Source organism: Prinia subflava, chromosome 10 (genome assembly GCF_021018805.1).
Source record: "Prinia subflava isolate CZ2003 ecotype Zambia chromosome 10, Cam_Psub_1.2, whole genome shotgun sequence".
Taxonomy (NCBI): Eukaryota; Metazoa; Chordata; class Aves; order Passeriformes; family Cisticolidae; genus Prinia; species Prinia subflava.
Genome location: NC_086256.1, coordinates 17,703,233 through 17,775,321, shown reverse-complemented (window position 1 = coordinate 17,775,321; position 72,089 = coordinate 17,703,233). Strand labels below are relative to the sequence as shown.

The following is a 72,089-nucleotide window of genomic DNA, read 5'->3' as shown; positions in this document are numbered from 1 at the left end:
CAAGGCCACATAAAGCAGAACTGAAACACACTCAGAGGGCTAGAAGTTTATCTCCTGATTTATTTTACTCTCATTTCATAAATTTTAAATAAAAAAAAATAAATGCTAAATTCTACATGGAGAAGTAAAATCTTTTATAATCTTTTAGACAGTTACAGCCAGTTCTCAGAAGAGCTTTATGCCTGCTGCTAAATGTCTACAAATCAATATTTAATATTTTGGAAGATGAAGTCTTAATTATCCATCTCCCCTTTAAGCATCAAACCAAGTTTCATTGAAAATACAACCATTGTGCTTATTAACGTGTCTTTTCCTGTGGGTCAGAGAGAAACACTTCCAAGCATATTTCTTGTTTGCCCGACCTTAATTTCACCTGATTTTATTCATTTCTAAGTTGCTCTTGGATGGTTTCTAAAACTCCTGCTGTAGTCAATGGCACATCCAAGCACTTTGGGCAGGGGTGTTGTTACAGGTAACACTGTGAATCAAGATTTGCTGTCATTCCCCAGTGCCCCCAGACTGGCCCCACACACTCGTTCTTACATGTGTTTACACGACACCTCCCACCAGCACCTTCTTGCAGAACACCCTTCTAAATGACCAAGACTTTTATATAAGAACTTGTGGCCTTATGTGGCTAATATGTATTTTTAAAAAGTTATTTAAAAAGGATACAGTCCCAACTCAGGGCACTAGTTCAGCCTTGCAGCACAAAGGCACAGAGGATGGGCTTTGTGGTGGCTCAGCCACGGCCAGCTGGCCACCCCGTGAGAAACACCCCAGCTCTTCCCTTTTGGCAAGCTCAGATCCCATTGCCTGCTTCTCTGTGCCATGTGGGAAGCATTCCCCAGCTGGAAGCAGCTGCCAGCAGGAACTGCTGCTGCTCTGCCACAAGTGGGAGGCCGTGAGAGGGAATGGTGTCCACAGCACCTCTGAGAACAGAGGCAGGCGGCGACTCCAGACCAGCTGGTGTGTGGCATCCTGGCTCCCTTTGAAATGATAACCCCTTGGCAAGGTCTTTCCATGATCAAAAAACATCTGAGACATCTCACAGGGAAGAAGAGGGGAAAAACTGAGCCTTCAGGGCATCACACCTTCAAAGAACCCAGCTGAGCAGGCTGGCAGTCTGCCTAGTGCAGGGAGGGTTTCCCTGGCAGTTCTGTGATGTGCACACCTTTAAGTCTCCAGCCAGCTATTTTTATGGTGGCTTCAGACAAGTGGAGAGTATATTGAAGATGCAATGCTTTAGCAATTTTCATTTCTTTGAAGAGTTTTGGTGGAATGGTAACATCTTTTTCACCCTTTCCTATTTCATACTTGTGTTCAGGCACTAAGAGAATTCCATTGCCTAGTTCAATGACAGGTGACAGCCATCAGTGAGACTCTGCTGAATCCAAGAGCCCCATGCAGACTTACTCAAATTTCTGGCCACAAGCTACTTCAAGGGATTTAATTTACTGCACAGAAAATTTCTTCAAAAGATTTTTTTTCCTCTGGATGGAAACTGTCCTCAATACCACGAGTGCACAGCAGCTGTATCAAACATTTGGTCCACTAATTAAGAGAACGAGAATAATCAGCTTTAAAGCTCTAATACCCATCTCTAAATACCTCTAAATGAATTCAAACTAATTTCTACACAAGGAGCAGAGAGTAGTACCTCTTACAGAGACATGTCATATTGGTATAACTTGAGGCCTTTTTACTTTTTCTGGTTTTATTTTTTGGGGGGGACAATCATTACCAATCCTATCCTCTGCACTCAGGGTTATAAAAGAGATTTTTTTTCTGGCATGAGTAGAAACAAGATCAGACCCTAAATACATGCCTTCCCTAGAGGACCAGGACATGCTGATGTGAGAGATTGCTTCAGCGAGCAGAAAAATGAGCTGGAACTTCTACTTTTGCTTTGTCCTTTGCATTTTTCATACTCTGTATTGACAGCTTCTAGATGTGCAGCATTCTGTGGCTGGTGATCCTTCCTACGCCTATGTACTTGGCTGTCTACAACCCTATTAACCTCAGATTTATTAGCTAGTTTGTCAGCCACTTACACTGTCAACTTCCCAAAAGGCAAATACATCCCTCTGTGAAGATGCACCAAAAAGACAGCAATGGAAAAAAGCACAATCCATCTCACCCTTTAACACTTTAAAACTATTTAAAGAAAAAGCAAATATTCTAAATGTATTCAACAAAGCTTTTAAATTTAAGTCATGCTTGAAACACATGCAGCAAACTTCAGTACTCCTCTTACCTTCAGAAATTATTTTCTTGCTATTTTGCATTGCTGGAGAAGGAACAAACATGTTGACTTACTGAAAAAGATCACAGTGGATATTTGGTGGGAAAGTAAGATATTAATAACAACAAAAAAGGTATAATAATGAAAAGATTGCTTTGTGTTATAAGGGTTGGCCATAAAATATCTCAAAGGGGGGTCACTTTGTTTCTTGTACTTGACACTCCATGCAACAACATGCTAAAATTTCAATGCTGGTTGCAATATGTGGTGTGTGAACACAGACTTGCTTTATCACCCACTCAGGGAAATGACTGTGACACCAAAGCAACATGTAAGTTCTTGAACTTCATAAAAACCTGGCTCTGTGTGCAAACTGGAGACTGGAAACCAGATCAGCAAGGATACAGCAGGAGAGCCTATGAAATACTGAGATGGGCAGAAAAATAACATTACATTTTTTTGCTCACATGCAAGACAAGCAAGGAAGCTTTATGAAAAGGTAATGAACTCCTTATAGGTTTTCTCTGTGTAAATCATTGAATACTTATTTTTTTAGGCATATTTCTGCAGTTAGGATACATTTGATAAATAGTAAGTCCACCAAGAAACATAATAAAACATCAGTTGCCTCAATGTTGCTGAGGTTATTTTAAAGAAAACCTCCTCCTGTGTTTTCCCTGGTGTGCATCTTGGAAATTTAGGAGGCGAAGTGTTTTTTTACTTCACCTTGTGGAAAAAAGTATGAGAATACATGTAAACCTGGCTAAAAGGCAGGCAGTGTGGGGAGGATGTAACAGGAATTTCAGGAACCAATGTTGAGTATCTAGCCATCCTATGTTTTATCTCCCCGTGCCGTCAAGAACTCAGCGGTAGCTATTGCACTAAATGCAAGATGTACTTGGGACAAACAAATAATTTGCAATAAGCTTAAATGAAAAACAGCCTGGCAAAATGGATTTTTTAAAGTAGCATGATATAAAAAGCACAATCAAAATAAAATCCATGATGGTCTACTGAAACAGTCTGTTTCACTTATTGAACAAGTCTGATATTTATTGAGAAAATAAAAGGAACAGAAAAGGGAAAGTAGAAATACTGGAAGTTTTACTGTTGTTTACAATGATTGCAGTTTAATTCTAATGGATCTTCTCCCAAGCACATATTTTTATCTCAACACCGTTCTTCAAAAACGGGGGGAAAAATGGTGCAAACATGTTTCTATGAAGTAACTGGGGTCTTTTTCCTTTTTTTTTTAATTTCCTTGTGAAGATGTTAAATGCACCAAGTCTCACAAAGTGCAGAGTGGTACAAGCCTCAGACTGTCCTGGTAGGTCCAGGGCACCTATGGTTATTGCCTATGACTCCTATCGATGAACTCACAGTGTGCAAACCTAGTCCTCATAAGGAGCTAGTGCAGACCATCCTGCCCCTTTAGGGACTCCTTACCCACAAGACTAATTAGTGGTACATTAATTACCAGAACGCTCGTTACCACTGCCATAAGAGCTGCCCACAGCCGTGCGGGCTGGCAGAGGGCTGCTGAGGAATCGGGCTATCAGTTCTTTGCTGCACCTGCCCAAGACAGGCCATGTTTTACAGCTGAGCTCCTGCCCCAGCGCAGAGGAGGAGGAGGAGGCTGCTGGCACACAGGAGAGGGGACTCAGCACTGCTGAGTGCTCCCTGTGCTGCCAGGCCTCCCCTTGGGCCACGCCAGCAGAACCATCCCTCACCACCACGGCCAGCACTGCTGCCTGTGTGGTGACAAACCAGCACAGCCCCATCCCTGACCACTGCTGCCACCACTGCTGCCCGTGAGGTGACAAACCAGCACAGCCCCATCCCTGACCACCACGGCCCCATCCCTGACCACCACGGCCCCATCCCTGACCACCACGGCCCCATCCCTGACCACCACGGCCCCATCCCTGACCACCACAGCCCCATCCCTGACCACCACGGCCACCACTGCTGCTCGTGTGGTGACAAACCAGCACAGCCCCAGGAGGGAAGAGGGTGATTCCACACCCAAACTCTGCTGCACTGGAAATTGAACACTGCTGGTTTGGTCAGAACCACTGCTGGATGAAAATGGCTTCACAAGCTGTTTCATTGAGAAGGCTATGGAGAACAGACTAGCCAGGTAATTTTTTCTGACTTTGGGGAATAAGGGTAAAAATATTTTTCAGAGAGCACTTGCACAAACTCAAAGGTTATCTCTGGATAATAGGCTGGAGCTTTGTTTCTACAAATGTATCTGTATGTCAGGTTTCATGAAGCTTGGAAGACAAAAATCTGAGCTGGAAAACACAGTTTCTGTAAAAAGGCTTCTTAAGATGAGGTGGAAAAAGTGTTCCACACAGGCGTGTATAGAGGCAGACATTTTGGAGTGTTAATTCTTAAAAGTGCCATAGTCTTCTCCCTTTGTGCATAATATTTTTAATACAAGGTATTTAAAAGCTTTTAAATAGTAAAGTCTGGCCCAGTACTTTCCCTGAAAGGTAGTCAGATGTGCAGGTGGAATGGAAGTCTGGGGAGTTCTGTTACATTGTATCACATCCACGCATTCCTTTTCCTTCCTTCTACCTATTCTACACAGGAATCTTTTTGAATATAATAGGAGTAAAGGTAATTATTTTGATTTGTGCTGTCCCACTTATGAGCCTTTTTGGATGATTTTATCAGGCCCACTCTTTCATAATGAGGTTGTGATATAAAACCATTCTTCATTTCAAGAATAAATCACACATTACTAATTCTGCATATAAAGTTGATGGTCAGTGTTGATAACTATGTAAGTATATTTTCTAAAAAATAAAAAAATGCTTTAATCCCTGTTTTCTTCAATTTATTTCTAAATACTTACTGTATTTGACATTTGTAGCTGCATACTTACAACCAGTTACTCTTCACTATAGTGTTTATTGATTGAAATGTCATTCATTTTTGTGCAGCTAAAAGAAATGTGTCTTAGCCTGTTTCTGTTTATTAAGACGTTGCGAGCAGGAATTTCACTTCATTTTAAAAAGCTCAGAGAACACTTTCCTTGCATTTACTTCACATATACACTGTCTGACATTCTGAAGAGAAGTATTAGAGAATGCACTCATTCACCCCTGTTAGCTTCTATGAGTATAATGGCTTCTGCAATCCTCCTTGCCAGTAGTTATCCAGCGGTTTACACACTCTACACACACCTGCATAAACTGTGACACTAACCTTAAAACACATAAATAAAAGATTAATGAAAAAAAGTGAAACACGAGGAATTTGGGAAAGTCAGAGAATTGCAGAATGCAGTTCTTAATTCCAAGCAACCCATTAGGATTTCTAACTTGAAACCAATCAAAACCTCTTTAATTGCTGTGGCTAAATAGGATTCATTCCCCTCTAGTGATTGAGAGGGAGGATATAAGACCTCTACTGCTACTAGATAACAAAGCAGATTGAAATTCAGATTGCATGGCTCATACCCACTGATAATATGCAGTCAAGAGATCATTAAAAAAAAAAAAAAAGATGTATTTCAAATGTTATAGCAGAACTTGCCTCAAGAAGAAAATATCACAGTTAAGAAATAATAAAGAATTCTCCTGTAACATCATTAGGAAATTATTAGTTCAAACCAATAAGCTTCTGCATTTTTCTACCATGGTCAGATTTCTGTGTACATCAAAACAATCAAAGGAAGAGACTGCAGGAGTGGAGGCTGAGGGATGCCCAGTGCCTCACAACCAAGAAGTTCTGAGGCAGCAGCAGCAGCGTCGGGGCTCCAAAGCCCTCCCACAGCAGGACCCTCCTGGCACAAACCGAAAAAGTGAGACCCAGGGAAGGGCTGAGACAGCCTGGCCACCCCCATAAAATCCTCACTTGAAAAGGAGCACTGACGTATAACGGGACAAATAACACTAAATAAGAATTAATGTTGGAAAGCTAATACTGCTTTAGCTTCAGAGGGATAAAACAATAGCCATAACCGAGGTAGAAATGCATCATGCTGTTTATTTGTCTATATCCACATTAGCTGCTGTGTACCACTACAGAAGTTTCTTCTTAACCTGCTTTCTGATGCTCAAGTTTGACCACAGTGAAGGAGACAAATGATTGTCAATTCCTGATCCTTTGGAAAGTTATTTAAGTTAGCATAAATTCCTTGTGATCCATCCACGATTTATTAGAAGTTTGGAAATGAGTGTTGCACATCTCCTTCCTCCATTTGCTATCTTCTGCCAGCTGTATAAGGACTCAATAAAAGAGTCATCCATCCTCTTTTGTCAACCAATAGTTCTCCAGTCTCAAGCTATAAATGAACAGCACAATAAATTAAATGTTTGACAGGGAAGATGTATAGCTTCACAATACTCTGATCTATGTTTTTAAGGAGAAAGCATTGAAACCCAGAGTTCCAGTCATGCAATTGATTACTGGGAAAAAATGTGTTTAAATAAAGAAAAAAGAATATTTCTTTTTCACCCAACCTTGGAAATTATTCTAATTCACAATCAGAGAAACAATAAGAAAATAAGAGAGAATAACTTAAAACCAGGGCAGCCAATCCAGGTGGTGCTTCACACACAAAGACATTTTTTCATAATTTAAAGGATTGATAGCCAAAATGGAAAAGATACTTTTGGAAAAGAGAGCAAAGAATAGAGCTTCCCTTGCCTTGCTGTCAAAAGTCACTACATTAAGTCAGAAAGAGTGAAGAAAAACAGTTACCTCCAGAAACGACTTAACCTCCTATCTCTGCCAGAAACCTCTCTTGACACAGGTAGTGTTGAGCTGCTTATCTCTGATGACTAATTTTGAGACTATGGAAGATGACTGGTTCAGATGAGATGTCTAATTTTTAGGCAGCTAAATTTAGGGGAGATGAATCACACTGAAGAGCTTTCTTAGCAGCTCTTAACAATCGATAGCAAGACAAGCTTTATTTGACTGGTGCACTACGAATGGCAAACTGGCCACTCCACCACCAGCCATGCTCCTGTCATTCTGTAACATGCTGTACCCAGACCTGCGAGCCCTGAGCTGTTTGCAGCACTGCAGGATGCCCCTAATCCGGGTTAAGCACAGCTTTCTGTATTTATCATCGGAGATAAACTGCAGCCCAGCAAGCCACAGATGTGGGCAGTTTGACTGGGTTGTTAGAATGGGATTCAGACAAGCAAGAGAGGGAAATTTTATGGTTTAGTCATTAAAACCACTAAAGGTATAGAGTCCAGCATGCGTTTAGAGGAACTTTATCCATGGTGGATTTATGGAGCTGCTCCTGTGAAACTCTGTACCCTTAGCTCTGTGGATAACAAACAGCAATGCACACAGCAGCTGGGAGAGAGGTGTCAACAGCTGGCACTCAGGAATGAGTTCCAAGAACCAGGAAAACCTGTGCACTGTACTGCTCTGTCAGCTTTTAGGGGGACTTCAGCACTACTGGAAAAAATCCTGCCCTGCATTTCAATGTCTTGAGCAAGACAGGCCCAGACTGAGGGCAATGTCCTTTTCAGTGAGCATCAGCAAGTCCAAATTAGACCAGGATCACAAGTGCACACAAGATAACTACCCCCAACAGGGCAGCACAGGGATGTCTTTTGTAGATAAAAAAGTCTGTTATTTCCATGTCCATCTTTCCTTGACATATGAACTTTCAGCTTCCAGTGCTGTGTGAAATAACTGCAATTTTCCTTCAAGTACCTATTAACAGTGATGAGCTGACAGATGGGAAGCACGTGATCAGCCCACTCAGCTTTCTTCATACCTGCCAAAACAATGATGCTACAGGATGAAACCTGCCCTCATCTTTAGATATTTTCTGAGAAGCTGGTGTGAAAACTTTTGGAACATCTGTAAAGGAATAGGAGAATCAGTAGCAAACAATTTGTGAGGTGTCAGCCTGACATTTGTTTCAGATAGTACATAAATAATGGAGATAACAGGAAAGTAGATGTTTTCTGCAATTTAAAGTTTATGCAAAGCGTAATTTTGAAGAAACTTTCCTCTACCAACAATTCACTAATCTGTCCGTAGGAGGCAATTTTCAAGTACTTCCCACACACAGACACAAAGATTACAGGGCTATCTCTCTCTACTGCAAACCTTAGGCTCCTTTCTATTGAGCACGTTTTTCTTGTAAAAGGAACTACAAAAGACTGAGTAATCCTCTGTTTTAAAAACAGCTTTTTAATCAATTTAGTTATCTGACTGGAAGGAGTAACAGAAAAAGAAAACATCTCAGCCTGAGTTACCTTCTCCACCAACCACATTTTTTTCAAAAGTTCTCTCTGAAAACAAGACTCATACTCCCAACCTGATACTCCAGGAAAATCCTGAACTCCTGCAAGCAGCTGGGATTTAGGGGCAGACCTTAGACTGGGTTGCATGGGCACAGAAAGGTGTCATGTGAACACTAAGGTCTTATTTCTTCCTCACACTAAATATGAATTAAAATGTCTCAGTTTAAGGTCAGTGCAAACCACTCCACCAGGAGGTCATGCCACATTTGCACAGGTGGGATTAGGCCATGGATACAACTCAGCTGAAGTGGAAAACAGCTCTGAGCAGGGAGCTGCCCTGGGCTAAGCTGCATGTTTCTCTTGCAAGTGAAGCAGCCTGGGGACTGCTCGCCTTGGTGCCACATTTCAGATTTAGGGGGAAGCCCTAAAGCTCACCTCCTCCAGGTTCACCTATATCCCTCCTGCTCTTACCCTGTATTACCTAAAGGATTATTGTTTTAGAGTCATTTCAGTCAGAAAACACTGATGCACCACCAAGAAAATATATTAATCCTCCAGAGCAGGAGTCTTCCCAATGCCCCAGAAGGGTTTTTTTGGTAATCATTTAGCAACAGGGGACACTCACCTCTGCCTGTTTCTACACTGCCCTGCAATTCATGCAGTATAGTCCTTGTTCTGAACTCAGCAGAGAGACAACGATTTGGCCAAAGGCCCTACCCTCATGAAATAAATCCTAGGCCAAATGGACAACATTCAGACCAGGTGCCAATCCTGTGGTGCTTGCATGGCCTCAAATGTATTTTCTGCTCCATCCTCAGCATCTGGTACATCTGATGGCCTCACGACACAAGAGCCTGAAGCTTAGAATGAGGTTCGTGCAAATTCTTCAGACACTGGCAATTAAAATGCATTAAAAGTGCTCCAGAAAGCCCAGTACCAGTTGCTCCTAGGTTTGTTACTGGAAATACTGTGGTTTTTTAAACAGTGTCTGGTTACATCTCTAGGTAAACCCTCTCCTGCTGTCCTCCTAGGACATGGTGTTCACACCCATGTGTTCTTCAGGAGAGGGCAGGACCAGGGGCAGGGTGACCAGGGATTTATCTGAACAGCATCACTGGGCTTCAGGAGCTTGCCTGGTGGCCAGATGACAAGCAGTTGGTAGGATGTGTGTAACGAGAACGACAACAGTGAGATTCCTGGGACAAAATACAGAAACCTGGGTGTTTGCTGCAATCCAGGGGTCACTGCAAGCTGCTGTTGGTATCTCTGTCTGTGCCACTGGGGTTAAGAGCCACACAGATGTGCCACACGTGCTGTGTAAAGGTATCATCAGTGTTTCAAGAGGAATTCAGCACTTCTTAAAAGATAAAGTAACCACCATTCACCACCATCTCATGTCCTACAATAGTAACCAAGATATTTTTCCCTGATGCAGAGCCTGGAAACCACAGTAAAAAGAAAAATCACGATTTAGAAATGGACTCCTAAAAGACTGCTCTCTTGAAGAGAGCTCAGTAAACCTCTCTAAATTAGCTTCTGAATAGCTCTAAATTAACTTCTATTCAGGACTAGATTAAGGCAGGCTAGGTTCAAAGATGCCTTATGAGAGAAAGCCACCAAATGATCCTGCAATCATCCAAATAATCCACCTGGGACAGTCAGAATGACTGAAAGGATAGCTCAGGCCCTTCTTCCCTCTCAGCAGCACTGCCCAGGTCTGGCCCCTGGTCTGAAGAAGGGAAAACTTCATTTCCAAGAAGAGAGAGAAGCTCTGGTGGACACATGGGCGAGGCTGATGGCACTGTGACACTCCCCAGGCTCTCAGTGGTATTTCAGCTGCTGCTCTGACTCGGGTAGGCACCATGAAATGTGCTGCAGCTTTGGGCTCTGGGGAGGCAGGGCAGCTCAAGCAGGGTCAGACACAGGCTACACGTCTGACATCTGCCTATTTATTGCTCGAGACACAGCGGCACCAGATGCCTTTGCACCGGAAGCATATTTTAAAAAATTAATTTGCCTGTAATCTGGTAATTCTTAATAGCTTGTTCAAGATTTCCAGAGCACCAGTGCTATTTTTAAGAACTAGTATCATCTTCATCTGAACTCTCAAGTAATTAGATTATGTTCATCCCAAAATATTCATTTTATATCCAGCTTTACAAGTTTTTTGCTATATCTTGCAGCTCTTATATATGGAGGTGATTGCTGTAGGATTGCTGTAGCTCGCAATAGAGAGTTTTGCAAACCTTGCCATACCTCACCATACCTATACCCATTATTTGACCCTGTTTTGTCTGTCTTACCCTCTCACAAAATAAACAACCTGCCTCCAATGACTTTTTCCCCCACTGGTGCCAGTTTTGCTGATTTCTGTGCCCCATGCTGGTATTTTTGACACATTTTCCAAGGCAGCCCCAGCCTGATGCAGTGTGACTGACAGGGTTACCTGGCTGCTCTTGGCCTTGCCAGACTGTTCCCCAGCAGAGACACTTTTCAAAGATGAGGCCTGATCCCACTTCCTTGAGTCCTGTAATTTCTTTATTCAGATGCAGTGATAAATATATTGAAAAGACATCATAACTGTCAGCTCTTTGAAACAAGATTCACTTTTAAATTGAAGTGGTAATTTCAAGTATCATATGTGACTAAGATTTGACTGAAGGAAACTCCACACTGTACATTCTACTTCTTCTGCATAAGAAATGGACACTTCTACTGCACTATTTAAATCATGGAGGACCAACAATTGCGATTAGTGACTGATATTAGAAAATCTTCAGCTTTAAAAAGGATTAAGGCAATAGCTTCCCCTCATAGAAACTGCCTTGGCATAAAAAGCATCCTGGCTTGTTAATATTTACACACTGATAGGAAAATTTGGAATGCTAAATACTATAGATGGTCAGAACCTGCAGAAATGCAAACATTTTCATGAATATGTGCTGTAATTCTAGAATTTTTTGTCAAGTGCCTTTGCTAAAACCATTTCCTGTTTTGAGTATGAATCACAGAATGTGCTGAGTTGGAAGTGACCCACAGGATCATCGAGTGCAAGTCCTGGCCCAGCACAGCACCATCTCAGCCCTGTGTCTGAGAGCATTGTCCAACAGCTTCCTGACTCTGTCAGCCTGGTGCTGTGACCACTGCCCTGGGGAGCTGTTCCAGTGCTCAGACACCCTCTGGGTGAAAACCTTCTCCCTGATACCCAACCAAAACCTTCCCTGACTCGGATGCTGTTTTTTTGAGTCCTGTCACTGGTCCCAAGAGCGAAGAGATTGGCACTTGCCCCTCTGCTTCCTTTGGTGAGGCTGTTGAAGACCACAGTGTCTCCCCTGAGTCTCCTTTTCTCCAGGCTGACCAGACCAAGTGACCTCAGCCACTCTTCATGCAGCTTCCCTTCCAGACCCTCACTGTCCTTGTGACCCTCCTTTGGCCCCTCTCTAAGAGCTCAGTGTCAGTTTTATGTTGTGGCAGTCAAACCTGCCCCCAGCCCTGGAGGCGAGGCCGCCCCAGCGCAGAGCAGAGGGGACAGTCCCGTCCCTCACCCCGCTGGCATTGCTGGGCCTGATGTCCCCAGGACACGCTTGGCCCTGCTGCTGCCAGGGCTGACTCACACCCAGCCTTCCCCTGAGCAGGAGCCCAGGTCCTTTCCGGGGCACTCTCATTCCTGTCTGTACATCCAGGGCTGCCCCATCCCAGGGCCAAACCCTGCAGTTTTCCCTGTAGAACTTCCTAGGGTTGGTGACTGCCCAGCCTCCCTCTGCAGGGCCTCCCTGCCTTCAAAGGAACCAACAGCTCCTCCCAGTTTTGTGTCCCCTGTGAACAGATCTGTGTGTTCAGTGTCCCTTCCAGTCCTGTGCCCAGTCATCAATGATACTGAAGAGCACAGGGCTGAGAACAGAGGCCTGAGAAACCCCAAGAACAAAGAATAAACCCAAGTTTATTCTTTTGCTAAAACTCATAATTGTATCATTAACATCTTTTCTTTGAGTATAGAGCCTACCAAGAGGGTAGCAAAAAACCCAAGAATTTAAATTCACATCTTAGCAAATATTGAGGTGAGCACCCACAGAATGGTGTTTTCAATTGGCACCTTTTATATCTCCCAGCCCATGACCTGCCTAAAATAACGACAATTTTTATACACTCTGCACTGATTTATAGGAACCAATCTTGGACATAAGGAAAGAGTGAATAACTTCTTCCTTTTACACTGACACTAGCTGTAAATATCTTAAAGAAAAGAAAAAAAAAAAAAAAAAAAAAAAAAAAAAAAAAAAAAAAACAAACAAAAAAAAAAAACAAAAAAAAAAAACACCAAAGGAAAGCATCATGCACTCAGAACCTGTTTTTCTTTCCTGCTTGCACAATAATCATCTAAGTCTCTGTGAATTTTCTGCTGTTTCTTGCTCTGGGTTTTTGTTTAATTTTGAACAATTCTTTCTGTGAACCCAAGATCCATACCACCGCAGTTGATTATTCTTTTCAGATGGTTTCCTTCACTAACATCCTGAGACTTAATTCTTGTTACAGTCCTCTCCCTACCCTGAGGAGCAAATTTCCTATTGACCAATACTCAGCTCAATTCTGATTATAATTGTAAAGGCACTGCACTGAGATTAAACCTCCTACTTCCACGTCTCATGCACAGCAATCTGAGAGGGTTATTAAAATAGACTCCCTTCTGATCATCTCTGTAGACGTTTTAATCTTACATTTAGTGTTTTTATATCCAAACCTTGTTCCTTACACACAGGGGGAAGGGAATTAATTGAATTGAGTGGGAGGTTGATTTGGTGGAGTCCATTGGAACTGAGCAAAAGTATCTCTCATCTATTGAAAAGCATTTACCCTGAATTCTAACAAAATAAGCCCATTTTTAAACTGCTCTCTTCAAGGGGAAGAGTGGGAATTGTTTGTACTCTGTCTTTCCCCACTAGTGTTTCTATTATTTTTCTTAAAAGCACCACGGGCACCTGGGAAAAGATGATACAGCTGCAATGTGTGGAGTGGAGTGTGGTTGGGTTTTTTCCCTGCTAATATTATTTCTAGTACAGAAATGTGAAAGGCTTTTCAGGGGACTCATGGGAGCAGAATGGGCTGAAGGAGGCAGTGAGGTAGGCAGTTAACAATACTTCATTTTCTCTCTGTGCCCCCTGCATGAAAGCAAACGGCCTGGGGCTGGGGCTCACTTGCTGATTTTCTCACGTCTCCTCATTTATATGTGAAGGATAGAATATGTAGCAACGGTAGGAAAAAGCATCTGCCTAAAGCTTCTGCTCAAGATGTTAGTGCACAATGCAAACTGGAGCTTCACTGCTAGGACTGTGAAACTTTCCATAAACCCCAGCACCCCCCAGAACACAACGTGTTTAAAGTACAGACTACAGGGTTTGCCTTGGAAGAGACAAGGATCGGGAATTCTAAGCACAGGGGGTGTGCAGCTAGGTCTAGTCTCATGACCTGTCAGCATCTGTGGAAAGATGTGCTCATCAGGAATGAATGGGGATTTGCATGAATCAAGGAAATGAGGATGCACAGGTGTCCCATATCCTGCTCACACTGTGCATCTTCAGCAAGACAGCAGAATATTTGCCATGAAGGTCAGAGACAAGAACCAACACTAATACTAAACACAGGGATACTCATGTGTCTGACCCCCAAGTCTGCAGCCCAAGCTCAGAAACAGATCTGTTAACTCTCAACATCCCTCGACCTCTTTCAAAAATATAAACATAGCACAATAGCACAGTACTTTAACGTAACATGGACAGTGAGCTCAAAATCTCCTCTGCTTTCCTGGGCCATGTTACAACTAATTAAATGCAAGCCACTAAAGAAAGTCTGGGTGCTTGCAATCTGACTAGAAATCCTGAGAGACAAGAGCTTATTTTCTGCTAAGCTTCAGTGGTTGGTTCTATGTGAAAAACATTAAATGCTGAAGCACAAGAGGCCCCTCAAATCAAAGTTCTCTCTAGCAAGTAACAAGAAGTCACAAGTTCATGCATAACTTCATCAGCAGTTCTGTAGCTTCTTGTTCTTCCAAATGTTAAAGTTCCCCTTACTTTTATTCAGCCTCCTCACTATTTTCAATTAATTGCTTTTATTTACCAGATTTTACATTTGTTAATCTGATCAATATCAAATTAACCTCACCTTCAAGGTCATTAGAGAACATGCTGAAAGAAACTGTTTTAAGAGAACTCTGAGAGCAGCACGTACATTTTCCCTGCTCAACACTAGCAATCACCCTTTCTCCTGTCAATTGATCCTTTCTCATTACTAGTCCTTCCTTTAGTATAGAAGTAGATTTTGTGATCTAAAAAACCCAAACTATCTAGCAATTCTGCCATATCCCATAGGTATCTTGCCTGAGAAACAGACCCATACAGATGGGAAGGGACTGGGTCAGAACCTTAAAAAAACCTCCTCATTTGACTTCGCACATCAATAAAATTGAAAGCTCTGGCATGTGTTTAGAAGTGCTGCTACCATCACTACAATTATCCAGTAAGAGTTAAAGTCTGATTTTAACCTGTGCATACACATACACACCCTCAAACATTCCCACCCCTCATTTCAGCACTAAGACCATCACCATTACCTGGACATCTTGCTGGTAAATCTTGTGATGTTCTGAACAGATAACAGGTCTTGCTCAAGTCCCCCAGGGCAGTCTCTGATGTAGATGAGGTCTCCGGGGCCGATGCTCCGTGCACAGGACGTGAAGGATGAAGATGGTCCATCCCACAGCAGTGCTCCCTGTGCTCGGGTTTACAATCATTAAGTGCTCCCAAGGTCAGCTGTGGCTGGGGAAGACAAGGAATTCCTGAAGCTGCTCCCAAACCCACGAGCTCCCAGCGTGCTCACACCTGCAGAGGGCCAACAACAGCATTTGGGTGCTGGGTTTGCCACAGCACCATTGCACTCCAGCGACAAAGGGAGCCCAAAGCAAGAGCACAGGGATCATTCACAGGGAAAGGGTGGTGCTCGGAGGACAGGGAGGCAGCAACATCAGGGAAATACACTACAAGGGTGCAGTGCTGGAGAACAGATCAGGACAGCAGCTTTCAAAACCAATCAATGTAAACAATGCAAATGCTCCAACCTTGGGGCAGGTGGTGTGATGACAGGCAGGTGTTAAGGTAGAGAAAAGAAAAAACATTAATTTCATTTAAGGTTTGGTGTATCTAGGCTGAGATAAATGGAAAACAGAAAATGAGACATAAAGCAAAGGGGAAAAGAGATGCTAAGTTTTAGAAAAGAATAAACCAAGTCTAGCAGAACTTTTCCTTTTTTAAATTCAGTTTTCAACCTTCTTTGACTTTAAAGAACAAAGCTATTAATACATTTCAGAAATTTAATACAAGAACTAATCTACAGCTACCTTTGCAGCATGTAATCAGCTGTAAGAATGACACTGCTTATCACCTTTACATTGTCATTACGTATAAACAGAAATATATCAGTCTGTTTCTGAAGAACCTCCCTTATTACAGCTTCTTAAAATATCCCCATAGTACTGAATCAATTTGGTAAAACAGCTTTATTTTTGGCTCACTTTCTATGACATCGAGATCTGTGTTAATATACATGGCAATTATGCTCTAAGTAGAAATGCCACAATATTTTACTGTATTCATTACTACATAAATATGTAGATTTATGTGTATGGCTCATAAGTAGTAAATATTACCATTATCTGTCACCATAAAGCAGAAAACCCTGGCTCATGAAGCACCATTTTTTTTTCTTTCTCCTCTTATACTACAGTGATGGGGCAAAAATCAGAAGTGTTTATTTGAGAATTCTTACGGCCTTTACAACATGTCTGACACCTCAAAGTCAAAGAGAAGCTTTGCTTTAAGAAACTTATGGCATAAATGTCAGCCCAATTCTATCATTTAAAAACAAGTGTAATTCTTAGCATGGCATTTCTGGAAACAGAACAGGAAAATATAGATAATAACCAGAGACTTCAAAGGAGCTGTGCCTGGAGAATCCGGCTTGGACCTAAAGCAGCAATGCCAGAAACACAACAAAAGAGGCATGATAGGCAAAAGGTAGGGGGGAAAAAGCACAACCCCACAAAAAACCCCATGCAGAATAAACAGCATCCCAGAGATCAGTAATTCATAATTAAAAGTATTTTTTTCCTTTTTCACTGAAGGAAAAACATAAAGTTAAATAACATTTCTTAAGCAAAACATTTCACATAGCCCATGAAGCTGATGTAATCCGCTTATTTGGCAGTGTGTGGCAGACCATTTCATAAGATGTTGTTGTAAAGTGATGTGTTTATTATGTTAATTTATGCTACAATTCTGTGTAATAGAGAGTATTTTAGTAATTATTAATGTCTAGAAACTAAAGAGATTCATATGGAATGTTAGGTCAATAAACATTGTGGTGTTTTTAGCTCAAGCCCTAGAGTAATTCAGTATTTCCACCTGTACCTAAAATCTGTGGCAGTTCCAGCCTTTAGGGCTGGAACAACTGTATCAGCATAAAGTATTCTAAATATGAGATTTTGTTGCATTTTAGCTGATATTTGACTTCTGTTGAAGCAGGCAGAGTTGTTTTCCCCCCTCCTCCCAGGAGTATGCTCCATCTCCTTTAGTTTTTCTGTAACCATTCAGTGACCAGGTTCAGTAAACCAGAGGGCAAAAATTAACACCAAAAAGGGGGGAGGGAGAAGACAAGGCAGAAGTTTGACTTTTTTGGAAGGGATGCTGTCAGTTTAGCAGGCTGAATCATGCAGATGAAAGGCAAGAAGGCAGGAATCAGAGCTGGCAGAAGATCCCAAGCAAGAATGGCAGGAGCAGAACTAATCCCTTAAATAGTAGCAAGCTTTAGGAACAGCCCAACTGTAAAGTGAAGCACCTCCTGAACGACTCCTGGCTACTTTTTGCAGTGCAAGAGGAGCACTCGGAACATCTCCCGTCCTTGACAGCCGTGTTAACAAAGGGATAGGAGAGAGAAATAGGTTACATTAATATCAATACATCAGTACCAATATATTTAAAGTTATGTGTCTATTGTGTGTAGCTAAATCTTTTTATCTTTTAAATCTTTTTTTTCCTAGTACATTTTGTACTAGGAATCAGGTAAGTGTACATGTTAGACTTTAAAAATCCAGTTGCACTTTTACAAGCATTAAGTAGCTTAAAATCAAATTTGGAACAAAGCTGACACCCAAAATATTTGAAACTTGTAACTGTTCCATCTTCCTTACTGCTTGAAATGATTGCAAAAGAAGGCGCTTAAATGCTAACAAGTGTAAGATATTTTGACATTTTACCTCTTCTAAAATTGCCAAACACAGAAGAATAGGGAAGTCTGTAACAAACCTGATAACTCACAAATCAACCAGTTTAAAACATCAGCTCTTTATCAGTAGCATGAGTTGTTAATGTCTCTGAACAATAGAGTGGTGGCAAATAGGCATTCTGTTCCCTGACAGAGGAAGGCAAGTTGATGTACACATACTGACTCAACAGGAGGTTCTGTACTATAGATTAAGGCAGCCCAAAGATCAGAGCTCTATTTGTGACAATTATTAATCTGTAAAAGTTAAGTCTCAGCTACATTCAGTGTCTTACATTATTTCTGGTTTTAAGGGAATCACACCTGGCCTCACAGCTCATCTGCATAGTGCTCCATTACAGATTTAAAAAAACCTTTAAACACTGCAACTTAAAAACTTGCAAATTCATTTTTGAAATTGGAAAAGGAAGAAGTCCTGTAAAAAGGAGTTCAAGGATACAGGCTGAAACCACCTGAGAGAGGGCACAGCTTCAGGACATGTGCCCTGCAGTAGCCACCTTTCCCACGGTATATGCAGAGGAAGCTTTCAGCTACTTGTCTCATCTCTAGGGAGCTGAAGTTCTTGTGTAGCAATTCAGTATTTACAGGACTTGTCCTCAGTTCCATTTTCTTTGCATACTCAGTCACTACATCTGGATGAACTTTCTCTTCTCCCTAGGAACATGGTTTTGGCAGGGCAGATGTCTGCGCAAGAGAGGATCTTGGCATTCAGCAGCAGTTGCCTAGATACCACCTTCTAAGTGCCAGGAGCCTGGACTCGTTTTTTTCCAGCACAGAAAACTAATGCCTATTGTTCCAAGTGGTAATCCTGCAAGTTCACCAACTTTTACATTGACTATTATTAAATTCTACTGACATAAACGTAAGTAACATTTACTGCGGAAATACAAAGTACGGGTCTGAAAAGCATAACTTTTTAATTACAAAAGCATTATTGAGAGCATAACATTAAGTTCCAAAAATATTTCCAAAAAACAAGCACTTGAAGGAAGAGCTTCTTTCTGAGTGTTACAGGGATGTTGGCTACTGAGGATTCAAGCAGGTTGCTAAATCCTAAGTGAAGCTGAAATGAATGTATCTTTCAACATCTAATGACTTCTTACAAGAGAACTTTCTCAAAACAGACTGAAGGGGTCCCAGATTTTTCTAGGGCTACTCAGTGTCTTAATCCAAGAGCCTGAAATGCAGATAGCCCTAATCTCACTCTACAATACTCACCCCAAGAGTTCTGAACTCACAGATGCAACCTGCTATGGTTACCTAAAGAGTTCAGAAGTGCTCAAGAGTCCTATAAGCACTGAATCTGCAAGACCTGGAATTCCTAAGAACCTAACAGCTGCAGCAGATAACCAGTTCTGCTTCAAGTGTGCTGGCTCGCTGAGGGCAGTTTAGGGTTTGTACTACTGTCCAGGTACACCAAGCACAATGCATTGCCTTTCCAGTAAGTCTGTCTGAAGCTTACCAAGCAGTTCTAAGCCCAGAGGGCAGCTGGATAACTGCTCCCAGCAAAGGAAGAATCTTTGTACCTTTCTTTAGCTATGCAGGAATATGTAATGTATGTTGTTTGAAATCACCCTGGAAAAAAGCTGTTTTATACAGAATTCTCATCTTTAGAAATTGAGGAAGATGCTGTGGACTGAAAAAAGATGTGTATGAAAGGGTGTATTATTTAAGATCAGCAAAAATCCAAGTTTTCAACTGGCTCAAAACTTGGAAAAGCTGGAATTAGAAATGTGGAATCCCTTTCCTTAGGGCAACTTATTCAGAAGATCTGTGTAAAATTCATAGATTACTTATACAAACCAAGAGTTTACATTCCGTGAAAAAAGTTCAGATATTTTATCTGTTTGCTTTGAAAAGCAAACGACTTTTAAAGATTTCCAGGTATCCTTGAGAAAATTGCAAATAAATGTTAGTATTGATCTGTTAGCAAGATCACTTGTGCTCTACAGACTTCAGTTTTGTTGAGCAACTCCAGTCACTTGCCAATGCTAATTGGTGGTGATGTGGCAATTCTCCCATTGCCACAACTGACAGCACACCCCTTGGTGGACCAAAACTTGCTGCACACATACTCAAATGAGGTATGGCATCTGCAGGAAAAAAATATTTAGAGTTCACCCACAGCAACGTGGAAGTGCTTGGTGTTACCAGTCTCTAATGAAAAGAACAATTTTTTCAATTGTAACAGGATGGCACCACAAACACCTCTGTTTATAAGAACTATTTTGAGTGAAAAGCCACCAATAGGAAAAGGTTATCAACTACACTTGAAAGAAGATGATGTTAAGCTCCATCTTCCAAGTTCCTTCTAAGAGGAACCTGAAAATGACCGCATTCTAAAAAAAACCAAAGCAGACTTTTAAATTGCAGCAAAAGATCTCGGTCAAGAATATTTTCTCCCTGAAGTCAAGGAGTCAGCATGGTAAAGCAGTGATACAGACTAAGAAAATTGTGTGACTTCTGCCATCAGAGTTTAAACAAGTTATACACACTTCTGACCAAAACGGGTAAAGTCAACCGAAATTTGCTTAAGAACTGGAAAATTGCAACCTCTAGTTTATCTTCTATAATCATCAGGAAAATCTCCCTCTCTCTAAAAAGAGCGGAAAAAAGGGGAAGTTCCTTCATTTTGAAAGATAGATGTTGCTCACCAAAAGTTTACTCAAATTATCTAAGTCAATATCTGAAGGTTAATGTTTAAACAACAAAGCACAGCATGGTGACAGAGTATTTTGTTGATACAGCACACTTTACTAGCTGAGGATTACCAGTGTTTTAAAAGTGGAAAGGCCAGTGTCCCACCACACGCAACAAATCTCTGGTGCTTGTCAGATGCAGCTGCCACAAACCTTTCTTGCTTCAGAAAAGAACAGACTAGTCCAGCATGATTTCAGCTGCACAACTGAGATCTTCAAAGAGCGTTGATGCTGTCAGAGATATCCCCCGGGCATGAAGGAACTAGGGGGAACAGGGTTAGCCCAAAGGACACTGGTGTACCCTGCCATGGAACACAGACAGTCAGAAATTCTACAGTTTGTATTTTTCATCAAAAAATGCCAGTCCCCACACGTGTCACTTGATGAATCCTCTAACAAATCTCCTCCTGGATCCCACTAGCTCACTTTATCTAGCTCTTTGGTTAGGCATCAGTGTCAATCATCCTAAACTACCCTGACATATAGCCTAACCTAGGGCTAGAGGCTTCAGGCTTTCAGTCTTGCTGGCTCCCAGGGATGGGAAGTACTCATTCTAGGAAAATCAGCTTCCACAGCAATGTGAATGCAAGTGCTAAGCTCTGACACCCCTGTATCTGTTAGCTGAAGTGAAAATACATCACATTTACCTTACAAGCTAGACTACTTTTGTTCAGACTAGTTTGTAAAATACCCCTATAAAACTATTCAGCCGTCTCACCTTGTCAATAATTTTTCACATCTATTTATACATGAAACTGAAAGCAAGATCCTGAAATACCCTGAACGCTCCTCTGTCCAATACTCTGCTCCTCCTACAAAATCTTCCCTCCCTTTCACTTTTCATGTCCTGTACCCAGTATCCCCAGCCCCCAGCACGTTTGCTACCTCACAAGCTGCTGCCCATTACGAGGGAGAAAACCATGTCCGTGCCTGTTTGAGAACTCCTGGCAAAAAACAAGGCACCAGATCTCCTTCCCTTGTCCATAGGGCTGAAAGTAGGACTTTGATCTAGGCAGGCAACTAATCATGGGGATAGAAACAGAAATGTCTTACTACTACTGTCTGCATCCCCTCTGCCTGACAGGACGCCAACCAAAGGGTACAGGAGTGACAAGGAAGAGACAGGGCTTATCTCAGGAACAGCACATTCACAGAGATAGTGCAATTACACACACCTCATTTCCTAATGACGCTGGGCTAAAACTCATAAAACATGCAGAACTCTTCAATAATATGAGTGCTATTTTCAGCTAAGTTTTTTGAGACATTTAAGTCAATCTGATTTTCACATCTTTTTTTTTCCCAAGGAAGAAAAGTTCTTCACTTTCCCTTTGCTGCCTGCAGAACTAACCAAGACAGAATAGATTTTAAACATCATATGCTAGAAACTTTGAAAGGGAAAAAAACCAAAACAATGTAACCCTCTTCCAAATTTCGTTTGTTGATCAGAGGAAAATTCACTTAACTCAGAAAACAACAATATATATAGCAAGCTGTACAATTTTTTAAGGTGAAGCAGGAACTCACCGATCTCATTTTGTTAACCATCCTCAAAACCAAACATATGCACTGGAGAGAATTTCAAACCTCAAAACACTCAGAATATGTGATACTAAATAAATTCTTACATTAAAGGAAAAAACAAAGTAAAGAAATTCTTTAAAGCTGCATTTTTGTGGCCTATAATTCCACAGTAAGGCAGGAACTTTGTCACCAGCTCTAGCAAGTCAATGCACTAACAGAATAATTAATGGTTTATCATTCTCTATAGTTAAGATTACTGCAGTCTACTGACTTTACCAAGGCCCATTAAGTAAAAATACCATGCCAAATCCAATACTTCCAGAAAAATCCTTCTTTCTTACCCTCTGTGTGGCTGGAATCACACTAGCAGGCTGCAGCTGCTCAGCTCCCCAGGAAACCAGGAGGGTAAGAAACATAGATGTCGTGTGTGTGTGTGTATATATATATACATATATCCCTTTCTACACACACCAAGACTACAAGCCATGGAGCATTCTGACTAATTATTTAGAAGAAAATTTGTTCACCTCAGCAAAACTAAACTTCAGGTTGTCTCGGCATCTGGAACAGAATAAGGACTTCATCCTCATCCCTACCTAACACAATCAAACCTTTTGAGCAGCTTTGCTCACTGTAACACATTTCATATTGGGAAAACCATTTCTTGAGATGGGACTAGTGGATTTGTATTCCTGTTGTCAGAAAAAAACACAATTCTTTTTTCTAGTGTTTTGACAGAAGTACATGTTATCTAAGCACAGAATCTGGAGTAAACCAGAGTTTGAAATCACAGTGCCTTAAATTCTGCATATAGCAGGATCTGATTAATCTTGTCATGTTGTAAGATACTAGAAAACATAAGGAAACTTATAATGAATCAAAGAAACTCTTTGTGTAAGATGGCTTATAAAACTAACTCTGAATGTAAAACTTTAAAAACGGCAAATAGAAATAGTTGTATGAACTGTTATTCCTGTAGGGCAAAGGTGCCTTTCATATAATGTTACATCACAATATACATAAATACTTCTAAGGGTATTCTCTTAGCTTGAGGTTTTCCCCTGATTTCTAGTAAGAATGCTGTAAAGGTTTTGGTTTATTTCATTTACATACTGTATTTGCCACCGGACATTATCTGATCAAAGAATAATTTTTTGACTTCTACAACCAATTTCATTGCTCCACCAAAGGAAAAATGTAATGATTCACAAAGAAATAAAAATCACCAACTGCCCTCTGATAAAAATAACGAGAATTATTTTAAAAATCTGAAATTGAGTTTGGAGAATCACCACGCCTATGGTAAAGTTTCAACAATCTGAAAACTCACATTCCATGGAGTGTAAGAAGTTATTCATGAATCTTATTTTAGTAAAATTTTAATAAAAGTGATGCTTTTCACATTCTGAAGAGCTAAAAATACAGAAACTTATTTACATTTTATAACAACAAAAATGTACAAATTACTATACAAAATGCAGTACCATGTCATGAAAAACAAGTTTTTGAAAGTTCTAAGAGTTAGGACATTACTAAGTCTGTATTTTCTGAAAAACTACCACCTTAAAGACTAAGTATCCATAACTGAACAGTGATTTTCTTCAGATTAATAAAAAATGCTTTCATGACAATTATGGCTGTCATTACTTTTAATTTTGGATGATACAAATATAACCTCATAATAAAAGCTGCTGAATTTATAACAAGTCAAACCCAATATGTATGCTTTCCCTTGAGGTTTTTGCCACTGAAATTTTCAAAATGAGAAAAGTATAGAAACTTCTTTTTAAGGAAATAAGCCTGGCAAGAAGTTAAATTACCCTTTTATAAACCCCTATATTTGTATACAATCAGTGCAGATGTTTACAGTTATTTCAAAATTACATATATGGCAAGCACTGTATGCTGATACATGTTTTAGAGTGGAAATAATTCAGCACAAGCTGAACACACAGAATGGCAAATTTCAAGTCACATTTCTAGTTGAAACACGCAAGCACATTCTGATACACAAAAGGAAATCTGACACACTTTTATTTTAGAAAAATATGGGACATCATATTGTACAGATGAAAAACATAACAGATCAGCTCAGTCAGACCCTTAACTACTGCTTAAATCATTGGAAATAGTCACATCTGTGCGTCTGGGTGCTCGAGTTGTAAAAAGATGATGATTCACAAGCTCTGAGTATGGATGAATAGGATTCTACCAGCACTTCACACTGGGCAATCACTGCAATACCTAGAGTATAACTTAAATCAAATATTGGGTGTAATTCTGATCAAATGCATTTTATTGAATTTATTAAGACTAATGCAAGCCCCTACATTATTTCGTGACCTTCAAAAGCTGATAGCTATTTGCTGATTTGAAAGCCATCCAAAGGAAGACATCAGTTCACAAAGTATTCTGACAGCAATGTGTCTACAGTGGTCGTACTGGCAAAGTGACTGAAAAATGTTTGGATTGGAATGCCGACAGCTTTTACCGAATGCTCCATGATCATTCAGTTACTCTTAAACGGCAACTGTGAAAAATCCTATTGCTAATCAAAAGGGAAAAAAACCCCACAACAATCAGCTCAAGGTAATATAAAGAAAAGCTACTGAAGTGCCCAGACTGCTCTAATATTCATCTGAACCCATGACTCTGAAAAGGTGAAGTATCGTGTTCTCAAACATGTATGGTCCATGGATCTCAAGTGAAATCCTTTGTTACTTTCACCCATGACTGTATTGAATGATTAGTAGAAAATCTTTAGCAGACACAAAAAAAAATGAAAGATGAAACTTGCAGCAAGAGAGCATGGCAAACCTGAGAGATCTATTAGTGCATAAATCTGCTTAAAAACTAAAAAGATAGAAAGAGAGAGCTAACAAACTACAATAAAAGTTATGTCTTTAAAGCAGTAAGTTATAACAGGGTGGGAAATGTTTAATTTGCACATATGCCTGCAAAGGGGTAACTATCTGAAAATAAGGAGTTGGCATTCTTCCCAATGTCAGATTTATGGTAAAAAGCCATAAATAGTAGTTTTTAATATTATGTTTTTCCCACCCTGGCAGAGAATAAACATGAATTTAGAAGCACGATAGAAGTGAAAAACAAAGAAGAGGAGAGAGAGAAAGCAGCAGAGAAAGACAGAAAAGGTGAATACAGAGCTACAGAAGTGTTTATTGAGCATGCTACAGAGGTAAGCAGAGTACACACAAAATGAAATTAAACAACCATCAAACCTCCCAACTTTGTTAGAAAATTAATTTTTAATTGTGCCACTTCCAAACTATACTGAATTTTACAATTCTAAAGATGTAAAAACTCAACTAATAGAAAATATACATGACCTTTTTTTTTCTACATAGATAACAGAATCTATGAATCTTGAAACTAAGTACATCAATTTCAAAAAGTATTGGTCATTTAAACAGAATCAAGGTAACAGTTCAGACTGTCAGTGAACTGCTTTCAAATTAACTGGATCTGCAGATTCTGAGCCATGTTTATAGTAAAGTCAGATCAATTTCTAAATACAAAATATTTTGAAGAGATTTATTAAAACTGAATATTACAATGCAAGGTAAATTAAGACTAAAGGCACATAAACTTTGGTCCCACCTGGTTGTCAGTTTTAGAAAACTGCCACAAAATTTCCTGCAAGCGTTTGCAGCAAACTTTCTTCATCATTTAAAAATACATGCACCGTTTCCTGAACTAGCTTGACCAGTCTGTACATGCTCAGAAATCCACAACCATATTCCATATCTTAATTACAAACTAAAGATGGCAATATATATTGAAATGCACATAAGTCATGTCAACTTCAAAAACATCTACGAAAAATATTCAGCCACAAACAAGACATTACTTAGTGCTGACATTTATATGATACATCCCACAAGAGTGTGTACAAAAAGGTTAAGATTCCACAATGCTTTTCACGTAGGGCTCAAAGTCACAGAAGTCACTTTTTGTCCTTTAAGAAATTAATATTCTGTACCTTGTTAATTTTAACTAATGCCTACATTCAGAACTGAATCTAGACCAGAACAACAAAATACAAAAGGCCCTTTTTAAAAAAGAACACAAAGCAAAAAGTAGCAGAAATCAAATAAAATCATTTTAATCTTTCAGCGTAATGCATCTTATCCAATTAAAAAGAAAAATAAGTGACAAGCCAGCAGATAAAGAAATCTATCAAGCAGGAGAAAACAAAAACTTAACCTTTTTACACACCCCTGCCTAAACATATTTAAATTATCATGTAACAATGTGCCCCAGACAACCAATTTTGCTTTTTACTAGTTATGCAGTTCCAGCAGTACTAATTTTCCTTTTTAAGGCACGTACATCAACTAAGTTGAAAAAATGTGGTATTAAGTTGAAATCTTTTAAACAGAACAATGGTTTATCTAAACAACAGCTGAACAGTTGAATAGCAGTTAATATCACTGCCTTTTCTTTTCATTTTTTTTAAACAATTGAGGAATGATAACAGCATGAAAAAAAATAAAAAAACAGAAGACAAACTCTGGTCCCCACTTTCCTGAACAGTCAAAAGATGACAACACCAAACAATGCAATACACTTTCATTCTCTATCTGCCTCTTTAAATAGTTGACTTAGAGAAAGAAACTCTCAGATGGTGACTTTCTCCCAGATTGTAATTGTGGAGATCAATCAAAGCCTGAATAGCTTCTTCTACTGTTGACATCTGAAGAAGTGCCATCTTGTGATCTCTTCTGAAACAAAGCAACAGAATTAGGAACTTGAACACTACACGAGTTGCTCCTAATTTTGCTATCTGATATGTACTTTTTCCTAAGATGTGCTGCAAAACTCTTTTTTAGAGCTATATGCAGAAAAGCTACTTACTGAAAAAATTTAAATGCTTTCACAGTGCCTCCAGTGTTAGCGAACAATGTGCGTAGATCCTCTTCTGCTACCGACGGTCTACAGGCAGGAAGAAAACAAGCATAAGCAGGAAATCATTAGACAGTTCAGTGTGCTGTGATTCACACAAATACCATCAGCTCACTGACAGTGAACACTTACGGGATATTGGACAGATGAAGTGTTGCAGAAGGAGGGAATATATTTTGAAAGTTTTTTGAACCAGGTTTCTTGAAGCGATGCAAAGGTGAATTACCAAAATCTTTAGTCAGCCCTTGGTCATCAAGTCCCTCTCGAGGTAGTTGTACTGTCTGATGTTTAGAAAGGGTGACCCGAATAATCTTTCCATACATTTTTTGTCCATTAAGATGGCTCATGGCTGAAAGAGACAAGTTTCCTCAATTGAGTGCTACTTTTCAACAGCTTGTGGTACCTCACACAAGCGAAGAAGAAAAACACTCAAGCAAATCAAAGGGTCAGTGTGCTAAAGGACTGGAATCAAGAACTACGTCTGCAGACTCTTTGTCAATATTAAATTTTATTTAGGGATCATCACATTTGATTCAGCTGTTGAATTCATTTAGGGTATTCATTCAGGTGCAGACCTTCTGGAACACAAGTGCATGCAAAAAGATTTTGGATCTGGTGGATAACCAGGATAAGAGACAGACTGACAAATATAAACACATTTAGTTCACCTGATCTTACACAACCTAAGTACTTAGACTAAAGGGAATATAAACAGAAAACTAATCTTACCCAGCTGTGACTGGTTTCCATCAGCCATCTGTATAAGGGCACTATCTTTCTTATTGTATAAAATCTTCACACGCTGCACATCACCATAAACACCTTTTCAAAGTCAAAAGTAACCCAAAAGAAGAAGTTCATTTTAAAGCCAGCCACCTAAGTAATATATTTTGACATATCAATGGAACATTCAGACAGCAACAAGATCACTCACTCCAACTCAACACACTCACAAATGAATAAAGGAGATAAAGATTTTGAATAGTGAATTTTGAAAAGAATAATTTCTGATAAACCCTCAAAGCTATGTGAATGATATAAAATTAAAGTCCATGCAAAATATATTAGCATGCATTAAAAGAAAATCTGTGTCTATGGAGAGATTTAAACAGCAAAAGAAAAATAGCAAAAGATTTACTATTCAACTTTAAGCCAAAGTGCTAGCTACAAATAAGAATTAAGGTGAAACAAAAAAACCAACCAAACAAAAGCCATAAAAACAAAATCAAATCAATAATAAAAGTATAGTGCTAACAATAACATACCGAAGAGGGTAAACAGACTTTGGGGCGTAACCATCTTTAGAAGGAGAGAAGAGCAAGCAGCGTAAGACAAGAAGAGAGAAGAGTCGAGGAAGAGCGGAGATGAACAGATCATCCATAACGAAGGGTGGTTCCCGCAGAATGGTGAGGTGGTCATGGATCATGGTTTCAAGGCAGTTAATTGGGGCAAGTTGGTCCCAGGAACATTTTGTTCAAGCACAGAAGCATGAACATAGGGAATGAAGACAGGGAACGTAGACAAAGACGAGGAGAGGGTAAGACAGGGAAGGGCATGGGAATTTGGGTAAAGACAAGGAAAGGGAAGTTGAACACACGGGGAAAAGGATGAAATGGGGGAGGGAATACAGCAATGCAGAAGAAAAAAAAAATAAGGAAGTGGGGAACAAAAAAAAATAAAATATAGGTCAGTACATAGGAAATGCAGGAATTTGGTCAGAAAATGGTTGGTTTATGTACTGTACAAGAAAAACTGAGTAAAATGTAGTCACCCAAGACAAATATGGGTAAAGTACATTCATATCCAGAGTAAACTACAGCATTTCATCTCAACATGAAAATAAATTAAAAAAAGCATGCAATAGAAATTTTAAAATTTAAACTTTAACTGCGTAAGCATGGCTGGTTATGAAATGCAGGCAAAATATCTTTCAAAATGGCACTCTGATCTAAGACATTTTAACATGCAAGGCTGTGGATGACAAAACAGTACTAGATGATAAAAAAAGCTTAATGATTTACAGTGACAGAGGCCAGTTAAAAATGGAACAGCTAGACTGATACAAACTTCCCACATTTCATACCAGCTTTCACAGCCATCAAAATAAATGTAAAGGACAGTAAAAATGCAAAACTAAATTAATCCCTTTAGATTTCAGAGTTAGCAAGAAAGATACAGTTAAGGTGAAAATGCTTTGCCACCACTTTTTTTTTAAGACAAATGAGTAACTGCAAAGAAAAAAAATTACTAAGAGAGACTGGAAGAGTGCCTCGTCAAGATCTTTGGGAGAACCTTCAAAGAAAAATGTGTTAGAGTAGTTCACATAAATTAAGACTCAAAAATGTGACATATAAGCATGAAATGAAACAGCAAACAATTAGAAACAAAACAGAAATTTGACTTCACATGATTATAGTTACAAAAGAAAGAATAGTTGGTTTTCAAACATGTAGTAGTTACCAAATTTTTCTTGAAAAAATAGGTAGCTGACTGTCAAAGGATATTTTAAGTTGTTAGCTACCTAGGAAAAAGAATGTATTTAACAATGGCTTTAAAACAAGCTTTGGGGATTATTAAAAAAACAGCAAAAATACTTTGAGCTTAAAATCCAAATGTAAGAGGCCAAATGCAAAGAAATTATAAAATACTGACAAATGAAGTGTGACTGAAGAGGGGGGAGAAAAAATGTAAAATTGTTTCACTTACCTCTTCATTTAAATTGCTAACCAGGAGGACTGTATTGCCACCAGCTGAAACTCCAGGCATTCCCACACGGCCAGCAGCAGCAGCTGCAGCTGCAGCAGCAGCATTTGGAATAGCCAAAGGACTCAGAGCTCCTGGAACAGCTGCAACAGGAAGCCCTAATTTTAAAATAAAGCATATTTTACGAAACACACACAAGTCGTTTAAAAAATCAAGTTCCTATATCAGTACTAGTGCTGCATACACCCCTCTACACAGCAGATAATCCCAATGTAAAGTCATCCAAAGGGCTGTGAAATGGGTTGGTAAATTAACGTTAGAGAAATGCAGAAAATTTTTTTCAGATAAAGTTTGCAAAGTTATGAGATGTAAAAAGTACTTTCTATTCAAATAACCATTACTGTGCAGCAAAATTGTTTCCACTGCACTCCAAAATGCTTGAAGTGTCTATTTTATCAAGATGGCCTAAAGTAAATGTTGATTAAATCAGTAAGAATAAACCCTAATTGTGATCTCTGCATCATTACATCCTTATTTCCCATCATCATTTGAGAGACTTTCCTCACTTCAACTTGGTGCTTGACTAAATACCCAACAGTGCAGTTGGTCATGTGAGAAGAGGTTTATGCATCTCTCAAAACCTTGGCATGAGATGGGGACACAACCTTCTAAATTCAAGACCCAACACACTCTGTGCCTTTAGTAATCCAGTTCTCTGAAGAAGCACATTACCCTCAGCTCAAGCTTCAGTAGTGCTCTTACATTTTCTCCTTCAAGGAAACTCAGCCCTGCAGAGAAACACTGATTTTGTCTGCTCAAGTCACTGCGGTATGAGTTGAGTGTGCTTCTTACAGGATTCATGAAAGGTTCTTGTGACACATATGCATTACACATAGTTTATATAGGAACAGCTTTATCTTATTTGATCAACACTGAATTAGCACATCATGCAAGGTTCAGTAAAAGAGCACTTGATGTATCAAAATACTTTTCCAGGACAGTAAGGCATGACTGATCCCCACCTGAAGGAGATACAACTTATTTTACACTAGGTCAATAGCAATCCCATAAGTTTTAGAAAATATCAAGCTGCCAGGTCTTAATAGAGCACATCCAGTCTTCTAGTATGTCTAGACATCTTTCCCTAAACCTTAGAAACTTCAAGCCAGTCCAGTATTTTTAGGAATAAAGGAACCTAAATAAGACTAGTGAAGTTTTTATGGTTCTTTCCACAGCTGGGCATAGCACAGCCAAGTAACTCATACTTTAAAAGGCAGAATTCTACATAGCATCACAGTCTCCCATGGACATTCTTTGGTCCCACTGAATAAGCAAAAATACAATGATTAAACACCATTCCTATAAAAGTATTTTCAATGACTATCCTTCAAAATTGTCAGCAAGAATCTCAAAAAGGGGCATTAGTGGAAAGTGCTAACAAAGAATGCCAGCAATGACGCAAGGGATAAAGCTGTGTGAGCTAAGCACAGCAATATATTTCCAGCTGTAATATTAAATAAATATCTAAATTGTGAGTAAAGTATATCAGTATTTGCTATTTGAAGTAGTTCTTATACAAAATATTTCATTTGTTGTGGTTCAGTATAATACAGCTGTTGTTATCCAAAGGTTTTTTTCTGTGACATCTGTAACTTTATTTGGCAGGGAGTGGGGGGGAGGGGGAGGAAGAGGGAGACTATATGTATTGTGTCATATGTGAGGTAAAAAACAGAAGAGAAAGAAAAAAAATTGCCTCTGATAATTCATCTGAAACCAGCTCATTTCGTCCACTAGTAATTTTCTCCTTCTTTCAAAAACCATTAACACTCATTGAAATTTTTCCAGTTTACAGTCTCAAAGGCTTCCAAAACCTTATTTTCTCACAGGTGAGGATGCAGTAGATGAATGAGTGATGGTGCATACAGGCTAGATCACCTGTTTGATTGATATGTTTTTAACTGATTACTTAGTACACACAGATCTCATTTTTTGAAAAGGGCAGACAAATTACAAAGCCGCAGCAAACAGCTGTGGAACAGCATTCTTGGTCTGCAATCTCCACTGTACTTTGATTTGCCATTCTGATTTATGCAATTAAAACTTTTTTAATAAATTAAAATAAGAAGAGTTTCTCTTATGAGTAAGTTACCAAATAACATATTGTTTAGAACTTGTATGAAACTATTTAGAAATGTTAGTTATTTTGACAACATAATCAACTAGTATTAGAAATCTTTGTCATTAGCTTTATTTTAGTTTCCAACAACTACAGATAACAGGATTTTGGTTTTTTCAGGATATTAATGAAAACATACAAATATTATATACCTTCTTTCTAGCCCTTTGAGGCCTTTTCATCAATGAAGTTAAAATACATGTCACATTATTTATTCACTCTCAGCTTATCCTTTTGTGTGACTTCTGAAATGCAAATTGGTAATGCCATTTTCATAGCAGGCATATTCAAGCTATACTAAAAATATATTATGAACTTCCATGAAAACCACAGGCACTGTTAATCATCTTAATGCAGGTAAGCAAAACTGACCAAGAACTGGGTTTATGAACCTGTTATGAACCCTCTTCATGGCTCTCTGTTAAGTAATCACCACCACTTGTACTGACTCCTTCCTGTCCTGCTTCATACTGCCTTGGGGGAGTCAGCAGTTTCACATCTCTGTGTAACAGCTTACAAAGCTACAAGTGTTACAACATTGTAAATCTTCTCACCCTTCTTCTTTTGAGTATCTGAATAAATGCAGCAATTAATTGTATGCACAAGCATCCATTCTGGATTTTGGTATTTTTCTATCCTTTGTCCTCTTATTTACATCATTTATATTTTGTGCCTTTTTACACAGTAAGCAGCCCAGAATGAGAGTTCTGGTTTTCCATATTCAAACAAGCACCATTCCCATTTTGACAATTATCCTAACGACTAAGGCATCAACAGTACCACAGAGTCTTTTTGTAAAATTTTTCGGCTATAGAAGTCAAATTTTGTAAAAACAGCAAAAAGTCAACTAGAAAAAAATGAAAAATAACAACAAAAAATCCCTGTATTAACCATCCCCATCTGACAGAGGATAAAGAGTTAACAATATACCAAGCTCACCCAACTGGCCATGAGCAGAATTAGGAAATGTACCCAGCTCTCTTAAGCCTCTTTTGAAACAATGGATGTTTTCACACAAGAAAAAGCCAACATGATAAAAAGTCACCACTGTTCATCAAAATAAACATGACTGACTTCACCGATGCTCTGAAAATGTTTCACAGCTGCAATGAAAGTCACTCAGGTTGTGTACCTTTTCTTTTTCTACAGCTTGGAAAAACAGTGCATGCCCACCCAAGGAGGACAAATTCAAATATTTAATTAGTTACTGTGACTGTCATCTTCATAATTTTTTTTTAGAAATTGTTTTTAAACAAACAGTTTAAAAGAATTAGTGATTAAAATCAAACTGTTAGAAAACTCAGTGGTTATGCAAACAAAAATCAAAAGTATCTAAGTGACTTTCAGTTCTGAAGTAACAGATGATGAAGTCCACTAAAGTCACATAACTGCAGCAAGTACAGTAACCCAACTTAAATATATCCATAGTAATGAAATGATCTAAGCATCAACACAGTGTGATTTCACCATGCCAAGCAAATTAAACCTGTTAATTTCATGCATACTGTAAGTATTATATACAAGGAAATACATTAGTAAGCCTGAGACTACAAAACAACTTCTCAGGATTCAGGAAAATGTCGTAACTAGAGTTACATAAGTAACTGCATTTGGCACTGTTTTATAAATCAGGAATCTTTACTCTCTGCTCTCCTAAATCCCTGATATTGTGGGTCTCATTAATAAGCAGCTTTACTTTGCTTTTGTCTACTTACTACTCATACTGCAGCCCCATGTCTGTGTTCTAGTCATTACAGGCTGACAAAAGAATTACTAATTGCCTCAAGGGTGTTCCTACAGCACGCATCTCTAGGGTGTCAAACTTCTACATGAACACTCATCCACCTTCCCAACTGAAGCATGAAATGAGAGATTTCAATTTTTACATTATGGCAAGTTAAAGGAGAAAAAAGGAAAATAAACTCTAGCTAGTTTTTTTAAGAGACTTCATAGATTCTTACAGTATTTTTTACATCCCAAAACTTTTGCTGTAGCTGAAAGCGATACTGGGAATGTAAAGTCAGGCACTCTGGAATTTGGGGAATTGGATTTGTGTGTACCTCACAACTAGATTTGAAATGTATCCTTCAAGTAACCTGATTTCAGAGAAGGGGCAAATACAGTGCAACATTCAGTAGCCCTAGCTACAATATTTATCTCTTCCTGGGCTCTCATCGTTCACTAAGTGCTTTCTATCTCCTGTAACAGAGAGCAGAGGCCTCTCTTTCCTACAATAACTGAAACTTACTTCAGTTTGGCCCAGACTGTACAAAACTCCATGAAATCTCTGTTGTTCTTATGTTTTCTTCAGAACAAAAATGGGAAATTATGAAAGAAAAAACATAAGGAAAAGACTAAGTGGGAAGAACAATGATCACAACATAATAAATCAGCTTTTCTAAAAGTAATGATTCTATATCTGAGTGCTATTACATTTAAAGAGCAAAAGGTGTTCTCGCCAGAAACCAATCTGACAGGAGTAGGAGTATGCATTGATTATTCTGGTAACAGGCAGAAGACAGATATATCTGTACCTTCTCAGAGCATTTCACCAGCTTCTGATGAACTCAAAGGCTGACAGGATACAGAGAACTCATAACATAACACTAGAAGTGCAACTACTGATTTTTTTTCTTTTATTCACAAAACTACAGGTAGCACCATAGGCTTTGGGTATTTTGGGTCCTTCCTCTTTGAAGGAAAGCAGCAAAATGTTAGTTTCATAATCTAATATTACAAATAATCATTAGCATGAAGAAATCAGGCAAATCATGTGACGTCTCTTACAAACTAGGTGGGAAGGTGGGCAAGGTGGCCACAGACAGGAACATACAAAAGAAGGAAGGACAGATTTTGGAATACAAGCTGAACTAACGACTTTTTCTAATACTTTGTGCATTTGTCATTTTGTCATGCAAGTTCTCATAAATATTTTTCAGTGCTTCTAAAGACAATATAATTGTGTTACTACAATTCAGATCACAATATAGACTGAGCCCTGAATGGACCTCTGGACACTATTTAAGTTGTTAGAAGGATTAATGAATATTTTCATGAAGTGGCTTTGCAATACAGAAGAAGAATGTCAATGTCATACCTAGAAGAGAGGTCTCCTTTGCAAATGCTGCAGCAATAGCTGGGTCCAGAGTAGGCTGTCCATCGCCAGATGGAAGGTCAGGACGAGTGTAGTCCCTGCTTTTATCGTTGTTGTACTTGACATTCAAATTCACCAATTTGGAAAAATCAATTCGTAGGGTACAGCAAGCATTATAAATATTTTGACCATCTAAGGCCTGAAAAAAAAAATCGCAGTTTATTTAAAAGACACACAATACCACTTGGTTGCACAAGGTTGAGGTTTTTGGTTGTTTTATTTAAACAAGGTCAGTGTATAGATATTTATCTGTCTTACTGTCTAGCTTAAAACCAATTAAAATGCATTAACCTCTCAACATGATTCCAGGAAGCTCGATGTTTCCTTCTTACCTAAAAACTGTTTTTATGCACCAAAGTGGCAAAGGACATTTTAACACTGTCAAACTTAAATTTTGTCTGTTGAATACAGCTCATTAACCTGGATTCCACAGCACAGCTTAAATTCAAACATAATGCCAAAGAGGTTTCTCAAAGAAAAAAAAAAAAAATCAAGACTTTTACATGGAAAATTGACTGAGAAAAAAAAATCAATACTTAACTACCATGTTAGACAGCCATCTGTAAAGGCATAATATATACATTATTCCTACATGTTTTCCTTCTCCCCTTAAAGGTTAGTAGTGCCAAAACTGAGAGAAAACCAACTTGAACTGCTAACCTGATGTTACCAATACTCTTTTTTAGAAATCCCATTTTCGTAATTAATTGGTACTTCTGAAAGAATGCCTATTAACATGACACACAGTACTCTATGAAAACACTTTTTAAAAATCCAACATTATATATATACACATACACACACACACATATATAATATATATGTTTCCTCCATCTCCATTATCCACCAGGCAAGTCGACACCTGCATTTGAGTCCATTTTGGGCATATCTTCCTTTCAGTCAAAGCTCTACCCATTAAATACGGAAATTTTTGTAACAAAGTCAGTTTAATTCTTAAAGAATGCAAGGATTCTTTAGCTTTTAAGATGCAGCTCATCTTAAAAATTAGAATTCAATCAAGTCATTATGTTACTTGTAAAGCTACCATATATATATATATATATATATATATATATATGCACTGAAAAAACCAAGTAAAGCAAATTTTCAAATACACACATCAGATCTTTTATTTCAATGTCTGGACTAAAATGTACCACTTCTAGACCTGAGCTAGCGCTTGCAGTTAGCTGGGTTACATCTGCAGTGTACTTGCCAACACATTCAGGTTCTGATAGGGCTTACTATTTTGAGTTAAGAAATGCAGAAGAAAACCTTGTGTGCCTGCTATTTTCATCCAGTGAAGCATCTGGAAACTGAACACCTTGCAGACACCCCTCTGCTAGACCTGGGCCAGCAAGGCAGTCCCCACAAAATGTATTATCACACCTGACATCTCCAGGGCTCATGAAACCACCTAAGAGAACTACTACCATTAGGAGTCAATTTAAAAGAATATGTAAGTCAATACAATTATTTTGCCAAAGCTTGGAAGCTCTAAAAACATATAGAACAAAAAATTTATAGGAACTGGAAAATCTAAGCATTGTATCAACAAAAGCAATTAAAGAGAAACTCCTATGCTTGAAATTCAGCTTACAAAATGCTTTATACAATATTGCAAAAGCAAAATTTACTGTCCTTATTCACAGAACACAAGCTTAACTAATTCCGTATTGTTGGGGTGGTGTTGGGCATCACCATTACATCATACACCATTTGCTAGCTCTTTTATCCATGGTGACAAAGCAGAATCCAGGACTCCTGCTGGTGTCTGTGAAAAGAGTATCACTTGAACACTTACACCCTAAAAAGTTTATATTGAGAATCTGCTATCACTTTTGAAGACCTCCTAGCTTCTAAAATCCACTAAGGTCCAAATTATCCAACCAGAGTTTACTTACAGTGGCAAATACAATGCCACTGCCCAGCAAGAGAACACTCATTCCCATAATGAAGAAAAGAGGTGTGAACAAGACTGAAAGGCTGCATTTTTTAGTTTGTCCAAATCACAGGACCCATCAAGATTCCTACTTGACCTCTTGTGTGGAGACTGTAGAAATATGGATTTCTGGCTTGCAGAAAGCTACTAAGTTGATGAAAATATTTTAGACTTTAAAAAGTAGCAAACCAAGATATCTCTTGTGTTTGTAGTTTCTAAAGTAGTCAATGTTTAAAGAGAGCTATATAAAAGTAACTAAAACTTCTATCGAAACCAAAAACTCCTCTTTCTGCCAAAATCAAAGTGATCAAAAGTACATATAAAAGGTACTGCACAAGAGAAATCCCTTGTAGCTGGGACACAGATGGACTGTAAGTACTGAACCAGAAAGGAATGAGATGCACTCTTAATAAGCACTGTAGTCAAACTCTAGGAAAGGATTCAAGCACCAGAACAAAAAACTCTCACTCCAATCATCTCCACCAGCAGCATCATACACCTCTAACAATGCAAGGAAGATTCTTACCAACCAGCACTTTTTCAAGATTAATTGTTCACACCTAAAGTCACAAATGTGAATGTGTGTCCCAAGCTCTTACTTGTATAGCAAAAGAATGTACAACAAGTCCTCAAACACTGTTCCTGTCAGATATCCTGAAAAACAATGACACCAGCCACTCACTGCTAATGAATGTACATACAAACATCATCTCCAAGAGTTCTAGATACTGCTAAGAAACTTCTCTTTCGAGTATTTCTTTCACATGTCATACCATACCATGTGGTGACACATGGGCCAAACCAAGGACATCATGAATCATGAGACCTTCTACAAATACAAGCACCATTCTTCATCTTGCCTGTGTCAGCAAACCCATAAGGCTAAAATCTAGGTTTTTAAAACGATCTAACAGCTAAAGGCTTAAGAATACCCCAAACCCAGGGAAGCAACACTTATAAAACATACTCCAGCTCAAGTAAGTACCTCAAAGTAACTGCAGGTCATATGGTAAGTATCTCTTGGGAGAGATATGTCCCAAGATGTCCTACAGATATGCGTATCTGACGTGTCTGCATATGAGACGTGTCTTAAATACAAGAAGTTTCTGTGGCTAAAAAGTGTATGTAAATACATTCTATTCTCAAAAATCAATATATTTTATGTGCAAAGGACTTGTTGCTACACTTCCTGGACTTTCTGATACTATGCAATTCAGCACTTTGCTTTTACCTGAACTCTACTTAGAGTTTCTGAGCATAAATTGTGCTCCTTAGAACTAAAGATGTCCAAAAAAGCCTAATAAAATAATAGAGGATAATAGCCCTGCAGCTCAATATCCTATCTGGAGATGTCCTTTCTTACATTCTGCAGTGACTACCTGAAGTTCCTACTACATATTTTAGGGCAATGCAGATTAGCAGAGATCTTTTGCAGACTGCTACCAGCAGAGAGATGTGAGTCAAAACAATTGGAAAGATGACATGTGCAGTCTAACCTCACTGGAATCTTTGAATGACCTGTGGGCCAAGGAAGGATCAATTGGCCAACTGTTTAGAGAACCTCTAGTGGTATTTTTAACCCGTGTTGGGTCAAGATGTCTGGCATGCCCTACATACGAGCCTCAGTTAATTGTCTGTAGATGAGTCATTAATAACTGTTAACATCCCTGATTTGGGAAGAGTATTTCCAGTACATTTGCACGAAGGCAACCCTCTGAATAAGCCAGCTTCTCAGACAGAAACACTGGCACTCTCATCTCTCCACAGTATATCAAACTACTAGTGTTCAAATATTTAAGCCTGCTGCTTATGCTAAGAGTAGTCATCATTTACAATGAAAATGGGCTATTTTTAGTTCTTAGAGTGTCTCCATACAGACATCTCCAGAAGAACCTTCTTCATTAGCAGAAGCATGGCAGTTCAATGTGCTCCACTCTTGCCCATTCTCAGTTATATTCTCCACCCCTGGCTAGACTGCTGCACTCATTATACAGAACCTGAAGTTCCCGGTCTTCACCCAAGGAACCTATAATGACCCAACCTCAGGGTGGTGATGAAACAAGTTACCAGTGGAGCCACTATCTACTTTTACAAGAAATGAGTTTCTTACAAAACAAGTGGAACAGGAATGAGGTTTTTCACTAGTTGCTCTTTCAAATTGCAAGAGATCCCACAGGGCTAAAGGCTTCATATTGCACATTCTTGTCAGTGTCACTGTTTTCTCAGAACCTTCAAATGCACAGCATTTCTCCTTGGTACTTACATCATTTGAGTTTTTCAAATTGCTCTTTAACTTCCTTAATAAGTCTTCAATTTCTATTAAGGTCACATTCTGATTTCCTGTGAAGAGGGCTGCCAGAAGATTAAATTTCCCCATTATCTTCTACAGTTACTTGGATGAAAAAAAAATTGAAAACTTTACTCTTCTACCATGTGTTTGATCTTGAACTCCATGCAACTTAATTGTAGCCACTACATCATCTTGCTTCTACTTCCAGATGTATTTAAACTGAAGGGGTTTTTTTTCCTATCACCTGACTGCTTCTTTGCTTTAGGTATTTTTGTTCTAGTGGCACTTCATGTTTTATCATGGTGGCTTCACCATAAGAACTGTATTTTACTCTATTCAGTTTGTGAGGATAGTGGGGAAATCAAACCTTCCTTCCAATTTAGCATCCTTTAATAAATGCAGTTGCTACTACTCCTAACATTTTGTACATTTACGCATAGATTGATTAAAGTATGAAACTATAAACCTGAGACCATTTCAATTTGACAGCAAGGCCCCAACATCATTCTGACAATGACTGTACATACAGGAGTAACTTTTTCAATGAAGTTTAGTCATTCACACACAAGCCATTACAAATGACCACGTATCCTAATCAAAACATGCAAAACTGGAGAAACAAATACATGCTGGGATTTTTTTAAGACCAATAGGGTCCCACAAGCTAGTATCAGTTTGCCTGAAGTCAACAATAGCAAGAGATTCATAGATTCCTTTCACACTTTTACATACCTCATCCTTTCATTTGTAAATTTTTTATAATATATTCCTAGAATTACACTGATAATTTTTGTATCACTACAGTCCATTTCCATTAAATTTTCTGATAATATACATAACTCAAAAAATGAGGTCAAAAGACGTCACTTGGGTGACAGACTGCATCAGAAAAGCACTTTAAAAGCAGCAGTAACATCTACTACTGAAAAAATGGCTTTCCAAACACAAGTCAAGCCTGCGTTACAACATTCTCTAACAAACACATTTAGCATCCAACTATTTATCAAATACTGCAAATACAAATATAAATGTTTACAACTGATTTCTGCAGAACTTGTAGGTTAAGATCTAGTTTTTGTACCACCATTTTAAACAAATTCTTATATACTACAGTGATATATTTGCATCTCTCTCTAATCTGAGGCATAATCCAATATTTGATATTGTTTCAACTTTGGAAAGCACATCCCCAATTTAAATTGTGTTTCTGATCTGTAAGTATTTCTAAACTGCTTTTCAGGAGTAAATTATTTCACAGGACCACCTAAATCAAACTGCAAATTGTCTCTTCTCTCTTGTTTTCCTCAATAGCATGAAAACTTACACATTGCTTTTTGAAAAAGTATTAATTTTTTTGTGATTCCCTGTCTTGACCATCTCACAGTTCTTTACTCAGTGCCCATATTTCAGTTGGTGATAGGGACAAAAAAGATCACTTGCCACCACTTTACAAAGTCTTTATTTCAATACAGTCCTCATTCTTTACAAGAGAAAATTAGGTCCATTTTTGTCTTTCCTCTACTAAGAGGAAAATTTGCCAACTTAGCCTGAGGTGTGAGGTTTTCACTTTTGTGAAGTTCTCAGCTAGTCTGTCATCTAGAGGCAATAAGCACTTTTTATGCTGCCAAGCAACACTTAACCAGCACATCAATTTTAATCAGCCTTCCTCAAACTCAGACTGCATGTGAAGGTTTGAAAACATAAATTAAATTCATTTATCTCTCGAAAATTATAATAATAATAATAAAAATCTCACCTTCCCCTTTGGATCAACTTTTCTACTGCCACAAATGTGAACATATCCCATTCAATTAATTCAAACCATCTGGTCTAGATGAAATGCTGTTGATCTTTGCCATAATTTATCCACAGGCTCTCTCCTGCTATAATGAATAAAACCAGCTACCTGTTCTTGCCTCTCCTAACCAGGATAGGAGAGTTTCCTATAAAACAAAAGCAAGATCCTGCTCACCCATCACTGCCACAAAGCTTCTCCACAGTCTGGTCACATGAGTATACTGCACTCTTTTCTGGGCATTTATGGTCACAAGTAAGTTTAGATTTTTCTTTTTTAGGATACTATAACTAAATACTTCCACAAATCTGTAACTAATCCATCAATCAATCACATCCTTGTATGGATGCTTAAAAGTACCTGCCAACAACAATCCAAGAGGCTTACTAAATTTGCTGCTTATGGTGAATTAATTATGCATCACCATGACATCCTACATTCTTACTTCTGGTTGACATTTTTACTATTGCAGTCTTGCACTTTATTTCATCTCTGTGCAGTCTTACTATAATATTTGTTCATACAAGTGTCTAAAATAGTTTAGACAGTATCTATAAACATACTATCATTAAGCACTGATGCCACATGGTATAACAACATATTATATAATAACTTCCAGTTTTTTCTTTTTTTAATCTCAAAACATTCACACACATGGTGGTGGAGTATGATGCACTGTTATGGCAGTACTCTGTTAGATCCACATTTTACAAATGCTGACAGTACAGAAAGATCTGTAGCCGTAAAAGAGAACTATACTTACTTGTTTTGCTTGCTGTGCGTTTACTGGATCACCAAACTGCAGTAAAGCTTGAAACTGGTTATTCTTTGTGAATGTGATTATCTTCAATACAGCACCAAATTTAGAGAATATCTGCCAAAAACATTGTACAGTTTTAGACATCTGTTTTTCCCAAACATAGCTCAAGCTGAAGTGAAATTTGACTGACCTGATGAAGAACATCCAGGGTTACTGGATAGTACATGTTGTCAATAATTATTCTAAGTACTGGACTCTGAGCTGGAGTCACTGCACTCTCACTAACAGTGGTCCCACTGATGGGAGCGTTTGATGCTTGCACAGCCGTCACTGCCTGAAGAACAGCTTGGGCCCGCTTAAAAAAATATGACAGAAGAGAGATTTTTCTTAATATTTCAAGATAATACCTTGAAATTAATACAGTTAACTCCAGAAACACAAAATAGTTCCCTTATTCAAAACTCAGAGCTACAGACACAACACCACATTAAGTGCAATGCAGTCTGTGAGAAGAGACAACAAAAATGAAAATATCAGTTAATCCTTACATCACCTTAAGGACGGGCTTCAAACAGCACCAAGATCAATCTTTCTAGTAGAAAGCTTATTGTTCTACTAATAAGGATAAAGAAAGTGAGGATTTTGAAGGTTTCAAGATTCTTTCCTTTACAGGAAAGAAAACTAAACAAACCCACAAATCAACCAAGGAAAACCCCAAACCTACAGAAAGCAGAGGTACTTAAATTACGTTCAAAAGATTTTCTCGGCTAACATTTCACTGTCATTTTAATTATGTAGAAGGCTCTAATGGGAGGGAAAAATTCTAAACTAACACCTCCAACCTTCTCAGTTTTAACACAATGAAATAATACACAAGACTAACAAATGTCAGAAGTAGTACCCAGAGAGGTAAACAAACTGGTGCCTGTTATCCACCCTCTTTTGTAAACAGAAAAAACAAAATCCTCTCCATAGATGGGGTTTTTGTTTGTTTTTAAACACAAGCAGGATTTCAGGAATTCAAAGGTAACCACATGATGATATCACAAAAACACACATCTATGTAACTACTTCCACTGCCAGAACTGACAGGATCAGAAAGATTAGAGTCTTTTTCTGAGAAAGAAAAAGTGCAGAAAAAAGGGGTCACATTTAATACTTTCATTACAGTCACCTTATGAAGAAAAACAATACAAAACAAAAGAGGCAAGTGAGCATGCCAGGTAAAAATAATAACCATCATATTAATGCATACTGCATATTTTAAAGGTATTAGAGATACTACACAATTTCATCTCTCACAACTTACATGATACTCCTCATACTGAAACAAACCAATGAATAAGGAAAGTGGGGGGAAAAAAAAGACCTGGTGAACACCAATTGGGAAAACAAGATTTACCTCTACATTTAACAGTAACTACTGTAACTGTGTAAAAATGTCTTTTGATTACACTTCTTTTCCCTAATGTATGAAACATGACTTTTAAGATGGCCAGATACTTGGCTGAGTTACATAATTATTTCCTACTTTCTATAAGCACCTCTCAATTAAACATCAGTCCTTGCAGTGACTGGAAAAGTTTAAACTGTATAACTCAACAGCTACAACTTGGGAAGTTAATTTTAACATATGACCCTTGTCAGCACTATCTATCTATACTTACACATATATCAATCATTATTAAAATTAATGTGAGTATATGCAGGAATACAGAACTAAACAATGGTAAATACTAAAATTCTTGTATTTCATCAAACAAGTTCAAAATAACATCTAGCATCATATATAAGTAGCCAATTTAAAGACATTTAAGTACCATGTACTTATCTCTCTACAGTTTGTATGAATTGGTCACCACGTTACTCTTTTATTTTACTAAAAACAAACATATGTATCTGTATTTATTGCACAACAGGTCCTGGAGAGGCAAGAGCAAAATGGAGAGCAAAACAGTGTTTTGTTATTAAGTACATTTGTCTCTAGAGTGATCATTATGGTATTATTCTCCAGAAAAAGGAGATCACAGCTGAGCTTACCAGTGCTACTGGAGTGATCATCCAAAGCACTGAAACTCAGGCACTGGCACTAGCCATTACCACTAGGGGAATTCAAATCAGCACTGGAATCTCAGACGTCAGAACAAGAAAGTTAATCCCACCATCCTACGGTCTGTAAACTAAGACCAACATTTTTAAAGTTTTTTGAACTTTTAAAAAAAAATTAAAAACACACTTCCAAACCTTTGCCTTTTGACATTAAGGAAACATTAAGAAAATTTACTGTAATGGAAAGATCACATAGAAAGTAAATCCCTCTCAGTGTCACAAAATGGAATGATCACAGGTAAGACTACAGGAATGTTAGAATGTGGGCAAAACCAAATGATTCAAACATATGGCACATGAACCAGGAACACATGCCATGCCTCATCTTCTACTGTCTGCTTTTGCAATACTACTGAACAGTCAATATACCTGGTTAAGTGTGTTATCAGTCTTTAGTTCTTTATGATTGGAATACTGGATATAAATGGGTTGGTTACGAAGATGAGGTGTCACAGCAGAGTAGTAATTAACCATCGTGATAGCTGCTTCTTCTGTGGCAAGTTCCAAAAAAGCCTGTAATCAAAAGAGGTCACTTTCAGTATCTACAAAGCATATCTTCATATTCGCCATACATAAAAAAACAAAGGGTTTGATAGCACATTTTGACAAAAAACAGTCTTCAGAAAATGTCATTCTACACATGCCAAATTATTTGCTAAACTACATCATCTCCAAAAATTAACCTGTGAAGATGCAGGAATAAATATTTATCTTCCATCTAACTTTTTGCTTTATGTAGGTGCCAACCATTCCATTTCCCTAGAAACTTTACTAAAAGATGGTATAAATTCATTAAATAAAAATAAAGGAACAAAAGCTCTTTTTTTTCTTTAATACTTACTGCTTTATGACTCACTTCAATAGCATTTGAACAATACATTTTGAAATCAGACAATAAGCATATTAAAAAACAGAAAGCAGCAAATTACCTGGTTTTTCCCTTTCAGCATCAGGATGTTGGTTACTTTACCAAAAGGCAAACCTAAAGCAATAACTTCTGTTTCTGTCACTTCCCCAGGCAATTTTCTGATATGAAGAACACGAGAAGGCGCCCCATCCATTTTATCATCACTTTTGAATTTCTTGTTGTCATTACCATTGGCTGAAAGACATATTCAGACTCTATTTTAAAAGTTTACTGGTATTATTAATGCTTTATTAAAAATGCTTTTAATTATAAGCATGAAATTAATTTTAAGTGAGTCATCACCTCATTTGGTTAAAGTCAAATTCAAGGGCTCAAAACAAATTCTGCAGAGACAAGTTTCTGCAAGTTTCCTGAAAGGTGGACTGTTCAAGTCTTTGTCCTCTAAGAGAGACCACAGCAAATCCTGTACACGTCAAAGCATTTAATACAATAACATGGAACAACATATTAATTATGTCTAACAAGGGCTCACATAAGAACTCAAACATGCATTAAAGTAAAAACAGTAAGTGGCTACCCAGAAGATTTTTGAAAGAAATAAAATGGTGGTGAACCATTAATAGATCCCAGAGTTTTTTTAAGAACTGCTTGCACCAAAGAAGTGGACACAAAAAGTAGAAAAGTAACAAAGCAAGACAGGAAGTGCCATGAATTCTGGGAAAGATCAGAGCAGAGAAAGGGGATGACCCAGAGGACTACCATCACAAAAGGCTGATGCAACCAACAATTTAAGGACAAAGTAGAAAAATGTCCATTATGAACTATAAGCTCACTCACAGAAAAGGAAAAACCAACTAATAAACACGATGCAGCAAACACAGATGGGGGTGGGGGAAGATCCAGATAAATTTCCTGAACAGAATCAGGGACGCATTAGCATCAATGTACAAAACACCAGAAAGACTAGATTATTCTCCATAATTCTTGTGAAGAATTACAGCAAAATTCCAACTTGAGTTTCTTTTGCTTGATACACAGCTAATCAGTTGGAAGGAAGAAATCTTGCTTTTGAAAGAAGGGCAGGAAAAAATTATTTACTTTGGTTAAAAATATGTCAGTGGAGTTAACATCAGAGTCAAGGGCTAAGGAACAACACTGTCCTAAGATACTATATTAATGAATTAACCAGTGCTGGAAATCCCCATGCATTTATATATTAATGAAACAACTGATAAGACTTCCCCTTCTTCTACTAAAAAAGCAATATATTTAGACTTATCTAAATTTAATATTTCAAATATCCTATTAATTAAAACCAGTATGCCTTAGAGGCATGTCGTGCAGTAATTCCATACCCACACCCAGTACCACCACCACCAACCCTCCTCCAAAAATATTTCCACAACTAAGCTCTAATGAAGTTCTTCCACTGAGCAACACAAACTGTTTTCCACCTTACTACAGTGGACAAAACAACAAAAACCTAACAGCATTCAAGACTGGCCAAAATTCAGCTAGCAGTATCTCCAACTGACAATGCCAGTATCCCTGAAATAGCAGGTATTTTATTTTGGTCCACTGCAGAGAAAGACAAATTTGTGGGAACACAGAAGAGTAAAATTTGAAAAATACACATTGAACTGGGATCTGAAGTCTACACAGGACTCTAATGTGCACCATTTTGGCAAACATGGTGAGAACTGAGCTTCCAGGTAGCCAGATTTCACCTGTTCAAAATTATACATTATAACACTATCTCAAAGAGACAGACAGTCAAAGTTTGTGAAAAAATACTTTTACTTTTCACCCGAAGTTCATCACACAATAGTCTTCCCTAGTTCTTCATTTAAATCTCTATAAAAATAAAAAACCAAAGAGAAGAAACAAGGTGAAGTGTGATAGGCTGGACAATGCATTACAAACAAAATGTTAAAAACAAACTTGCAAAGGATAAAAGAATTACGGTGATACTGAAACTACATGTCCAATGCCTTTCATACTTCAGCTTTCTGAATAATTTCAATTCATTGCAAGCTTCAAAAAATATGAAACATTAACAAACAGAAATAAGAATGTGAAGAAGTTTTCAAACTAAAGGATTTTCTGAAATTAAGAAAATCTTTTTTTTACATCAACAGAAAAATATTCACCATACTGCTCAGATCAGTACTGACACAGATGTTTTGTCTTTTGTGTGGTTTTCAACAATTTTGACATATTAACCTTTCCACAGTATAATGTCCAAGAATTTAGTTTTTGTTACACTAAAGCTCTTATTTAAATTAGGCTTCAGGTAATCCCAACATTTCCAGTAAAAGAATCATAGGCCAGTATATAATCACTCATATACATGTATATTAAATGTTCCTTTAGTAATTATTTAACACAATTTAGTAATCACTGTATTACTCAATTGATTTTGCATCTATTAGCATTGCTACCTAATACTAGCATTTTACAGGTTTTTAACCTTTGCTGCAGTAAGTGTAAAGAACAAGCTTAAAATAAGTATTTTGCTGTACTAAATATACATATCTTTTCCTATGCAGCAATTAAGAGCTTTAACTTAATTCATGTATACACACAATTTTATTTTTACACTGTCTAAAACCTCAGCTACACTATAAACTATTTTTACTTACTGTAATCAAAAAGCTATGTAGACAAGTGCCTGTGCAAAAACATTTATGTAAAAAAGCAGATAAATATATTACAATAATATATACCAAAAATACAGAATTAGGCACGAAAGAACACAGGGCAGTAAGAAAACAGGGGGCGGGAAGGACAGGATGGGGGACTGGCAACAAGCATTCTCAATGCTGTGGAATTGCCCAAAAACAGTTTTTAGCAGTAGGGCAAGTAACCACCACAAAAGTTGTTTAGTGCTTATTGGCAAAACCATCTCTTATACAATGAAAGCCGAACTGGTACTCATTACTGGTATTCATTAAAAAAGCGCCTATTTTTCTTATGTAAAATTTACGCCAAAAGATTTAACAATGGATTTTGGAAGACAGAAGAAATGAACATATCAGCTGCTGAATGCAAAGGGAATATGTACTTTTTCTACTTTTGCTTATCCATTCAGCATCGCCTAACAGTAATTTCCTGTTCCAGTAACTAAGTGTGTATCATACACTAAATATGCAAGCATATACATAAGTGAACTTTTTATGACATTTGTGGAACAAACGAAATTTAGCTTTTAGGAGAGTTATTGAGAGATTCTGGCACTGTATGAAACCTCTCTAACTGCAGTCTCTTATTTGTCATTATAAATGGTACTTCTCAGCTGAAGACGCATCATTAAATTGCACTTGGGAATAGAAAACCACACTTACAACACAGGAATACAACTTGTTCAGAGCCACTGAAAGGTGAATTTAACTAGTGTTAAAACAACAATCTCATTCTCTAACAAATTTTATTAGCAGAATCAGTGTTCATAAAGCTTAAAAGCGAAGTCAAGGGAGCAAGGTATTAGAGGAATAACATGGTCTTTTCGTAGAAACAGAGTCTATGAACAACCTGTAAGCAGCAACAACCTGAAAGATCCTTCCCAATACAGCATTTACAACAAAATTTTGGGTTTGTTTTTTTTTTTTTTCTGTAAACTGGAGAGGGGAGGCCAAGGGATGTTGGAGGAGACCTCACAAGCTAATAACTACTGCTCAAACTACTATTAAACTGGAGACTTACTGGCAAGTAGCTATTTCATGAGGTAGTTTGGATTTCACTGGACTTGAAAATGCTGATGCAATTCAAACATCTTGCAGCTAACACTTTAACAAATACAAATATGCACAGAAAACAGCAGGCTACAATATTGGGGGGAAAAGTTTTTACAAGCACTGAGAGAATGACTAAAAGAAAGTGTTAGCTCCTTTACAAATCAAGTTGCAGCTGCAAATACATAGTTTAAAAAAAATATAAACACAAAAAATTAGAAATCTAGCCCTGAATCACAGAAACATTTAGGTTGGAGAAGACCTTTAAGATCGAGTCCAACCACTGACCCTGCACTGCCAAGTTTCACTGAACACAGGAATGGTCATATTCAATTCAGTCTACCATAAAACCCAATATTCTGCAACAACCTGATCAAAGTCCTCTGCATCTCTCCACCGAGGAGATGAAAAGTTCAGTTTCCATGTGATACCAGGCAACTATTTCTAAACAAGACCTCATCGTTACTAATGTTATTCAAAGCATTACTCTCACATCCAAATAGGATACTACAATTTAACTACAACTGATACATAAGCCACATCCCTGCTGCATAGAGTTCTTTCAATTCAGCATAAATCAACTTGTTGAAATTGAATGCTTACAGGTTGACAAAGACTTGAAATAGTCATGATCTGAGCAACTCAGGTCCTGGCATTTTCAGTTAGAAACTACTATTTTATTAAACAAGGAAATAGGAATGTATATAAAAAAGCAACAAAATGAACTGCAGTATACACAAGGTATCTTGTAAGTCCAAGTCATTCAATCATTCAAGCTATGAATATTCAATGGAACCAAGCAGTTTTTGCAGAAAAACTGTTCTTCAAGTTCAGCATAACTCCTAGCAAAGAATGAATAGCTCACTTCCTGCAAACAACTGTTTTTGGAAACATATTTTAATAAAATCTCATCCTAGAGGAGTTTTTCCTCTGCACTTTTTGGAGGAGAAATATATAAATCTTATCTAAGAGTTCTGAGACCTTTATATAAGATGCATATTTTTTCTGTACAATAAACTTTTTTCATAAGCACATAATCTCCTAATACAGAAATGTAACTATGTGGGTACAGGCAAAAAAATTTTGATACAATATAAAGTTGCTTTCACTCATTAGTTCCTGAAAAGAATGGGGAAAAAAAGTGAAAATGACCACAAGACACTGGCTACAAATCCCCTGTATATCTGCAGTAGTGAAACAACAGTAGTGAAATATCTGCAGAAATCACTCTGTTTCAAAACTGACAGTACATACCAACAACCAACTTAAAAAAAAAAGGAACTTTCAGTTTGTACATACTAAAGACAAGAAGCTTAATAGCAGTAGTAGTCAGTTCTGTTGGATGTAGAAAGCACTTTTTATTTTACCTTGGCTAAATACGCATAATTTAATGTTATAGGACATGTATCCAGACAGAAAACAAGTGACTAAGAGAAAGGCAATGCAATTGAAGATACCTAGTTTATAGTTGTGGATTATGACCAGACAGAAATATTAAAATGTTGCACTGGCTACTGAACACAATTATCTGCCTCAACCAACCAGCAACAGACTGCAGACAATCACAAACTGTATAACAGTGATCACTGTGGTTTTACTTCTGGAAAATTCTTTTCTTGAAAAAGGTTTTCCTTTATGTACCCTACCCTGATGTAAGTGATGGAATGTAGGAAGACAGTTGTTGTCTGATCCAGTGACCTCTGCGAGGCTCCCAAAAGCAAATAAACAGGACCTTTGCTTTAGCATGTAAATCTACAAAAGCTTTAAGTTAAAGATAAAATCTCAAACTCAAAATGTTTGAAAGAACAAGAAAAGGAGATACTACACTCAAAAATACAATAAAACACACAGAATATGAAGTTGTCTGAGGTCTACATTTGTTAACCTTGAAGGTTAGGTTACATGGTCAGCATTCATTGCACTTTTGTTAATAGGGGTTTTGCTGTTTATCACAGACATGGGCCATATGCATATGAAATTCTTGACCAACCAATATTAAAACTATCTTCGACTACAATGACTATTGCTTAAGAGGAATTTGAGCTTAAATAAGTAAACACAGTGAAACAAAGAAAACTTAACTACAGCTTTTTTTTTTTTACAGGTGCAGTCTATGTGCACATCTGCACAGACTGCACCTGTTTCAAAATGCACTGAGTTTTCTAAGCAACTACGATAACAGATTTACAGTATGGTACAGTGGCTGTTAAATGCTGCAATCTCAAACTAATGCACTTCAATTTAGTTCTTAAAAATACGTAAAAATACCGCAGTCTAGAGTAAAATCTAACCGAAGTAGAACAACAAGTTACCATGGCATAGCGATGCAGACAGAAATTACCTAAATTAATAATAATAGCCACATTTTATTTCTCCATCCTGCGATTTTTTTTTATTTTTAAGTTTCTAAAACTGCATATCTGTAGAAATATGTATACAGTATTATTAAATTACTATACTTTCCAATCACATGTAATGTACTTTACAAAATCTTTCCAATTATTATGAATTGTAATCAATTTGCAAACTTCAGAAGTAAATTACCTATGTTTAGGCATCATTTATTTTAACTAATAACCAATTTTACTTAATGCATTAGCAAAAATGGCACATCTATGTTTATTGCCCAGGTTAAATACAGAATTTGAAATATTATTAGCTTGTATGCCTCAGTGCTAAATATTCTGTTAATACAATGAATTACCTACCAAAGTCACTCCTAACATTCCCTGCTAATTACGTAAAAACAAGATCAACAGCATCATTCAAAGCTCCAGGAGTTGGTGAGCTCAGCTGCAAAATGATTTCAGAATGTTTCTACTGATCTATTTTAAACACACAAATGTGAACAATGAAATTGATGGCAGCTGTAACAAGGAAACCTTCCAAGTGTCTTTGACAAGTCAATGTTCATAAAACTTTCATCAATAGCTTTCACTCTTTATCTATATCCCTAAAAACTTCACTTTTTTTTGTATGTGGATTTCAACAATGGAGTTCATAGCATGAGCACCTGCATACAGATAACTCACCCTACAACTTCCATTAAGGAATCCTCCACCTTGAAGAGCAAAATCCTCACACGAAGTTCAGCATAAAAGTAACCCCTTTACAGAGGGACCACCTTTCCCAGTTTTTAAAGATAAGGGCATTTTTTCTTGCATTTAAAATTTGCAGAATAAACAACTGCAGCTATGTATTTACTGAACTGAAAGGTAAAAAAATATTTGTGTACAATCATTTGCAATGTGCCTTACTAATGTTTTCAAAAACATAAGAAATGTCAGAATCAGCAATACTTAAAGATCTTGCTTTCAGCTCTGGTTTCCAAGAATCCTGTTACCCAATCATATTTTAACTTACCTAAAGAGCCTTTCTAGTCATTGTGCACCAATGCAAAAAAAATTAACTCACATATCTTTATGAGATTTGCTCTCCAAAGTAATCAGAATCAAGCAAGATTATGGCTGAAAATAACAATAGACTTTGACAATATTTTCAAAAAAGTGAAAGGAAAACTAGCAGTAGTTTAAGCAGTAGTAAAAGGTCTGTAGTTCTGACAATACAATTTTAATATACGCATGCCAGCTGGTGTTAAAGATGTCAGAAACTTACACAAGTAACACAAAAAAAGAGCTTCTTAAAAAAGCTTAGATATTTGTTTATCTTGTACTCCACAAGCTGTTCTCCCTTGCTACAAATTCTAATCCAGTGGATGGGATCCTTCCCTTAATGTTTACAGAATAATGTTCTGCCGTACTGTCCAACCTAGCTCAGGAACAAAAACAAATCTTGTATATTTAAATATAAATGCTTAACTGAAATGAAATTCCTCAATAATGACAGTAGTCAAGTTTTTCAGAACAGGGTTCAGAATTAAGAGGTAAAAGTCATCTTGATCCAAGTCCAGATTTCTGTTAAGACTAGTCTTTTACAAAAGACACAGTACCTAAAACAATAACTTCACCTGTAGTGAATGTTAATTTAAGGTGACATTATCACCTACACAGCCCAGAGGATGGATAGAGGTGACAAAACTGTTTAGAAAATGCCCAAGGATCAGGCCTTGTATTTTGAGCCATGTCCAACATGCTAGCCTTTTTAGAGAATTACTAGCAGTTCAAACTATCACTAAGAATGCAAATCAAACATTTGTTCACCAATTTCACAAGTTTCTTTCACAAAAAATGGAAAGGACTCATCTGCAAGACTCCCTATAGGGCTGAGAAACCATTCCTCTTTCATGCCTTTCACTAGGAGAGAAGATTAGAGAAAGAGCATTCATAAAAGCATTAAAGTACTACAGTATCCTCACTGAATGGCAGCTGAATACAAAGAATACCCCACGCTAACAGAACTGTTCCCATGATAAGAAGGTAGGATGTTCATTTTTTAAAAATCATCTTCAGTCTCACCCATAATAACACAGCCCTCAGTTCTACCAAAACCCCTCCCTTCCAAGAAAAGGAAGTTTTTTTGAGAACTTAGGCTTTTTGGTTTAGGTTAATATTTCTACAGCAGAGAAAGAAATGAGGCTGTGATTGACAAGATTTTGTTCAAGGTTTAGGCCTGCTAAGGCACTGCTATTGACAGCTGGTTTTTTGACTGTGTACACTTTCACCAATAAAAGGCTCAGAGGATTACAAAGACAAACCATGTCTTTCTTCTGTTCTCCTAGCTATCTACTTAGAAAAATATCACAGGATCAGATATTGGAAATATCACAGCCAAAACCAGAATAGGTTTCTACATTCTCCAGAAAACAATGGCCAAGTTTCATCATGACACTTCCTAACTCTAAGAATGAAAGGGCAAGAATAAGTATGAGTTTTACATGGGCAGATATCAACAACACATCTTATTTACATGGGACTTAATAAATGATCACAGGTTCCCTGAAGCCCTGAAGAGAATTTGGGAAAGATTCATCACTACTATACCTTGGCTACAGCAAAAAAAATGGTTTAATTTACTAAAGTTTCAAACTCTTCTGAAAAGTAATAGCAAAACTGAAGCAAAAGTGTTTTTGCAAAAGGAGGACATCAATTCAGACAGAGAGAATACTTGAACATTCTCAGGATATGGTTACAGAAAAATTAACACACAGGTTACCTTCTCACATTTAACTACTTCTGAGTTTACAATCTGAACTTTTCAACTGTGCAAGTCTGAAAAAAGTACTTCCTCATCCACAGTAAACAAGACAACTATGGGAGGATATACTCAGAAGCTGAACAGTGGATTTATCCTACTCTACAGGAGGGTTTTGGGCTACTTAAAAAGGCAGGCAGAATTTGAATTTGAATACAATACCAAGAAAATGTTTAAAAAATAGAATACCCAAACTCACTTTTCACTGACTGCTACAGAGAATGAACAGCACTTGAATTACAGCACTGCATTCAGATTGTGGGCTTTTGTTTGTTTGGGACTATTTTTCCACCAACCTTCAGTACACATTTACAGAATTTATGTGAGACTTTTAATAACAAGCATCTGATATTACACGAGCCACACCACTACTCTGACCACTGCTGCTAATGAGATCGTTTCTTGAGTAGTCATTTATGGTTACAGATGCAAAAAAACCCGAACAGAAAACCCCCACCCACACCAAAAAACTTCCCACTCACAACAAAGAAACATCCAAGAGTAAAACCCAAACCCTTAATCATCTTAAAGAGGGTGGAAATAAAAAAGAAAATGGGAAGCAGCATCTTTGTTAAATACATCAAACTTCCATCCCATTCATTAACCTAATGAGATGAAAACATGCTTTTCCATTTTCAGAATTTTTCAGGAAGAATTTCTGTGTAAGGGCTGCTTAGACAAGCTTTTGTATTTCTTCTTCTGAAGCATCAAAACTATAATTCTTATTTCATTTTTTTCCCTTTACCTCTTTTTTCCTTTGATAAATTAACTCGCATTTAATATCCTGGAACTAAAGTTTTATCCATATATCTTCCAAAAATATATGAAAAATTTGGTAACATTTAGGACTTGGTCCTGTCTTGATGTTCACTGCCCAAACCCTCATCCACACAACTCCTTTCCATAGTAGCTTCTTGTTTAAGTAAAGCAAACTGATGAAGCACTAATTAATATCCAGGACTGAAAAGGACACCAAGAAAATGAAAACAAGAGGGACCTCTCTCAGAACCAGAAGGAAGTAAGAAGAACAGGGAAGAGAAACAAATGTTCTGGGGTTCCAGAATGGCTATGAATGCACTACACTGCACTTCTGACAATCCGAAGTATGACCACCTCTTCACCTTTGGTTACAGAACTGCCAGTGGAAGTGGTTTTCTTCTGCTGCCACACTCCTCCACTCAACACGGCTCTGTGTCTGCAACTGTGCAATCAATCACATAGCTGATCAGTAAGTTGCTCCAAGGATAAACTACTTTATTATGTTAGAACAGTTTAATGCTGCATTAACTTACTCTGGAAGTGAATGAGTACTCCAACAGAAGAGAGTGCAGCAGAAAGATGTGGATTTGGAGGTTTTTCTGCTTGTGCTAAAGATGTAGGATGAGTAAGCATAGAGTTGTCCACCACAGCACCCTCATTGTAACATGAAATTGCACCCTGAATCCCACGTCTTACTAATAAATTAAAGTGGAAAGAGCCTACTACTACTATCAGTGATTATACTGCTGACCCCATGAATATAGAAAATCAGGCACAGTAGAACAGTGAACCAGGCAACTGACTGGAAAGTGCAGCAATCCTCTGATGCCATGAATCAACTCCTCCACATCTCTAAGGCAAAAGAAAGAAAAAACTCACAAAAAATTAATGGCATGGTAGAAAAGAAAAAAGAGAAAAAGCAAGACCTCTGAAATGAGCCTTCCAAGGGAACTCAATGCACGTTCAACATACAGAAGCATCAACTGCAATAGAATGCATTTTAGTGTGTGCCAATTAATGAAAAACCTTTCTATCTAGCATCACCAGAAAACTGATGCAAGAACAGCCACTGTCACTTTGCAGGGATATTCTGAGATTCTACCACTGCAATCTCAAACTGAAGGAGCAAAGTGAAGCTTCCTGACTTAGCAGTGAATCAGTACTCTCTCTTCCTGAATCCACACTGTATTATCAAAGTGGCACAGTGGTCTTCTCTGTAATGCCCAGACTTGCAGATGTTCATGTGTAAAGAAGGTGATGTCACACAGAAGTTGGGCTGTTTGCCTTTGCCTGGAGGTTGAGATTCCTTACGTTAAAGGCAGCTGTATAAGACAACTGTAATTTTTCATCCCATCACCCACCCACAGTTTAGTGTGCAGACATCTGAAAGTTGCCTGTTTTGTGGCATTATTCTCCTCAGACACCCAAGGTTTGTAGGAAATACAAAGTCACTACATTCTAATACAAGCCAAAAGTTTATCCCTCTATAGCACAACGGATTCTTGTTTTGGTGTTCTCCCCTTGTAAACAGGAAATGAGTCCAAGTATAAATTATAGATTTCTCCTTTGAAAGGGCATCACTTACCAGTAACTACCATGCTGCTCATGTTAGAGTTCGGGCTACTGAGTACACTGCCTGAAAGAAGTTCGTCAGATCCTCTCTAAAAAGAAAGAGACAGTAAGAGATTTTTTTCCTCTATTTTGTGATTTTTAAAGATGATATTTCCTCTTTTCAGATAAGTGCAACAATTTGAAATCTAAGTAAAGCGGAATATTTACATGGCAATCTGAAATGAGAGCAGCTTAAGCACAGTTGTTTAACCCACCACTGAAATGAAGCCATCTCTGGACACAATGAGAACTGCTGAACAATAATTTTGCCCAGCATTTCATGTTTAAATATATTTAAATGTATTTACTCTACTTCAATAACATTTAAATTAAGTTTTAATATTTTTATACACATATATATTAAACTATTATATCTAGCTGGGAAGGGAATCTATGCAAAGGGAAATCTATACAAATAGAAATACGGAGTTTAGCTCAATTTTAACACCCCTATTTAAAAAAAAAAAGATTTAATGTTCACAGGAAATGAAATCAGTTTTCATTTTGGGAACACCCATTTGTTCTGCAAAATACATGTTAGGGCAGGGAATTAAATCTTCATTGCAGTTCTTAAAACATGACAAATACCAATTAGTGAATGACTTAAAAGTGGGCTGCAAAATCAGGAGGATTTATATTGAAACCATACACGACAACCCTTTCCACAAACTGTTCGTAAGATGGGCATTTGACACAGCTGAAGAGGTGCTTCTCCTCACACCTTGTTGTTTCTTCTTTTATGCCCCAACCCTCTTCACCCTCAAGACTTCATCTCCCAAAAAACCTACAAGATCTTTATGTGCTCTTTCAATAAAGAAAATATTTAAACCATCCTTTGAGTATTATCTTTAACTTCTTACAGATTCTTTCCCACTTCAAAAGTATTTCTGCAGCACCCTTAAGACTAATCCAGGTCACTGCTAAAATGGTAATGAGGAAAAAACCAGTTTCTACTCATCCTTATTAAAATAAATGTGTTTAATTCTGTTGTGGACACTACAAGAGAATCCAGAATAGGTAATGAATATGTTTTACAGGGCACTTCAGTACTCCATAATAAATTTATCTGAAACTATTACCTTTATAGACAGCACAGTTGAAAGACTTATAAAAATCAAACCCTTACCTTTCTCTCATACTGCACTGTATCTGTGTCCACACAGAGAACAGCATGTTAAAATTGATATAAAGTTTCTATATGGCACACATAGAGCCATTAAAGTTTACTTAGTTTTCAACATCATCTCTGAAGAATCTCTATACAGTTTATTGCATGTTCTAAGCTTGTACAGGTACATAGCAAGCAACAAAGCTGTGCCTATCAAATCAGCAAGAGCTCCCTTAAGATGGCATCATGCCTAATACCAAAATCAGGCAGAACCATGAGAAGGACCATGTCTTATCCTTTTCAGTGTAAAGATCATTGCTAATCAGATATAACTAAGAAAAACTTAGCTAGATAGAACTGAGAAACAATATAGGTAAGTTATAGAAACTTTGTTATTTTAACTAAATTGCTGTCAACTACTGATGTAATAGGCAGGTAGTCGGTATAAGCTGAGTCATAAACATTCTTTCTTTTTCATGTTCTATTTTTTCTAACATAATATTGACAAGGCTAGAAGGCTGCAAAGCTGAGGATTACTAGCAGCATTAGGTTACTCAGTGGTAAGTGCAGTTTTTTCTGCTCACAGTACCCATCTAGACAGTCCCTGTGTGCAGCTGAACAGGCAGAAGCAGCAGCAGCCACTGAATCTGTTCAGAGTTCGGCTGATTAAGATCATTCAGCAGCATTTTTCCCCCTTAATATGACAGGTATTAATTCGCAATGGTACAGCAATTACTACATAAATAGCTGAAGCAACTCCAGTACCAAATGAATGCTCTCCCCAAAACCTGTAGGAACTTCACAATTCTGAAATATCTCAAATTTGACTTGCCTTCAGATTCAGAAAGTTACTTACAACAGCAACTGCTGAATGAAAGAGTCAAGAATGATTATATAAACTTCTGGTTTAAATCAAGCTGAGTAAATCAGGCTTTCAAAAAAGCTGTTAATTTCTTAATCCACAGCAGAAAAATCCAAAAGGAGCACAAATTACTCAACAGAGTGGATATTCAGTTCCTGTATTTGTGTTTCATGAACAGTTCTCTCTTCATTTACAAATGTAGCATTTTACATTTCATGAATACCTTCATAGTCAGTCACAAGATTTTGTCATTCCACTTGAAAGTTTTAACAGTTTTGCTTCAGAAGAACAATTAAATGTGAATTTCTTGCACTGGCCTGTATCATAAAGTCTACACTGGACTTATCTGCATAAATTAATGTTCAGAAGTCTGATTCACAGATGTACAGGTTCATACACGGAATGTTCTTCCAATTCCCCCATGAAATCGCAACTGTACAGCAAACCTCTACTAACTCACTCCCATACGTATTTCCCAAGCTTTTGGTCAAAGACAAAGATCTCTCTTACCGTGTGAGCAATGATCTTATTAGATACACTTGGTTGTTTTCCCTAAATGGTTCTTAAGCCACCTAGACCCTTCTGGCCCTCAATTCCATATGTAACTTTAAAACCGGCTTTACCACAAAAGACATGATGGATTTGGACACAGAGTGCTTAAATTACAAAATCAAAAGCAGTACCTGCCTGGTTATTGTGATTTACTTCAAAAGGGTTATCTGAAAATCTTGGCTGTCTAGTAAAGCAATTTCATAAAATCATCTCAAGTAAGCCAATGTGTGCTCTTAGACTGGGGCACTACCATGTAAAACAATCCCTCCTGAATTACAAAGACATAAATGCTTATTTTACTTACATTTATTCAGCAGAGAGAACTGTTTACTTGATTTGTGGTTTGGGGTGCTTGGTTTTGGTTTTATGTGTATCGTCTTTTAGAGGGTGCTAAGCCAAAAGGGACTGACGCCATGCTCCACAAGCAAAGCTTTTTATCACTGTATGTCACACATGAAATTCAAAATCATAACTAGTTTTCCAAGCACCTTGAATATTTAATTAGTCTAAAGCACAGAAATTCTTCTAGTCAAATGGTGCAAACCTTTAAACTAAATTAGGTAATTGTATTGAGTGTTTCAGAGCTACGGTAACCAATCTCAGATCTTTGAAGAGCACAGAGAATCAGACTCAAGGAAAGAAGATCCAAAAGCAACGTTCACTTAACTCTTTTCCCTGTCTGGGCAAACTGCTGTGTTCTAAAGAATCAAAGCAAGTTTGAGATTGTGTAACAATATTGAAGATCACAAATACAGAGACGGCAAAAATGTTCACATCTAAGTTAAAATAATAAACAAGTAAAAAACCACCATAATTATTATATTTTACCATAAACTGCAAAGGAAAGTTACTGTAATAGCAACATGGTAGAGACTAACTGAATATCCATTTTAGCATGAGGCAAAGAGATTATTAAGAACAAAATAAGTACAAACTGCCACTGTACTATTATTAGGTCACCTTCTGACACCTAGTCCTCAACAGCACAAGTTTTTGATGCCACATTTCTACTCCTACCAATGTCAAGGAGATTAATCTACATTAATCTTCCACAAAAAGTAACGACTGCTCAGATCACAGCTATCTAGACCATTTCTTTATGAAACCAGCATCTACCAAATTACAAGTATACAAAACAAACAAGGGAATTGCCAAGCTAACAGTGCAGTGAGTGAATCCTGAATTTGTCACAGAGTCAATACCGCCCTTGCACTGAAGCCCATATTTTCACCCCCCTGACCCCATGAGAGCATTTCCATGCACGGTGGGAAAACAGCATGTTTAATGCGTGCCTTCAATCAATGGATTTATGTAAAACTGACGTGTAGGATCACTTTCAAAAAAGGCAAAGAATATACCAAGTCAGACTTTTAGTGCATATTTAAGTGAAAATTCAAAATTATATATACAAAAATTGTTTTACATACTGTAAACACACCTTTTTGATATTTTAGTTAATTTCCTTAAGTGAATACTTATTTCATATATTTCTACAAAATATATATACTTGTCACTTCTACAATTTACAAAATCAATTAAACAATGAGAAAGAAGTAGTCCCTAGCTCAGCAAATTAATGTCCTAGGTCTTTGCTTTAAGTTACAGCTAACTCACAATCCCTTACTATACAACCTGGACGGACATAATAGAATTTCAGATGTTCCCCCCATAAAAGACTACTATGAAGCTTCATACTATCACAGGTTATATTATGTAGCTATGTCATTTTAGGAAGTCATTACAGTCATACTATGTTTCTAGACTAATCAAAAATATATCATTTAGAAGTCTTTGCCAACTATTTTCCTCCTCACATTCCAGATCATGCTGTAAATACTTCACACATTCCCCAGATTTTATTACATCTTTTATGCATCAAAATACTTTTTGACAACTGTTTACATCACATACACATCAGCTTTTTTCCCAATGACTCAGGGCTATTGAGACTGACCAGAAGTTATGGCTAAACCTAACCTAACATTGTATTACAGATATCTTATTAGAAGCATGTGTAGAAGCACTACAATACTCCTAGAAACAGAAAATAAGTGACTCCTAGAAACAGTTAACTTTTGTTAAAAAGCCAACAGTATCATCTAAAAAATTTCTTCAATTCCCACTACAAAATACAGAGATGACACTCGAAGATATTGAAAAAAACCATTTTTTACAAATACTCTCATTTGTCGTATTTGCTGATATTACAAACCTCTCTCAAAACCAGGACACTTCTGCCCTTCCCATTTCTCTCTCTCCTCCCTTCCCCCCCAAAACAGAAGATAAGTAAGAGAACTTCAGCAGCATTGCACATTTACCACAGTCATTCTCAGCCTACAGGCATGAATTTCCCAAGGGGTATGACAAGCCAGGAGACAGATCTTGTGATTTAAGGAAATCCAACACCATCGTGAAACACTTTATTTCTAACAACATCTGGGAACAATGTAAAAGAGCCAGAAACCTGATGATATGAAAGAGGAATAAGCATGTGACAGTTTCAACCCAGACATTAAAACATTCTCCTCTAGCATTGTAAACACTGCTTCAACACCTGAAGCAACTTTGGGGACTGGATGTTTGAAACAACAGAACAACACACTTCAAACCCCCAAACACAACATTCATAAACTTTGCTCAGTTTAAACGTGATCATCAAAGGATGCTTCATTTTTAACATGATACAGTTTTATATGAAACACTACATAAATATACACTCACATAATCTTTTGTGAAAAAAATCCACTTGATCTTCCTTATGCTCTGATGACACACACAACTGTCAAAACACATAACCCAAACTACACTAAGGAATTTGTTACACCTCTCATATGTACAGGAGATCACAGAAGGTCCATTCAGCACAGGACAAGCCAAGTCTATATATTCAAAAGAAACCCCATGCAGGTCAATAAGTATTTTCAAAGCATACAGTTTAATTATAAGGTTGCTATACTTCACCAGGACCTTACAAGCAAGGAGTACACCTACTTGAATTATTTTAAAGAATATGCCATGTAACTATACTGGCATCAAATCAGTTATGGGCATGAACTCCATGGGTGCTTAATAACTCACTTACCACCTGCTTTTCATTCAGTATTAACAATGGTCATATTACACAATACATACTGTACAATATGACCACCTTTACATGTTTACTCTCTATATATGTTCTTTTTTACCCTACTTCAATTATTTTTATAATCTCCTCAGCCAAGCATATATTGTTTATAAAGCCTAAAAACTATGTCATTTTAACATGCTCAACTTTTCAATAAGAAAGGAGCTAGGAGAAAATTAATAAAAACACGAATTTTGTAGAAATTGAGAGCGCGCAATCAAGGGAATTTGAAAAGTCTAAAACTGACAGGAGACAAAACTCAATTTCCTTGAAAAATCTCCAGGTTTCCAAAACACAGTGTTGAAAAGAAACAAATTTCTCAAAGCACCAGATGGACTATTAAACCAAAAAGCCAAAGAGTAAAGAATTAAATCTCAACTTACACCATGTCACACAGCCTTATTTGGAAACTTCCAAACTTTCAATTGTAATGAAAGACTGCAGACAAGAATCTCTTCTAATATGTCAATGCTCCAAACATTCAAGAGAAGTACACCATCAAAATAATTTATTCCAGCATTTCAGACTTTCAATTCCACTTTTACCAGGAAAGAAAGTACTACTCTCAAACATTACTGGTATTAAATTAGAATAGCTGAGAACAACTCACTAAAGCTACCATCTGGATGTGTCCTTTGCCTTCCAGACAGACAACCATGGCACCCGGATGTACAGATCTGGTCCTTCAGTAGCAGTTCCTACACCTCAAACTGTGATCCACATGGAAGGTATTTTCTACTCAATTATCTCCTATTTTTCACTAGTAAATTAGAAGTGCTAATGCTATTTTGTCCATAACTCAATACTCATGTTACGCATTCATAGAAAAAATGATTTCATGAAAAGCTAAACATGACTACACATACTTGCAGCTGTAAAAAATATCCAAACCCGTAAATCTAACATCACAGTCCCATTAACAGCTTGTGAAACCACAACCTCACTCACAACCAACTACCACCAAAAGCAAGACTCCTACCTTCTCTCTGACCCCAGCAACTTGTTCCTACTGTGTCCTCTTAATTCTGTATTGTTACAAGCACTTATGCAACCACACGCTTTGGTACAAATCTGAGTAAAAAGATGTAGCCCACTGTTGTGTCAGCTTAGCTTTATCCTGGTTAAGTTCCCAAGAAAGGTTTGTGAATTGGCTACCTAAACATCTGTTGCACAAGTATTAGAGCAACGGGAAAACAGAATGCAGCTTGATTTGCTTGTGAAAACATGGTCTGAAGCTCTAGGAAATGGGAAGGGTACTTCCATACTGGTATTAGTACATGTTTCAGAGATGGCGCAGGTGATTGCATTTCTCTTTGTACAACCCCTCAATTAAGATAAAAACCTATGTGTTCTGCTACAAATAAAATCTATGTGACTTCAAATTAGTGAAAGATATCACAACTTATCAAACAGGTATACTAAAGCTTCCTTACACTGCTGCACACTTACTACATAGAACAAACTAAGTTTCAACATGCTTCCTTTCTTTCCATTTTCAGCTTTCCTTACTTTTTCACATACATTACAGTGGCAGAATGAGCATTACAAAAAAACCCCAAAAGTACAAAGGAAAAAGCAACTGGAGTCAGCTGTTCTGAGAATAAACATAAAAGCCATTACAAACAGGGTCAATTTACTGAAGTTACTGTTATCAGGTATCTCTACTGTTAACAGATATCTTTCATTGTAAGAAGTTATTTTTTGCCACTATGGACATGTTCCCCATACCACTGCTGGAAAGACAAATCCAGATGCCAGTTCCAAACTTTTGAACATGGTCAGACTTCAGCCTTACTTCACTGTTATAATGCTCCACACATCTTTTTTGCTGTTTACTGCTGCTAGCACAACTAAGTATTACTGAATAGAAATGTTGTCTAACAACATTATCATAGCTAATGTAAGATTAAAACAGCTCTAATTCACAAACAACCCATTTTTCTTATATTACTGTGTCTTTGTCTAATCTACTAGCAATTATATTAGACATGCAAGGTTAGCCCAGAACTCTAATTCTAACATTTTAAATACAACAGACCATCACATGACATTTGTTTGAGTAAATCATTTTCTATCCTGCCACTCCCTTCTTTCTAAGTAGTCAAAATTACAACAGGAAAGGAAAAAAAAGTGAGAGCGTAAAAACCTGAAAGGAACAGGCTTGTGAAATAAGTTTAGATTAAATTTTACAAGTGGAAAAATTTATCTTCTAATGACTTGCTAGAAATATGATTCTCAATCCTATTTTCATTATACAGTGTACAGTTGAAAAAAAAGTCACAGCACACCTACAGTATCCACTTGTTTCCACCATGAAAAAATTCTCACTTATTACTAGCAAAAAAGTAGTTCAGAGTTGGTCAAAAAACCAAAGCGGACAACACTTCAAGAGTACTTACAGACTGTCTCCCCTTTCTCCATCAGTTCCTGTCTCTGTCAGTTTTTAGCTACTGTCCTTCCCCCATACTATTATATTCCTCTTTGTTAAGTTTCAGTGACCAGGAAGAAGGGGAGCTAGGTGATACTTTCCTATTTGGAAAATTTAAAAAGTATTAGGACAGTGCTTCTTAGCATCTTCTGCCCATCCCAATCACAACCAACTAAATACACACCACCAATTCCCTTTAAGTGCACTGCAAAGGCCGAAGCCCTGACTTTGGGGTGAAGGCCGCCATCACCACATCTTTAATCATTACAAAACTGTGTTTACAGGAATGAGTTTGCCCTCCCAGCTGTAACTGGGGCTGTCCATGCTTGGCAGCTGAAGCTTGGGTTTTGGCCAGTATCCAAAACAGTGTCAAGAAGGTCAAAAACTTCCCAAATGCTGAGTACCAAATAACGCATCCAGGAAGAATTGACTGGTTCCTTTCTCCTGTCAGATAGAACACCACCTCAGCCACTGTGAAACACGCAATGCACATACACAAAATGAGTCACTCAATTGTTCAAGCCCCATTTACTGCACAGCTACCCACCCATCCCATCCAGGAGAAAGATCATCCATTAGACTGAAGTGGCACACACTGAAATACTGTAGGAAAGATCACCCTCAATCAGCACCCAAAGTTCACCTAAGTTATTCCCTACTCCTGTGTGACATATATTCCTTACACCATGTTTTATATCCCTCCAAAGACTCTTTTAATTACTCCAGAGGAAAGATACATCATATACTTCACACAACCAACGGCTGAAAAAGGCTCTATCACACCAAGTGCCAAATCAGTTATCAAGATTAAAGCATCATAATGTAAAGAGAGCTCAAGAGAGCAATTCAAAGTAGTTATTAGATGCTGATGCTCAAAACTATATAACCAGAGAGTAACTAAGCACCTGATGTAATAAGAACACAGTAACTCCAATGTACTTTTTTAAAAGAAAAAGCAAATATTTTACATAATATGATAATTTTTTGAAACTGTGCACAAAGAAATCTATAAAAAGTATAGAATTTCTCCAAGGAACTGATTTTTTCTAAAAATTGATGAACTACGTAAATATTACCATTACTGGAATCCTTAACTCTCCTATATTCAAGTATACTTTGAACAAACTGCTTATATACAATGCAAGTTCACAAATCAGCATCAGACAGAGCCAAAGCTCATTCCTTTCCACATTATTTTGTAAAATGTAATGTACGGGGTGAACTGTGTGCAGTGACATTTCCCTGCCTCCATGAATTCTAGGTAAGCAAAACAAGACATTACAGACCAAGTCAAGTATGAGTTATTTCATTTGTACTTAGAGGATGACTGGGTTGTAATATGTTCTAAGGCTTTCCGAAATTAAAGCATGCTGCTCCTCAGCATGAGGAGTTTGAGCTAAGAAGCGTGTTCCCACTGCATAATTTGAGTTGTACAAATCCCCACATTTACTCGTTGTAAACCAAGTTTTCAAGCTGTATTCATCATTTTTTCCACCTCCATTTCAAGTTTTATGTTTTGTATTTGTTTCTGGTGTTAATTTCTGGTGACTCAACATGTAAATCAAATGAAGACTGAACATCAGAGGAACAAAAATGTTCTAAATCAAATCAAGTATACAACACAAATAAATGGTAATAGTTTCAAATTTATCTCTCATTTGTAGATAACTCCAATTATAAAACCATTAATAAAGCATTATAAGGAGGCACTCCTTTTACTTTATACTTGCCTTGACCACATGCAGTCCCCAAAACTATAAAGTCCTCCTTTAATTGAAAGACAATACCCAGACTACAGTAATTAACTTCCTTTACTCTTTTATGAATGGGTTTAAAAATATAACATGTTCACTTTTCTGTTTAAGAGAACAACCAGCCAGACAACAGTTAATACAACTTTTAAATTTGACTGATGATGACAAAATAAAGCAAATTTTCCAAAGAGAAGAGTCATATTGTCACTATCCACTTCTCCAAGTATAATTGCATACATCACAAACATGTTTTGCAGGTGATCAGCATATATGCTGTAAGTGAAAAATCTCAGAAAGCATCAAGTAAAAAAAAAATAACACGGATAAGGTGACTTCTCACAGGTAAATCCCTGCCCACATCCTATGACTACCCAATCGTAATAAAAGTAGTGTTGGAAGAGCACTAAAACTGCTAATGCAACTCCTTGGATTCAAAACTTACTCCTTACACATTCCCACAGCATCCCATGAAAAAGAAAACTTTCAAGGGAAGGCCAAATGACTGATCCCAGTTGTTTATACACACTCGATGGGCAAAGCATTCCTCAACTTTAAAACACCAGTCCACCAAGAGCAATGGGCAGTCACCATAAGGACAAATGTTCCACGTGTCCTTCCACAAAACACGAGTGAAGCTGGCAGTACATCACTATGCACACTGTACACCTCAATCACACACATATCCCATTTTCCATTCTTACCAGTATCCTCAGATAATTAAAGAAGCTCCAGAATACAATCCAGCTCATTCCTCCCATATTTATCAGCTTTCTTCAGGGTATCATCATCCTTATTTATTTGTACTACTTCCATGCACAGACTGCTTTCTTTTAAAAACCACACAGCAAGTCCATTTTTACAAGCAAAGAGCACAGCTTTTTGATACTTCTGAGCCTCTTCTTGTATTTTTTAATCACTGCCTCCAATACACTTGCTTTCTTTCTTATATTCATAACATAACTTCTTAATCAACAGAAGAAAGCAGTTACATCATCTGAAGCATCTTTATTTCATTGTCTGGCTACTATCTTAAAATTTAAATTCAAAACTGCACTACCCAGTTGGGACATAACTTGTAACACTCAAATTCTCATAGATTGAAGTTGCTCACAGTAAAGAGTGAAAGGGATCCTGAGTCCATTTATTTCTCCCAAAGTGAGAAATGTCAGAATTTAAGATACAAGTAATACATGATCTACTTGAAACTACTTCTTCACTAGAAAGAAGGAAAATTACTAAGGGCAATTCATAATTTTATATTTTTGTCCTGAAGCTGTGTACATGGAGCAGAGTTTGCTGCTGGAAGACTTGGAACGTCCTCAGGTATCCCTCCAAACTACTAAATATGGTGCTACGTTTTAATGAGCTAACACTCTGTCCTCCCAGGCAACAGAGAAATAACCATGTCAGTTCGTATTTCTATTGTAATTAGCTCCCACGGAAATACCTTAATAACTACACTTTACTCACGACTCACAGAATGATTTTAAGCTTGTCTCCAATACTGCACAAACATATGGAGCTGGATAGGTCCAGAATCTCACTGACTTCTGACAGCCCTTCCTAGAAGCAAGCTCAGCCAGAAACATTATACAGGTACATCTGACAGAACAGCTGTACCTGCAGGCTGGCTGTGTTATACAAGAACTAGTCCAAATCCAGCAGGACCAGTACTGAATCTGAGCAACTGGGCCTTCCTAGACAAAGGCAGGCTGAGCAAGCAGTTAACAGTGATCAGCTTCAGGTGCAAAGGCAGGTATGCAGCACAAGCTATAAGACCCTGAATAAACATGCAGAGTTAACTGTATGCACTAGAAAACTTCTGTTTCTACCACTGAAATAGAATTGCTCTTATGCATTCATTAAAGTTCCCTTGTCCCATATCACTTCATATTACCATTATTTCTCACTCTGCTACTATGGAGTACTGATCTAATTCCTGTGAAGCTTCAAATAAAAAACGTAAAATAAATAGAAAATTAACAGCTATTTGGAAGCCCTTTCCTTGTTATAAAAATATGATCAATTCATAACTGAACTTGAGAAATAAAACATGCAGCAAAGCAAACATCCACTTCTGTGTCTACATAAATTCTAGCTCCCATTTTTTTGTCCTATTACATATAATCACTTCTTTTTTAACTTCAGTGGAAATTGTTTTGAAAAAGAGAGGGGGAGGGACAGAAGAAAGAATGACTTTTACAGGCCCCATGCAACAATGCAGGACTGTTGTTTCAAAAAAAGTATGATAAATCAAGTTTTAAAGTAAGAAGCTGACACCACTACATTAATTCAGAACCACTGTTTACAGCTCAGTGCCTAGGAAAGTCTTTTGTGTAGAGGCTCCAATTTACCTCTAGGGATTTTTGTTTAATAAAGCATATACGGCTGACTAGATATCAGCTCACAATGACCAGCTAAAATCTTCCACTATGCAATTACTGATGCTCAAAGTAGTTCATTTTGTATCAGCACTCCACCCCCTTATTTGTTAAGTGTACATCCTACCTTCACACCAACTGCAACATCAGTGACAATGCTGTAAAAAAAGAAAAAAACGAGAACATAAGTCAATTTACCCTCATAAACCAAACTTTTCAATGTATTGCAATGACATGACGAGGAAACAAACAGGCAACAAGTTCCCCAAGCAAGAAAGTATGTTCCAAGAACATATTGGTCTGAAATACAAAAGAAATTTTAAAAAGCCACTTAGACCCCATAGTTTATAGGCCTTTCCAAAGAGTACAAAGTTTCAAGGAAACGTTACTCCAATGCACCACTGCCAGGAAATTTATTTAGGAAACCGAGGTTTCTGGACTACATGAGATTAGAGGGTGGAAACAGAGTAATTTAAAAGTAAATAGAAAACTTCTCTCACACATCTATTAACAGCTAGTTCAGCAACACAGCTGAACCTTTGTCTGACCTACTCTTTGAACAGCAGAAAGCAATTTTTTTTAATTAGCTTGGAAAAAAAACCCCAACGCATTGGTAGCTACACTTATATGAAATTTAATGAGGTACACCTATGAAAAACGCTGCAACAGGTATGTCAAGGTACACCTTTTCCTTAGAGGTTGTGACATCATCACTCACAGTGTGTACCCCAATCCTAAAAGAAACCTTAGTCCACAAATACACACACACACAAAACAAAATGGAAGAGCATTCCACAGTGTAGTACTCATTAGTGGCTGTAGTTCTCAGACAGGATTTGTAACTCCTACCATTATAATCACAACCATAAAAAGCCTTTGGAACTCTCACAGTTGAAAGGTTATATGCTTAAAGCATACCAAAGAGACGGCTGCTCTGTTCGAAACAGTGTAAACAACCTAATAGGAGACTTGGAAGCTGAAAACTGTTGTATTTACACTGACAAAGGCTACAGCCAGCAGCCCCATTTTCCAGGTCCAACAAAAAGCAGGCCCGGTGTGTAGTGCCTGCCCATCCCAGCCCTTACTATCCCATATGGCTGACTCCTTCCAACCTTCCCTTCTTTGGTTTTTACAACCAGTCCACTGCATATACAAAGGCATTTTTCCACCTGGGGAGGGGGGGAAGCCGAAGGGCTTATTAGGCAGTTTCTGAAAACAAAAGAACTCGACATCTGGCTCCTGCTGGCATCGCTCCTCCCCTCCAGCCAGCTCCAAAACAAACCCGAGCCCTGCAGCGCGCCCCTCCTCAGCCCCTGGCCAGGGGAGAGATGCCAAAGGCAGAGGACATGGAGGGAGCGAGAGGCTCTGGGGGCCCAGGATGGGGGTAGAGCACGCTCCTTCTTTACATCGAGACACGGCGTCTCGGGCACTACACTTAAGGAGGGGGCGGCCCAAGGCCCTTGGCGATTTGAACGGGAGACCCTACAGAGGGGCCCGCGTTACGGAGACACTGAGCCCCTCCTGCCCCGCTCCCAGCCTGTGTGGGGCCTCAGGCTTCAGGTGTCCCGCGGAGGGAAGCTCAGCGCTCCCCACACCCTGAGACACCCGCCGACAGCCAGCGAGCGCCCGGCACCGGGACGGGTCCCACCACCGACCGGCAGCGCAAAGCGCGGCAGCGCGCCGGCTCCCGGCGCCCCGGCGCCCACTCACCCGTCCATCGCCGAGCAGGGCAGAGCGCGGGCAGCGGGACAGGAGCCGCGCGCGGGGAGGCTGAGAGAAAATGGCGGCCTGGCCTGCACGGAAACCGCCGAGCGTTGCCGAGTGCCGGGCTCCGCTCCGCGCTCCCTCCCGCTACCGCGCACGCGCCGGCCGAGAGCGCATGCGCCATGTGCGGCGGTGAAGCTTTTGCCCTCAGCTGCCCGGCCCGAGCCGGCCCCTGAGGCGGCGCGAGCCTGCCCCGCCTGGGGCGGGGGCGGGGGCGGGGGCGGCGGTGCATTCCCCTCCCGGGCCCGCCCCTCCCGCCCCTCCCGCCCCTCCCGCCCGCCCTGCTCCTGCGCCCATTCGGGAGTGCGCGGGGGGCGGCTGCAGGACATCAGGGAGGCAGCTGGGGGTGGCGGGGGCTCCTCAGCCCGTGGGCATTCCCTGCCGCCCCGCCCGGGCCGCGGCTGAGCCGCCGGACCTCACTTGTTGAAGGGAGAGAGTTTCCGCCCTTGGTCCCAGCGCCGGGAACCCGGCCCTTCTCCTCAGGGACACGTTCGGAGGCAGCCGGGCAGCCCTGGGCACGCCGCTCTCACCGCGGTCCGGCCCCGACAGGGAGCCTGGTCCCCATGGCTCGCTGCCGTCCGCTACGCAGACGGCACTGAAAACAACCTGTTGACTATATAACTGATCACTAACACTACATAAAAATAATAAAGGGGAACGTACAAAGGAACTACTGCAGTGAATCGGGCTGTTTCTTAGCAGAAAACAGTGTCTCCGTGGTTCTCTGTAAACTGTCACATTAGGGTACAACATAGGTGGCTATTACACATTTTCTCGTCATTATTTTTTGCCAAATCTCAGTATTTCATCCCATATCTTCAAATATTTGATACAGATTTTCTAGAAGACTCAGCTGTGAATGAGAAAACCCTGGGTTGCATTCAAACAAAAAAATCTAATCTTATGAATATGAAAGAAAATTTGAAATTGTGATCCAAATGTCCTGTAAGATTCTAAACCCAGAAGAATGTTTAAAAGTATTAGAAATGCGTTCTGTGATTTCTATATTTTGATCTTGCAAAAATATATTTAGAGAATGTAGCCCATTACTTGATTGCACTTCAATATTTTCAGGTTAGTGTAAATTCCTTGGAGTCTGTCATCAAAACTATTGCAATGAAGCATGATAAAGAATTTAGGAACCAAAAAACTATAAAACTATGCATACCTCCATAACTAGAAAATTTTCAGTATGCTTTAATACTCCACTATCCTCCTCTAACTGACACCACAAATAGCTCAGTAACTGGGTTAACAATTAGGAGTGTGTACAAATTCTCATTCTACTCTGCAACTTTTTGTTGTTCTGATTTGGAAAAGCCTCTCTGGTTCTCTGAAGAAGTTTACTGATAATGCTTCTCCTAAATGCCATTATCACTAGGATACCTCCTCTTTCAGAAATTGTCTTCAGCACCCATCACTGACCACTAGACTAAATTACTTATTATTCACTTTCTTAGAAAACCCTTTAAAATATTTGATTTCCTTAGATTGTATGTAAAGCTCATAATGCCAAATTCCATGCTTTAAGGGTTTTGCCTTGACATCGTTATGTTTTGTTTGGTGGTTTTTTAAAGTCTATGCTTGTAACATTCTTTACTGATTACATGTGATAAAGTACTATGATCATGATTGAGAGTAACATTGAAGACCTCAGAAGCATAGAAGTGCATGTAACAATCTCCATAAATCCACATTTGTATATTTACTCTCTCTCTATGTATAATCCCTGTATATTCTGGCATACTTAATAGGCTTTGCCCAGTTGGAGGCTGGTTTCTCTCACCTTCCATTGCTTTCAGTCCTGTTTGTTACCACATTGTTCTGAGAATTTTTTTGTCTTTTTCCACCCTTATAAATCTAAATACATCTTATGCATTTTTGTATTGGTAGAAGTACTAATCCTTCCACTTCTTAGCAATTAGTAGAAAATCTGATTTCCATCTCATTCCTCTAACTGCCTAATTTGCTTACCTTCTTTGTCTTTATAGTAATGCCATCTTCAAACCTCTTTTTCTCTTCTGCAATATTTCTTTTTTCTCCTTCTTTCATGGCACCTACCAAAATCTATCCAAGTAAGCTAATACTCATTCAGTTTATCCTCTTAGTTAGAAGCTCT

General features: G+C 38.1%; 1 protein-coding gene across 5 annotated transcripts; it reads right to left on the bottom strand.

The window, feature by feature from the left end:
• Positions 1-24,032: 24,032 nt before the first annotated feature.
• PTBP2 (polypyrimidine tract binding protein 2) lies at positions 24,033-70,194 on the bottom strand. 5 transcript variants are annotated; one of them, XM_063407567.1, is made up of 14 exons: positions 69,917-70,194; positions 68,334-68,364; positions 55,972-56,047; positions 44,807-44,979; positions 44,247-44,390; positions 41,959-42,123; positions 41,772-41,882; positions 34,925-35,120; positions 29,655-29,809; positions 28,214-28,247; positions 27,678-27,770; positions 27,081-27,297; positions 26,901-26,978; positions 24,033-26,767 (listed from the first exon to the last, which is right to left on the bottom strand). In XM_063407567.1, the coding sequence occupies exons 1-14, from the start codon at positions 69,922-69,924 to the stop codon at positions 26,635-26,637; spliced, it is 1,614 nt and encodes a 537-aa protein (XP_063263637.1). In that variant the 5' UTR covers positions 69,925-70,194; the 3' UTR covers positions 24,033-26,634. The 5 variants fall into 5 exon arrangements, with proteins under 5 accessions (XP_063263637.1, XP_063263638.1, XP_063263639.1 ...); XM_063407568.1 differs by having other exon boundaries at positions 24,033-26,764; positions 69,917-70,193; XM_063407569.1 differs by having other exon boundaries at positions 29,655-29,794; positions 69,917-70,193.
• Between the last annotated feature and the right edge of the window lie 1,895 nt (positions 70,195-72,089).

Coding starts and splice junctions, on each gene's coding strand:
- PTBP2 (XM_063407567.1), bottom strand. Junction 44,980..55,971: donor GAGCAGCATGGTAGTTACTG/GTAAGTGATGCC, acceptor TATGTCTTTCAG/CCAATGGTAATGACAACAAG. Junction 41,883..41,958: donor CCCTGGATGTTCTTCATCAG/GTCAGTCAAATT, acceptor TGTTTTTGGCAG/ATATTCTCTAAATTTGGTGC.